Genomic DNA, 72,089 nt, shown 5'->3' with positions numbered 1-72,089 from the left:
GCTCTCAGGCCCCCACCTCCCTGTCAAGCCTCTTCTTTGGTCATTCTCTCCCTTCCTTCAGCCATGCCACATGACTGTTTGTTCCCTGAAGGTGACTGCTCCTTCTCTTCTCTCTGCCTTAACACCTGCATTTCCTGGAATGCCTTTCCTTCCCGATAACCCCCTCTGTCCTTGTCAAGAGCTCAGACATGCTCTCCTCTGTGAGGACACCACTGCTGTCACCTTCTAAAGACAGAAAGCCACTCTCCCCTCTGATGCATTGCCACACCCTGCAAAGCAACTGCTGTGGGTGAGATGGTGGATTCCCAAAAGACACACCCACTCAGAACCTGTCAATGCAACCTTATTGTGAAAAGGGGTCTTGGCAGATAATATTAAGTTAAGGATCTTGAGTTTCAATCATCTTGGATTAGGGTAGGCCCAAGATCCAATGAGAAAAGGCAGAAGGAGATTTAACAGACACGGAGGGGAAGTCCAGGTGAAGACGGAGACAGAAGTCAGAGATGGAGATAGAGAGATGGCAGCGACCCGTCTACAAATCAGAGGATGCCAAGGATTGCTGATGGAAACCAGAAGCTAGGAGAGAGGCATGGAACTGATTGTTTCTCAGAGTTTCCAGAAGGAACCAGCCCTGCCAATGCCTTGATTTCAGACTTCTGGCCTCCAGAAGTGTGAGTGAATAAATTTCTTTTGTGTGAAACCACCAAGTTTGTGGTAATTTCTTATGGCTGCCTTAGAAAATGAATAGAACATTGTCTGAACAGCACTGCACTCATTCATTCACAGACCTGTCCCATCTGCTGGGTTGTGAGCACATCTTTGTACCCAGCCCAGCAGTCCATGACACACACTTGGTGCTTAATAAAAGTTCATTGCACTGAATTGCCAAAGGAAATTTTTCTGTAAGAAGTAATTGAAAAGGGATCTGCTTCATGAAGTCTAACTTTGCCAAGTAATAAATGAAATGGCCTGTTTGCATTGGCCTATGGGGACGAACTAGATTTGGTGGGTCAATTAATAAATCATCAAATGCCTCTGGCCCTAAGTCCACATCCAGATAGATGAGTGATGCTTGCTCCTCATTAAAGGATTTTAAGAACACAAGTCCATTTGGGAAAAGGAGGAGGCGTGTCCTACAGAAGCCATTTTTCCATGGGCCACGTGCGTGTCAGCCATGGGATGGGTTTAAGTATTTACACAGAGAAGTGGTTCCTCAGGAGGCTGAGTCCTAGGACAGTGGAGGTTTGTTACAGGGCTTGGGAACTTGGGGGATGCCTGTAGTTCTGTCCCCAACATCTTGCACATTTCTTCCGTTAAATGATTCTTGGAATTTTCTTTGGGAAATCATTTCTCCTCGGATTTCAGCTCTGTTGTTTGGATGGGGATAAAACTGCCCCCAGCCTGAACTACTCAACGCAATGCATTCCTGAGGCCATGGTGATTGGTTTAGGGGTGGGCACATGACTCACATGGGGCCAATGAGATGAAAGACACCTTTGATGAGAATTCTGGGACAAAGGTCTGTGCTTTTTCTCTTTGGCTATAAAGCCGGATGCCTCCAGGTTAGAGCTATTGCTCAGGTTGTCAACTGAGATGTCTCAAAAAAAAGGGCTGAAAGACAGAAAAATGAGTTCTGATGAAATGGTTTGAGCTCCAGTCAAGCTGAAGCTAAAACTACCCCCCACCCCCCGCCCCCAGACTTTTAGCTTTGTGAGCCAGTTAATTCTCTTTTCTTATTGTAGCTTGGGTTGGGGTTTCTTACGTGTGTAACCAACAGTTAGAGTTCTGACTCTCATAAGGGTGATATGGTGGGTCCAATTCTCAAAATATCTAGGCAAGTAAAATAGCTTCGTATGGTGACATGGTATGGGCTTTCTAGTTGGGGAGTCTTGAATTCAAATTCCAACTCTATCCAGCTGTGTGACCTTGAGGAAAATATTTAATTTTTCTGAGCCTTATAATTTCTTATCTATGAAACAGAGACAGTACCTGTCTTTGGGGTTTATGTATACTAGAGATAGCACATGCAAGTCACTTGGCATGGTAACTGGTCAAATTCACCTTCTGTACATGGTTCCTTAAGAGGGGCATCACTCCTTTCTTTGCCCACTCTGACAATACCTATTATCCTCTGGACTTTTCGGTTGTCCTCTGTATTAGTCAGGGTTCTCCAGAGAGACAGAAGTAATATAATAGATGTATATATGAAAAGGAGTTTGTTACAGAGAATTGACTCACACAATCACAATTCCCATGATAGGCCGTCTGCAAGCTGAGGAGGTAGGAAGCGAGTTGTGGCTCAGTCCGAGTCCAAAAACCTCAAAAGTAAGGAAGCCAACAGTGTAGCCTTTAGTCTGTTGCCAAAGGCCTGAGAGCCCCCAGCAAACTACTAGTATAAGTCCAAGAGTCCAGAGGCTGAAGAGCCTGGAGTCTAATGTCCAAGGGCAGGAAGTATCTAGCATGAGAGAAAGATGAAAGCCAGAAGACTCAGCAAGCCAGTTTATCCCACCTTCTTCTGTCTGCTTTGTTCTAGCTGCACTGGCAGCCGATTGGATGGTACCCACTTGCATTGAGGGAGAGTGGGTCATCCTCTCCCAATCCACTGACTCATATGTCAATCTCCTCTGGCAACACTCTCACAGACACACCCAGAAACAATAATTTACCAGTTATCTAGGCATCCTTCAATCAAGTTTACATCTAATATTAACCATCACATCCTCAGAGGCATTTCTACATTTTTTGATTTGAGACATAACAGATCATTTTTATTAGGTTGTTTACCTTTAATTATAAAGGCAATAAATGCTCATTGAAGAAAATAGGAAAATTTAGAAATGGGAAGAAATAAAAATCATCCTATGACTAACAGTTAATCATATTTGCCATATTTAATACTTAGGTTGTTTATAACACAAGTTTTTGGTTTGACAGAGGTTATACCTCCCACTTCCCTTGGTATGAGGTATTCAAAGGTTACTGAGGTGGTCATGAAGAAATCAGCATAAGAATTATGGAGCTTACTGAGAGAGGAAGAAAGGATGGAGAAGCTGACCATATTCCGTTTTGAAGGCTTCTGGAGATGATACCAACAAGATTACGGGGAGGAAGGGACACTGTATTAGATTCTGCTGCAAATTTCAGAGACCCAAATAAGCGGTAGCTTAAAATAATAAAAAAGGAGGAGGAGGAAGAGAAAGTGTTATTTTGCTCTCAGGCAGTTCACATGGCCTCACACAGATGTGCACTGCCCCTGTCCATGGCTGTGACAGCATCTTAAGTGGATGGTTCTAGGGAGAGGAAAGGATGAAACAGTGGGCCTCTCAAGCGTGATTGGCACCAACTTGGGCCTGGTAAGCAATGCATGGCTGGTAAGGCATTTCTGCTCCTCTTAAGCAACTCCTAGCTCATGCCTCTCCGTCTCTAGAATATGGTCCTCATTCTCATGATTCAAACGGCAACTAAAGCTTTACACAGCATATCTGCATTCCAGAAAACAAGATGGAGGAAGGGATAAATAAACAGGGCAAGGGTATATCCCAGCTTCCTTTTAAGAAAGGTTTAAGGAAGCTGTAACCCTTTTGCTTGCATCCCATTGGCCAGAACTTATCCTGCCTGCCCACAGGGGAGTATGAGAGATGTAGTCTTTCTTCAGGATACTAAAATACAGAAGTCACATTACCATGGAGGAAAGGGGAACCCCACCAGGGCAAGGGATGACTGGTCTGTTGGCCATCGCTCCTCATTACAGCTGATACTGCCCTGGGGAAAGGTCATGGGGCACAGTGTGAGGCTGGCTCAGGAGCCTCTCCTGACCACCCAGCCCAGCCCTAAGAATTTTCTTTGGGATTAATCTCTCTGCTAGTGACAGTAAAGAGCCCAGGCCCAAGTTGGTGGCAATCACGATTGAGAGGCCCACTCTTTCATCCTTTCCTCTCCCTAGAACCATCTATCTAAGGTGCTATCACAGCCATGGACAGGGGCAGCGTAGGTCTGTGTGAGGCCATGTGAAACTGCCCGTTTCTAATAACAACTCTGTGAGGCTGCAAACTGCCCTTGTTCTCCACTTCTTTCTCCTTGGATGGCCCTGGGGACAATGTTGGGGCAGGCAGTGATGGTTAGCAGAGTGATCTGGCCAAGGCTTCCCCTGAATGGGCTGCAAGTGAGCCTCTGGCTACTGCAAACGCTGATACACTAGCTCAAGATGACACATGGTGAGAAGGATGACCAGGACTGAATTATGTGTGTGAAGATCCCTGGGAGTGCAATTCTTCCTGACCCAGGATAGGAAGTGAAGGACAATCTCACAGTGGCAAGATGGGAGTGTGGGTTATGTTAATGGGGTTATTAGGAGAAATGTAATGGTGTGAAGAACATACTGTGTATACATGAAAGAAACCATTTTCCAGCATAGTTCATGTATTGTTCTTTTACAATTTAATATATGCAAATGTTTTCTCTTATAATCTGAAAATAGTTAGTGAGTTTCCTTTAGGGGTCCATATCTTATTTATCTTTCTTTATATATATTTTTAAATTATACTTTAAGTTCTAGGGTACATGTGCACAACGTGCAGGTTTGTTACATATGTATACATATAAGACAGATGCCTATTTCAGTGCCTGGCATATGGGAACTAATGAACATGTATTTATTGGACTGAGCTGACATTGTCATCTAATCATCGCCTATATATCTCACAGAATTTTTGTGCTATAATTTATTTAACTATTTCCCCTTTTTTAAGATGTTAGATTATATATTATTTGTACAACATTTTGCTAATATAGAAAACACTATGAAGGACATTTTTGTACAAAAGCTTTCTATCTTTAAGGTGATTTTATTTGTGTAGATTAACAAAAGGAGGATTCCCAGGCCAAAGCATAGATGAAACAAACTTTCTCAGAGCTACCTGGATCTTAGGAGGAAAGACCAATGAGAGGAAGGAAGGGGAGGAAGAATTTTCCTAATGGAACTTAATTTTTACCATAAAGAGAGAGAGATAAAGAGATTCAGAGTAACCTAATGACAGTCTCATACCCTGCATCACCTAAAAATATTATCCTCTTAATTTTATGAGAAATAAGATTACATCAAACATATACTTAGAGCATTGGCAGGGTTTGTTTGTTTGTTTGCCACACCTATAACCTTGTTCTTGGTCCACTAGCATGGTGTGGAGAAGAGATTGAGCTGAGCGCTAGCTCTCAAGTGTGATTCTCTCCCTGCTTGGCAAAGGGCAGGGTGTGCACATGCAAATAGAATCAAATTAGTATCTATGACTCCTACAAGACAAACTCTCTGAGGAAACTCTTAAGCTGGGCATGGGGTTGCTTTGTCATTCACTGGTTTTGGCCTTGTACTCTGAGTCAGCTTGATGGATGGAAAATCCCAGAATGTCTGCCTTTGAGTGATCTGTAGTTGGCTGAATACCCAGAGGATGGAGCTCTCACCGTGTTGCTTAGTAATCTGTCTTCCTAGCTCTGTGATGTACTTCCGTCATCAGGTCTCATCTGATTAATTCCGGGTCACAATTCATTGTCCCTTCTGCCTGGAGACAAGTAAAAGCAGTGTGGGTTCCCCACGAAACCATGAAACCATGAAGGCTTTTTTTTTTTTTTAATAAGACAGGGCCTCACTCTGTCACCCAAGCTAGAGTGGAATGGCACAATCTCGGCTCACTGCAACCTCCACCTCCTGGGTTCAAGGGATTCTCCCACCTCAGCCTCCTGAGTAGCTGGGACTACAGACATGTGTCACCACACCCAGCTAATTTTTGTACTTTTAATAGAGATGGGGTTTCACCATGTTGGCCAGGCTAGTCTTGAACTCCTCACCTCAAGTGATCCACCCGCCTCGGCCTCCCAAAATTTGGAATTACAGGCATGAGCCATCGTGCCCAGCCTCAACCACAAAGGTCTTCTGAAGCAACATTGAATCCACTGCATTCAGTGGGTCAGAGGAGGCTTTTGAAATGTCTCACTGCCGGGGACTCACGGCTCATGCTTACTCTGCAAAAACTTGAACCTATCTTGAACAATGGGCTCTTCCCCAGTCCCTACCCACCCACATTCACTTATTAATCAACTATTTAATACAATGTCCCAGGCAGTGTGCTAGGGTGGACAGAAGGGTTTTGAGAATCAGTGATTAATCCAACATCATTAAGTACCTACTCCCAGCTGGGTGCTGGAGGAATAAAGAGGAAGAAGACCGATAATTTGCCTTCAAACTCTGACAACCTGGCAGAGGAGCAAACATGAGAATAAAATAGAACACTTGGGTATTCTCAGACCTCTGATGATGGAACGGACCCAGGATAACCCACAGGAGGGGTAGCTATTTAAGTCATGGGATGGTGGAGGAGAGGGGTTAAGAGGGCTCCATCAAGAAAAGGATACACAAGTTGCGTCTTTTTTTTTGAGACGGAGTCTTGCTCTGTCGCCTAGGCTGGAGTGCATTGGCACGATCTTGGCTCACTGCAAGCTCTGCCTCCCGGGTTCACGCCATTCTCCTGCCTCAGCCTCCCGAGTAGCTGGGACTACAGGCGCCCGCCATCATGCCTGGCTAATTTTTCCTATTTTTTCGTAGAGACGGGGTTTCACTGTGTTAGCCAGGATGGTCTCGATCTCCTGACCTTGTGATCTGCCCGCCTCAACCTCCCAAAGTGCTGGGATTACAGGCATGAGCCACCACGCCCGGCCATCAAGTTGGGTCTTGAAGGAGGAGCTGGTGTTTATTGCATGGATGGGTAGGAGGAAGAGGAGGAGGGAATTGAATGGCAGAGTGAGCAGCCTAGGTGAGTTTTGTAGCATTTGTGGGGTGTGGGAGTGATGCAGATGGGATATGAGGAAAGAAAAGAAAGGAGGGGTGGATGCTGGGAAGACTGAAGAGGGTCGTCTGGGCCAGACTAGGAATTGGGAGAGGCAGGAGCAGTAGGAATGAGACTTGGCCACCTTCGCCTATGTTCAGAGTCAGTGGAAGCTTTGTAGCACCTTGTTAAGTTCTCACAAAGAAGAGGAGTTGTGATATGAAGGGGTCCCCTAGAGCCAGTGCTGCCAGCTCAGGAAAACCAGGAGGCTGGGTTCCTGGCTTTGGACATGACGGCTGCAAAAGGACGTCGGGGCTGTGAGGTCAGCTGGTAGGGCAGGGGGAAGGGGCAGTTCTTGTGGTCTGAGGGACTAATGGGGTGTCCAGGGAGCTGTAGGTAAGTCCAGGAATGGAGGTCTGTGGGGTCTTCTGCTTTGTAGAAACCAAGACAAGCCCACAAAAGGAATAATCCCATCCCCATCAGCCTCACCCCACCTGGCCAGCCTTTTGGATTTAAAGGGCCCCTGCCAGTGCCTGACTGAGCTCCTTCACTCTAGCAGGGACTATTAAATGTGGACTTTGGACCTGGGTTTGAATTCTAGTACTATGGTCTCAGTCTTCTCATCTATAAAATGGGAATAGCATTAATATCAGCTTCAAAGTGCTGTGATAATTAAGTGGTTAAATGGTAGGTGCCTGGAAGACTCAGGGTCCTGGTGTCAGAGGGGTGGGCAGAAGGCTGGGAGCAAAGCTGACTGCCTAGGAGTCAGCAACAGCCACATCCCTTTTCCTGCCCCATCCGCCCTCGAGGGCCAGCCTGTGAGGAGCTGGCAGTGCCAGGGCCCTGAGTGCTGCGGGCTGTGCTGATTGAACGGCCTCCTTCACTAATCAGGCTACTGCTGTGGAGTGCAGTAGTGGGGCCTGGAATGCACTCTGCTAATCAGTGTGCATTCTTAACTGTTGCAGTTGAATATTTTAACTAGAGCTCTCCTCCCCTGGGCTGATTGAGGCACAATCCCTCTCTGCCTGGGATAGGGGTTGCCAGGGCAGAGGGCCAGGAAGCAGAAGAGACAGGCTTGTGTTTTAGGATTCTAGGCAGGAAAGTGAGTTCCAGATGGGTAATGCATTCACCCATTTCCTTTTAACTCAGACATCCAAGTGGCCAGTCACTCTGTTTGGGTCTATTACCTGCAGGTAGGTAGCTAGTTATCTATTCATCCATCTACCCACCCATCCATCCATCCACCCACCCATCCATCCATCCACCCTCCCATCCGGGTATCCATCCACCCACCCAACAATCCATCCATTTATTTTCCTCCCTCCCTCCATTCCTTCCTTTCTTCCATTCTCCAGGTTCTTGTGGCCCCTCTTTCCTTTACCATTCAAATATGATGCCAGAGCCTTCACCCTGCCTGACCAGAGGGCATCTCAGCCGGACTTTCTGAAGCTTTCTGGGAAGTGTTGGCCTGCAGCCATTGCTGCTCGACACTTCTGTCTGTGAGCTATAGGCCTGGGCTTTTTCCGCATGCTCTCTCGCTGTCCTTGCTTCTGTGGACCCTTCCCTTTTCTCCCCGTGTTTGCCCCAAGTATGGACACAGGAGCCTCCTTTACTCTCCAAGTCTCCAGTGACACAAAGTTGTCATGAGTCATGGATTGTATTGAGGATATTCTAAGAGAATAGCGACACAGAGAAGGAAAACTTAAAATTACACCTTTTATGACAAAGTTCCCAAGGCCTACTATTTATGGCCCATCACAAGGAGCCCTTTCACCTCCTTCTCCAGATCCTAGTGGCCTCCATCTCCAGGCAGCGGCCAAGGAGGGGCACTACTGCTTCCACTCAACTCAGGGTCTTCTCTTATCTGGGCCCAAAGCCATGGAACCTCTACCTTCCTACTCATCAGGAAGAAGAAAACAGAACAAAAATGAAAAACTGCCACTCTTTTAATATTAAAAAAAAAAATTAACGGCCGGGCACAGTGGCTCACGCCTGTAATCCCAGCACTTTGGGAGTCTGAGGTGGGCAAATCACTTAAGGTCAGGAGTTCAAGACCAGTCTGGTCGACATGGTGAAACCCTGTCTCTACTAACAGTACAAAAATTAGCTGGGTATGGCGGCGGGCACCTGTAATCCCAGCTACTCAGGAGGCTGAGGCAGGAGAATGGCTTGAACCCAGCAGATGGAGGTTGCAGTGAGCCGAGATCACACCACTGCACTCCAGCCTGGGTTACATGAGGGAGACTCTGCCTCAAAATAAATAAATAAATACATACATACATACATACATACATACATACAATTAAGGTACAAATACATACACACCCTTATTCATAGGGCAGACTCTTAAGTTTGGCCCTGAATTTCCTTAACATGCACTTTTACAGTATGCCTGCAGCCTTGCCTTTATAAAACTGAGAGGCCAGTTATAGTTTTCTTTCTCCCAAGAAAAGAGCAGTCTTTCCCCAAGAAGAATTTCCCAAGTCTCTCTAGTTTGCAAAACTGACTGGATCTTCTTGCTTTTATCCTGGTATATACTCATGCTTTTATGTGTACTCCGATGTAGTCATCTTTTATTTTTTAATTTAGACAAACAGTTGTTTGTGTATTTTTTAAGGCCCAGGCTCTGAGCTGGACACTGACGATACAGCTGTAAATAAAACAGATGCCTGTGTCTTCCTGGTGCTAACAGTAGAGTGGAAGAGGAGATAAAAAATGAATGTATAATACACAATCAACAGAAATAAGTGCTAGAAGGGGAAAAGACATCTGAGCAGGCTTCTATATACCTATTTGTTTATTCATTTGTCTATTTTTGGTCATTCATTCCTCCCTCCAGTCATCAGCAAATACTGACTGAACGCTTGCAATCTGTCTGACACTATGCCAGGCGCTGGAGACCAAAATATAAAAATCGCCTTGACCATTTCTTCAAAGTACATACAGCTTGGTAGGTGGAAGGAAACAGATACATAGTTAACAATAGTGCAGAGAAGCTGAAACTAGAACAGAGAGATGGTTGTCAATCAGTGGAAACTAGAGGACAAAATAGCCACTGTGTTTGGAAGCCTAGAGAAAGGCTTCCTGGAGGAGGTGTCATTTGATCAGGACCTGAAGGATGGACAGGAGTTTGCCAGGTGAATAGGAAGGTACTGGCATTGCAGAATGACAGAAGAGCAAGCAGTGAGATCTGGGTGCTAAATAGAATGGGGTGGAGTTGCTAGTGGCCAGAGAGTGTGTGCAGGGAAGAGGGGAAGTGGCAGATGAGGCCTGCAGTTTTCCAGGCTCTTAGAAAACTCCCCTGGAGAAGAGCCTGACAGCTACACCGGCAAAAGGGGCATCAGAAAGGGGCCAGAGCTGTAGAAGACATCAGGCAGGAGAGGAAAAGGCTGGCTTTATGGAGAGGAAGAATGCAACAATTTTGGCGGCATTTGGAGGCCCCCAACCTCTGTACTTGATACCTGCTGGGGTGTGTTTGGCTTCTATATGAGAAGCCTGTTGCTGCAGAGTAAATTCTCCCTGGTTGCCTGCACTTACCTCCCAGTGTGTTAATGAGTGCAGAGCTTCAGCAGATGCCAGAGCCTGTTATTTAGTATTTGTCGAGTGGAGCTGCAAGGCTAGGTGGAGGCACTGTCAGTTAAGAGACAAGGAGTCTCCCGCCAGGCCTGGCACCTGATTCTGCTAGACCAGCCATAAGCCTGGGGAAGAGAGAACTCAGTGACGAGAGAAGGCAAGGAGCTCAGTTTAAGAGGAAAGTGAACATGTGCACTGAAGACCAGGGAAGGAAGTGTTCTGAATATGGCAAATTGGTTCCCAGGATTCTTGGGAACACCCAGGGGAGTAGCTTCTGTGGCAAGATGGTAGCGTGAAGTATTAACTTTTGCATTTTGACCCTAGGACCTTCCCTCTTCTGGGTGGCTATACATGAAAGACTGCTTCCTACGCATTTTTTTCCACCTGAAAAGAGATTAAAGCAAAGCAAAACAAAAATTTTCCTTGTGCTGGAAAAGAAACAGCTGGAGCACATATTAGAGTAGCATCTAGGCTGCTGAAACAGGGTTAAAAATAAAGTGTCATTAAAAAGATGGAGGTTATCTTATTCTAACTTAACAATCATCAAGTGAGCATCGCCATCCAGGTCAGCAGGTGGTTCTACTCCACAAGAACTCTCAGGCACCTAGGTTCCCTCCATCCTGATGCTCCCTTAGAATGATAACCCATAGGGCCAAAAGTGGATTACAAACACATCCATGTTCCAGCTAAAGGGAAGAGGAAGAGTGCATTGGTAGATTATATATTATTTAATATATTTTAACTTCCTTTTGATTCAGCTTAACAGGTTGGGTAAACTTCCCTGCTCTAGCTCTATATCTAGGCCTGAAGAGGTATCATGAGTTTCTGTTTGATCCTTTGGAAGCTTCTGACCTCAGACATGAGCAAAACCTGCCCAAGGTAGCTGCTATTTCTGGAGCTGTGGTGCTGGAATGAAACATGTGGAACTGACCTGAACTCAATCCCTAACCAGGAACATAGCAGCTACTCAAAAGCCTGCAGACCTGTGAATAAGAAATAGATACTTGTGTTTATTTGCTTCTGAGTTTTGAGTGATTTTATGCAGTATTATTACAGCAATAGCTGATTGATGCAAAGTACAAATTGAGGGCAAGCAATTTTCCTTTAAGCAAGCATGTGAAAAATAATTTTCTTTCATATTTTACTAATCATATGACCACAAATAGCTGCAAGGGAAGCTGAAAAATAGAGTCTGTAGTTCAACAATCATATGCCCAGTTTAAGAGAAGATAATATAGATGGATGGCAAATACACATACGAATTAAACCTGCAATGAGATGTTACTACTCTACCACTAGGATGGCTAATATTAAAAAGGCTAATCGCTCCACATGTTGGTGAGAATATAAAGCAACTAGAATTCTCATACGCCACTTGTGGGAATGTAAAATGTATAGCCATTTCAAACAGTATCTTGGCAGTTTCTTTCAAGGATAAACATACAGCTACTGCATGATCCAGACAATCTACTTCTACATATTTACCCAAGAGAAGGAAGCATATGTCTGCTTGTATATAAATATAGCAACTTTATTTGTAATAGCCCTGTCTTAGTCCATTTGGACTGCTGTAACAAAATATACTAAACTGAGTGGCTTACAAATGACAAAAATTTATTTCTCACAGTTCTGGAGGCTGGGAAGTCCAAGATCAAGGCACCAGCAGATTCAGTGTCCGGTGTGGGCTCTCTGCTTCAAAGACCATACTTCTTGTTCCATCCTCACATAGTGGAAGGGGGTGAATGCTGTGTATCCTTATATAAGGGCACTAATCCCATTCATGATGATGGAGCTTTCATAACCTAATCCCTTTCTAAAGGTCCCATCTCTTAATACTATTGCATTGGGGATTAAGTTTCAACATTTGAATTTGAACATTCAAACCACAGCAAGCTCCAAACTGGAAACAATTCAAGTTTTCCTTCAACAAGTGGATGAATAAAGCAAATTGTGGTATATTCACATAATGGAATACTACTGCATGATAAAAAAGAATGAACTGGTGGTATATGCAACAAGAGGGACGAACTTCAAAATAATTATGGTGAGTGTACCAAAAAGAGTACATATTGCATGGTTCCAACTATATAAGATGTTAGAAAATTCAATCCAATGTCTAGTAACAAAAAAGCATATTAGTGACTTCCTGGGCATGAGGGAGGCTGAGGAGAAGTGAAGAACTACAAAAGGGCAGAAAGACACTTCTGGAGTGATAGCTATGATCACTGTTTTGATTATGGTAGTAGTTTCATGGGTGTGTCCATGCATCCAACTCATCAAATTGTGTACTTTATTGTATATGTGCAGATTGTTGTATGTAATTAATAAACAAAACAAACAAACAAACAAAAAGCTCTTTCTATGAAAGGAGCAGAGAGTAGATTTTGGCAGACAATGGACGTTCTACCAAACAGGGGAGAGGAGGTATTTGGATGCTGGTGGAGGGGATTTCTGAAAATAATCTGGGGTCCTCCATGGGGCCAATTCTTCCCCTTTCAGATAGGGTTAGAGATCAGAGAGTAGGAAAGAACTGTGCCCCATCCTGCATAGATCCCTTGGAGGCAGAAGAGGTATTCCACTTATTCCAGAGAAGCAAGAGCAAAGATGTCATACCCCACTAGGAAACAGGACAGTGATCGCAGCCACCAAGAGCTTCAGACAGCCTCTCTGTCTTCTCCTGCCCCACTATGACTAGAAAACAAGCAGGTTTGTAACAGCTCCAAAAGGGTATCTTAATTGAGGTCCTCCAAGAAGTAGATGCCAAAATAAGAGGCAGTAGTGAACTGCACCTTGAACCCTCATTTCCCTGGAGCCTAAGCTCACAGCATTCAGCTTTAGAGTCTGGGGGCGGGTGCTCAGATGGATGGAGCAAGAAGAGGAGGCTCACCTGTGTTGTGCACTTGTGTCAAGACTCTCAACACTTAATTAGGGTCCCTCTTATGCTGAGGCAGACAGAGAAAGGCTTGCCAGACCTGTTTCTTTTCTCCTATTGTGGGCAAGGTGCTCCGCCATACCCCTTTATTCTAGGTCACTTGCTTTGGCCAATGGTATGGGAACAAATGCGATGCCTGCAGAAGCTTCACAAGCTCTGTACACTAGGGCTTGCTCTCTTGCCACCTTGCTCCTTGCTCTTTTATAGTCTCATGGGAACATGCCCAGATTAACCTGCTGGAGGGACATGAGAGACAGAGACAGGAAGAGTAGATGACAGTCATTCCAGCTGAGGGGTAGACCAGTCAGGCCCCTGCAAATCACTAACTCACTGCAGATGCATAAGTGAAGTCAGCCCAAATCATCCCAGTCTGACCCAGATCTTCAAAAATGTCTAGCCAACCCATAGCTTGATAAGAAATAATAGATGGGTGTTGTTTTAGGTCACTACATTTTGGGGTGGTTTGTTACAAACCACAGCTAACTGTTATGGTGTCCAAACTTCTGGGCCACACCCCTGTCTTGATTCATCCACTCAACTGTCAATACAGTCGTCCTCCTTTATCCTCGGGTGTTGTGTTCCAAGACCGCAGTGGATGCTTGAAACCAAGGACAGTTCCAAACCCTGTATATATAGAGAGATTGTCCCCAACTTACAATTGTTCAACTTAGGATTTTTCAACTTGACCATAGTGTGAAAGTGATATACAGTCAGTAGAAACTGCAACCCTATCTTAAGTAGAGGAGCATCTGTTTTATTTTTTCCCCACACATACATACACATCTATGATGAAGTTTAATTTCTAAAGTAGGACCAGTTAGAAATGAACAATAACCAGTAATACAATGGAAAAATTATAATATACTGTGATAAAATTATGTGAATATGCTCTCTGTCGCTCTTAAAATTCTTATTGTATTGTACTCACCTATTTTCAGACCATGGTTGACCATGAATAACTGAAACCTTGGATAGCAAACCTGGAGATAAGACAAGACTATTGTACTTATTCTAACCAATGCTGTCCCTTGTCTTGGCCTGGTCCTGAACTTCTGAACAGCAGGGACCAGAAAAGACCTGGCCCCACTTGCACCCCTCTTCCTCCTCTCGGTTAAGGTGGGGGCCAGCTGGCTCAATGTGCCCCACTCCAAAGGAAGCCAGCATCATGAAGAAGCAGGGAAGTGGCAGGGATGCGATTCCACTCAGGGAAACGAGAAACTTGATTACTACTCAACATTTGCAGTACCCAGATACTCTAATTAAGAGAAAAGGTCAATAGGTTAAATAAGTAACTTAATCAGAAAATTATGCAAAGTGCCATAAATCAAACATATTACACAGCCCTTGAGATCGATACGGTATGCAAATCGATCACCCAAGATCAGGACAATTCAGAAACTGGAAGGTACAACTCAATCAAGGGGGTTCAGGAAACCCAGACTGAGCTGGAGAATGCTGGGGGCCTGGCACTAGAAGTAGGGGGCAGACACCAACACTCCTGGGGAGCACGAGCTGCAAGGGAGGTGCAGTCTCTTCTTAGGCTCCAGAAGAGTCCAAGGGCCATGAGTTTCTCATCTGTAGAAGGGGGACTGCAATATAGTGAACAGTATGGGTCAGGGCCTGTGGGCCTAGCTTGAGTCCCACCTCTGCCTCTGCCTAACTGTGTGGTTTGGGGCAAGCCACTTAACCTTCTCCTGGTCTTCATTCATACAACAGAGAAACACACACCAGCCTTTCAAGTTATTGTGTGTGTGTGTGTGTGTGTGTGTGTGTGTATGTGAGAGAGAGAGAGAGAGAAGGAGTGAGAGAGACAGGGAGAGAGCTAGGAGTGTGTGGGTTTGCGGCCATGGGTCCAGTGAGAATCCCTTCCTCTCTGCCACTTGCCTTTCTTCTCACAAAGCCCTGCAGCTAGGACACTTGATCAGTGCCCTTTAAATTTAGAACAGTGGCTTTCCACTGAGGTTGGCATTTGGCATATCTGGAGATATTTTGGGTGTTATAACCAGTGGGGTGGGGGTGTGCTACTGACATCTAGTGGGTAGAGGCCAGGGATGCTCCTCTACAATCTGTAATGTACAGGGCAGCTCCCACAACAAATAATTGGCCAGCCCAAAATGTCAGAGGTGCTGAAGTTGAGAAATTCTGAGTTAGGAGGATTGGATAGCTTGTGAGAGAAAGAGGAGGGTGGCTGAGGCAGCCAGAGCATAAAAGGTGGTAGAAGCCCTCTGCAGTGATCACAGAAGCTACTGACACTGCCTGTCAGGGCTTCAGGAATCCCTGAGGGATCCCTAACTCATGCTGACCTTCAGTGGAACTTCCCGGCAGACCCAGTGAGAGGAAAAAAAAGCACACTCAAAGAAGAGAGAGTTTGCTCACCGCAGTCCTGCCTGCTGGGGCGCAAGAAGGCATTTCCCGGCCTAGAGACTCAGGCCTGGCCTGGCCCCAGTAAGGGGGAGGCCACAGCGGGGAGACTGCCCTGGTCTGGCATTCCCTTGCAGCCTGAAGGAATGTTGGTATAAATGGACCCTTATTTGGGCTTGTTTTTATCCCCCTAGGAGTGGTGCAGCTGCCTGTCTTTTCCCAGGCTTTCCCGCTGCTCAAGAGGGGGAAGTGGAACCTTGGGGACCATCCTAGGCCTGGTGTGGAGGGAAGAGCATCTGCCCTTCACCTAGGCTACAGAGGGGAAGGCTTGGGGGCCCTGTCTCTCTGCAGGGGCCTGTGCTGCTGCTAGGGGTCTGTGGAAAGGAAGAGGTGGGTGTTTGCCTCTGAAACTTCCTCTGGGCACTCAGGTCCCCTGAGGGAGTTTTCCACCTGGGGGTAGAGGGTTGAGCTAGGAGTCTCTGTGGGACCTTGAGAGGACAGAAAGCTGGAGGAGACCAATTAAGTCTTCTTTGGGGCGGAAAGCAGGGTACATGCTGGGCACAGAGTCTGTGGGGCGGGGGGGGGGCAGTTCTCTTCCTCCCAAGGAAGCTGCCAGTGTCTTGAGTCTCATCCTGTCAGGTCTTGAGACCCAGGGCCTCTGAGGTCAGAGGATGTCACTGAAGACTGAGGCCATGCCTCAAGCCATGGGGTTCACGGCTGGAGAAAAGAGCAAAAGGGATGGTCAGCACCCATCAGGCATCTTCCCCTTTATCTCCTTTCTCAGGACTGTCAGCAGTCATCTCAGGCATGGAAACTTCCCTTTCCTAGTTCTCCGGTCACATACAATTGGAACCATCATGAAGTCCTCCCTAGTTGAGCATTGGGAGAAACTAAGGCCCATAAATGTTTAAGGTCTTGGCCAAGGCCATATAGTGAATTAATGGCAGAGCCAAAAATGGACCCTGAGTCTCCTGACATGAGTCTAACACCAGAGTGTGGCAATTTCATGGCTGTCCCTGCTCATGAAAAACACCCTTCCAGAAAGGCCTGTATTCGTTATCTACTGCAGTGTGACAAATCACCCCAAGCATGTATTATCATCACACAATTTCTGTGGGTCAAGAAGCCAGGCACAGCTTAGCTGTGTCCTCCCAAGGTTTCGAGGTCTCTCACAAGGATGCTGTCGAGGTATCAGCCAGGGCTGCAGTCATCGTCAACCTGACTCTGGGGAATCTGCTTCAGAGCTCACTCACATGGCTGTTGACAGATCTTAGGTCCTCGCTGGCTGCTGGCCAGAGACATCAGTTCCTTGCCAAGAGGGCCTCTCTAGAGGAAATCTTGCAACATGGCATCTGGCTTCCCTCAGAGAGAGAGGTGGAGAGAGTGAGATCAAGTAAGACAGGGTGAGCAAGATACAAGTAGAACCTTTGGGTAACCTAATCTTGGAGTGACAGTCTGTCATTTTTGCCATGTTCTATTTGTTAGAAGTGAGTCTCTAGGTCCAGCCCACACTCGAGGGGAGGGGATTACTAGGGCACAGATTCCAGGAGGCAGTGATCACTAGGGGCCTTTATAGAGTCTGCCTGCCACAGACATCAACCCAGTGGTGGAAAAGGAGACCCATGGCCTGAGGTGTGCATTTGGCTTCTCCCCTTCTTGAAATAGTTCATTCACTTCCAGACTCTTAGGGGAAATCCCAATAAAGAAGACGATTTAAAGGGAGCTGGAGTGGGAGCGGATTCCCTTCTTCCCTCCATGGCTCCAACTTCACGTCCAAAATCTCAGCCTAGATGAAGTCCAAGTTTCTTTCTAGTTGTACCACTTTGATTTAAACTCATGAAACACAGGCAGAAGCATTTGGTTGTGGGTCAGAAATGTCAGGTTCTAGTCCTAGTTTTAGGAATTCTAAGCGTCACTTCGTTCACAAATTTTCTCCTCTATACAAGCAGGAGCCCAAGCTAGGCGATTTCTGACTGCACGTTCTCCTGTGCTGAAACTTTCTCCTACTCAAGGGACAGAAAACTCCCACATGCCTGCCTTCCCTCTGCCCTTCATGGAATTTCACACCTGGAAGAAGCCTGTGTGTAGGGGAGGGGTTGTTGAATTCCTCGAGGTGTCTGGAGAAAGAGAGAGAGGGAGCCAAAGAGGAAGAGGGGCGGGAGCATTAGCAGCCCTGGCGCTCCACCAACATGGCGCCCTGCAACTGCCAGAACTAGTCATAGCGCCTGGGCCCCCAGGAAGTCAGGGAGGGACCATGGCAGGAGCGAGGCAGCCTGGACAGTTAAAAGTGGGATGGCCCATTTGGGAGCCTGGGCCTCTGTCCCTGACGGGGGCCTTACAGAAGGCAGATGGCTGTCCAAGATGACCACCTCCGGGGATCTGGTTCTTTGAGCCTCACTTCCCACCTCTGCCTCTGCCCAGGGTGAGCCTTTCCTGCTCTAATTCCTCACCCACACTTTGCCCTGCACTCACCCTCGGCCTCGGGGCTCCACACCAGCCCCATGGCCGGAGTCAGTGTGTCTACAGACTTTGGGGGACGGTGTCACCCAGTGCTGGGAGGGTGTGGGTCCCAGCTCCGCAGGCTGCTGGCCAGTAGCAGGGAGGAGGCAGTGAAAGCCACTGCATATGTCTCAAATTCATTTCTAATTCACTTTCCTTCTGAAGTGGTTTTGAGGAAGTGCGATATCTGAAAAGGCAGCTAATGTAGGTCCTGTAAATAGTACATCCACGACTGTAATGGAGGGGGAGAGAGAGAGAGAGAGCAAAAGATGGATTAAGTGCCCACCGTGGGCCTGGAAAAAAAATCCTTTTGATCTCTCCCCACAGCACAATGCCCTATTACCTTGTTGGCTTGCATCAGCCAGAGAGAGCATGTTTCTTATTGTGATTGCTGCAAATTGGTACCTGTTTCCTGGAGAGTAGCTTTCCCCTGAATTAAGTAGAGCACCCGGCTCCATCCTGGGTGATAAGGACCTCCTATTAGTGGGTAATGTCAGCACTGAGCCGCCTCCTGTCTGCCTTGCCTGCCTTGGGGCCCCTGAATCTGGCCTTACTGTCTCTGAGCGCAACCCCACAAGCACAGGTGCAGCCAAAGAGCTCCTCCATGGTGGTCTCATCTTTCCTACCCTACTGATGGCTGTGTTGGACCACAGAGCTGCTTGGGAGAGGTAGTGCTGAGCTTTGAACTCACTGCTTTTCCCCAACCTTGGGCTTTCTAGATTCTCTCTTTTATTTAATCAGTTCATTAGATAGATATTTATTGAGCACCTGCTATGTTCCAGCATTTGGATGAGTGCTGGGGACACAGCAGTGAATGACACAAAGTTCCTGCCGTCACTGGGCCGGCATAGTCAAGTACCACCATCATGCACTTGTCTATCCCCAAACCTGGGGACACCCAGGACTCCCTCTCCCTCAACATCTGCATCCAATTGGTCCCCAAGTCTCCCCCAGCCCATGAGTCTCTCTCTCTTTGTCATTGTAAGTATAAAAATTTATTTCTTCTACTTCTTTCTCACTTTCCTGGTCCAAGCCCCAGCACCTCTCACTCAGCCTCCTGCATTAGCCTCCTGAATTAGTCTTCTATTTGCTGCTGTTACAAATTACCCAAAACTTGGAGGCTTAAAACAACACAAATTTTTATCTTATAGTTCAATAGCTCAGAAGTCTGAAAGGGGTCTCACTGGGCTAAAATCAAGCTGTCAGCAGGGCTACATTCCTTTCTGGAGGATCCAGAGGGGATTCAATTTCCTTACCTTTTCCAATTTCTAGAGGCTTCCCGCATTTCTCAGCTCGTAGTGTCCTTCGTTCCTCTTCAAAGCCAGCAATGCTCATCCGGTCCTTCTCATCTGACATCACTCTGACCTCCTCTTCTGCTTCTCACTTCCACTCTCTGGGTTTCTTGTGGTTACACTAGGCCTGTCTGGGTAATCCATCCAGGACAATATCTCTATTTTAAAGTCAGCTGACTAGTAACCTCAATTCCATCTGCATCCCCCTTATTCCATCTTGCATCTCCTTTGCCACATAACCTAACACATTCACAGGTCTGGGGATTAGAATGTGGACATCTCTGGGGAGGTGTTACTTTGCCAGTCCTATCTCTAAGTGGTCTGCCTGCCTCCATTCTTGTTCCCTTGTAATCCCTTCTCTAAGCAGCAGACAGCAGTCTCTTTTTAAAACACAAGTCAAATAATATCATTCTCCTGCCTAAAACTCTCTCACTGTTCTTAGAACAAGATGCAAGTTCATTACCTTGGTCGACAGACCTTTCCCATATCCCAGCCTCATCATCTGCCTCTCTTGTCTTAGATCACCGAGCCGCTGTGGCACTGGGATCCTTACAGGCCTGAGCCTGCTGAGCTCCTGCCCATTCCCCGCTCTGTGCAGGGCCTTGGTGCAGGCTGTCCCCCCTATCTCACATGCTTTTCTTCTGGCTCCTATGTTTTCAGTCTCAGCTTAAATGTCTCCTTTGAGAGAGAACTCCCCTCACCTTTGTCTCAAATCAGTGCACCCATTAGTGTCTCACACTGCACCGTCACAACCCTAATCACAATCTGTAATTATTCAATGACTTCCTTCCCATTGCCGATCTCCCCCACCCGGGTCTGTGAAAACCGTGATGGCAGGAACCTGACTTCCCTGTCTGCACAGTGGGATGCGAACAAATATTTATTGAATGGTTGACTAATGATGCTCACCATATATTATTGAGTGAAAAAAAGCAAGATACAGAGTATGTATAACTCTTAAGTAAGAAAAGCACCCTCTACATATGCATAGTCACATACCTTTGTGCAAATAGAAGGTTCAGGAAGGACCAAATTCATGGCAGTGTTGACCTCTGGGCAGAGGAGTAGATTGGGGAGGACAGGAAGGTGACTTTCTCTTTTTTACTTCATATACTTTTGCTTGTTTAAAAAACTGTTTTTGTTATAAGCATGAATAACACTTTTTAAAGGGGAAAAAATCAAACCAAAGATTTTTCTTACACGTGAATATGATCAAATGCTGTATAAACCAGACAACAATATACTTTAAAAAGTTATGCCTCTTGAATGCCTCCCAGACATGTCTTTTGTATCTGCGCTGGCCTCAGCAGTGCTCACGTGGCTCTGCATGACTCCCAGAATGGGCTCCACAGGTGTTGTTGAGGGAGGGATGGGTCTCCAGTCATATCTGAGCTTTCCGCTTCCCATCATGGATCCCCACCATGGCTTCTCCTCACCCAGAGAACAAGGGCTAAGCCCCTAGGGCTGGCTGTTGTGTGTATGTGTGTGTGTGTGTGTGTGTGTGTGTGTAGGGGGCCTGGTCTGTTTGTGTGTGTGTGTGTGTGTGTGTGTGTAGGGGGCCTGGTGTGTGTGGGGTGTGTGTGTGTAGGGCCAAATGTGATGTGTGTGTATGAGTGTGTGGTGGGCCAGGTGTATGTGGGGTGTGTGTGTGTAAGGCTGACTGTGATGTGTGTTCTGTGTGTGTGTGTGTGTGTAGGGCCAGTGTGTGGTGTGTTTGTGTATGTAGGGCCAAGTGTGATGGGTGTTGTGTATATATGTCTGTGTGTGTGTGATGTGTGTGTGTGCGTGGAGGGTCAAGTGTGTATGTGGTGTGGTGTGTGTGTGTGGTGTGTGTGTGTGCATGTGTGTATAGGGCCGGGTGTGTGTGTGTAGGGCCGACTGATGTATCTGTATAACAGTGATGTGTGTGTGTGTGTGTGTGTGTGGAGGGCCGGATGTGGGGTGTGTGGGGTGTGTATGTGTGCGTGTGGAGGGCCAAGTGTGGTGTGTGTGTGTGGAGGGCCAGGTGTGTGGTATGTGTGTGTGCACACTTGTGTGTCAGGCCAAGTGTGATGTGTATGTGAGTGGTGTGTGTGTAGGGCCAGGTGTGGTGTGTGTCTGTGTGGTGTGTGTGTGTGTGTGCATGCTTGTGTATAGGGCCAAGTGTAGTGTGTGTATGTGTGTGCATGGTGTGTGTGTGGAAGGCCTGGTGTGGTGTGTGTGTGGAGGGCCAGGTGTGTGGGGGGTGTCTGTGTATGTGTGGAGGGCTAGGTATGGGGCGTATGTGTATGTGTGTGTGTGTGTGTGTCGAGCCAGGTGTGGGATGTGTGTGTCTGGTAGGCTAGGTGTGTAGGGGAGAGTGTGAGGTGTGTGTGTCTGTGTGTGTGTGTGTGTAGGGCCTGGTGTGTGTGTGTGCATACACGTGTGTGTAAGGCTGAGTGTGATGTGTGTATGTGTGTGAGTGTGATATGTGTGTGTAGAGGGCCAGGTGTGTGTGAGATGTGTGTGTGTGGGGGGGGTGTGCACGCTTGTGTGTAGGGCCGGTGTGACGTGTATGTGTGTGAGTGTGGTTTTGTGTGTGGTGTGTGTGTGTCTGTGTGTGTGTGTGGAGGGGCTGTGGGTTGGCGGTGCTGCCAGAGTCCGGCCTGCCTCTCCAGCCTTGCCACCCATTTCCTTCTCCTCCTGCCCCATGTGCAGCAGCCCAGAGCTGCAGAGGGCTGCCGTTTCTCCTTCCTCTTGGCCTTTGCGGTCTCTGCTTCCCCTCGGAGTGCTCTTCCCTGCCTGTTTGCCTGGACGCTGTCCTTTCCTCCTTTAATTACTGCTTTCACTGTTAACGTTTCCATTCTGCTTATTCTGCTTTTCCTCACTCTTGTCTCGCCCCAGGCAAAGCTGGTGGCTCCCTCTCTGCTCCCCTCCAGGCGAGTGTTGTGAAAGGGTTAACAGCATAGCCCCTGGCTCTTTACTGCCCAGTTCTAAATTCCAGCTGCAGGCCCCACTAGCTGTGACTTTGGGTAAAGGACTTAAACTCTTTGAGTCTCAGTGTCCCCATCTATGACATGAGTGACTCCGCCCACCTCCTAAGGTGATGGTGCTCTAACCCAGGGGGCCTATTTCAAGCTCCTGCTCAGAGCTCAGTGCCTGGTAGGGGCCCAGAGAAGGGTAGTCCTAGGGACCACGTGGCACCATTAACGTGTCAGCAAGGTGTCTTGGAGGGGCCAAGGAAGTTTTAGGAGGAAGCAATGTCTGGCTGAGTTTAAAGGACAAGGAGATGGCTCTAGCTGGTGGGTGGTACCTTTGAGCATCAAGCACACACAATGGGACTCCAGAAAATAAGTCGGCGGTGTGGAGTCACAGAGGAGGGAATGTGCCCAGTGGCCCAGAGGACCGGAGCACCAGATGCTGGGCGTCAGGCCAGTCCTCTGCTGGAGGGATGCAGGGACTCTCAGCCTTCGTGCTACTTCTGTCCAAGCCATTTGGGTTTGGCGCGGACACACAATAGTGCCTGAAGAGGTGGCTGCGATTTTCCCCTTGAGCTCTCAGATGTCTTAAAATTGGTCCGAATAATTTTTTCCCCTCAAATTGTTCAAAACGTTCTGTTTCTGGCCTGAGTGCTTGGGTTTCATGTTACCTCGTGGAAGGGGTCCTGGAGCAAACCTGGAGGTCTTGGGGAGCTTAGTGAGTCAGGGCACCCCCATCCACTCACCCTGCTCCACTGCCAAGCCAGCTCCCGGGGCCAGAGGAGGGAGGTGGCTGGTGGGTGCTAACAGGCTGAGCTCTGAGTCCCGCTGCCCAGGCCGTGGCCAGCGCCTGTGGGCGGGTTGGGCTGCAGGCCCGGCGCGGGCCAGCAGGCGCTGCCGGGAGTCCAGCCAGCTGAAGCTTGATACCTGGCTCCTGGCTCCAGGGGTTGCTGCCCAAGAGGGTGGGACGGAGGTGTGGGCCTTCTGGGCGGCCAGCCTGGGGGTGGCTCTGTGGCTCTGTTTGCGTTGGCTCCCACAGAGCAAGTGGGAGGAGCTGCTGATCAAATATCAGGGCCCAGCCAGCCTCCAGAGAGATAGGGCTTGTGCTCCCCAGCATGGGTGGGCTCACACACACAATTCAGCCTCCCTGAGCCTCTCCAACACTTGCCTTGAAATAGGCTCTCAGGCAGACATTACAATGATGGAGGAAGCTTTCAGGAAAGGGTATGTGTGGAGAGTGGATGCTCAGGCCAAGGGAAGCAGGGAGGCTCTGGGGTTGTGACATCCGGGACAGGACCCAGAGATGTGGATGCTGAAAGGCCAGAGGCTATGGGAGTGCAGGAACCTTCTAATTACAGCAAAGTCCTTCCATACTTACTCCTAGCTAGTATGTGCTTTGCAGAGGTCTGTGGGTCTTAACTCAGAACTCATTTCTCTACTGCCTCTGACAGCCAGGGCCACCATCTTGTGCAACTCCAGAGCACTATTCCATACTGAGTTCAATGGAACCACAGCGCCTGGAAGTAAGGAGCGATTCTCATAGAATGCACTAGGAATGCGCACCCTGGGGTTGTGCAGCAAGGCAGCATTGACGCGAGCAGCTCAGACCCAGGACAAGATGCCATGGGGAACTTAGCTTACCCTGGGCCTGCACAACCTGGGGGTCTGTGCCATCCACTGATGCAACTCAGGAATGAGTTTTATTGTTTCTTGAACAGAGGAAGGAGTGGAGTTGGAAGAGGGATCTTCTCTATTGATGCTGATAACCCACCGACAGTCTTAGTTCCTCAGGGGGCAGCTTGGAGCCATTACTGTCTGTTATTGAGACCCTCCTGTCTTCCTTACCTTCCTCTGAACAAGCAGGCCTCCAATTCAGCCCTCACTTCTGCCTTTGAAACCATGAAAACCAAAGCTGGCTAATTTAGGTGAACTAAAGGTTTATTAAAAGGATTTTGAGAAACTTGCAGAATCTCTAGAGGGCCAGAGGACCTGGCCTGGAGGCCCACAGTGAAGAACAACATCCAAAATCACTTTGCAGAACTGACCAGTCCAGGGAGAGCACCTAGGCCTTCACTGCAGGCTCTGACACTGCAGTCAGTGACAACCTAAGTGCCCTCCCTGCTCCAGATCCCAGCTGGCCCCGGAAGATTAGCCCTGGCTCTTCTGGAACGTGAGTGTGGTGGCTACTGCTGCCCTCACTGGAATGGGTTCCAGGTGGTGTCTGCTTGGTTGCATCCTTTGCTTTCGATTCTGTTTGATGTGGATGATCCTGGTGATCAAAGCATGGTCAAGGGCTTGAGTTTTGACTGCAAGAAGGCTGGGAAAGTGGAGGTCTGGCTGCCATACAAAGAGGTGGTCTCGGCCTCCAACTAGGACTCTGAGTGGAGAATTCCATAAACACGGGGGGAATGTTCAAAGGTGACAAATGACCACTGCAGAGGTGTGCAGAGCCTTCTCAAAAGAGCAGCATATGTATATGTTGCTCTCCCAAAGGCAGGGCTAGATAAGCCCAGCATACCAAGATGCCCCCTTTCCCCTCCTGCCTCAGTGTCCTCTCACTTCTCTCTCTGTTGAGACCTGCAGTCAGATGTTCTTACCTCCTTGACCCTGGAAATCATTCTCTTTCCCACCCTTAAGTTTGATCTCCAGCCTCCCCACTATGGTCCTACATTATTATTATTTTTTTAATTTGGGAATTTGAGCACCTTTAAACTTTGAGCAGATTCAAGGAAAGCTCTCCTCTGCTTGATCCCACAGTTCAGGGTGGCCACAAAGCCTGTTCTGTGAGCAGAGGCAGAGGGGGTGCCCCTCAGGGTCTGCTGAGCTGACTGCAGCTGGCTCCTCTCTAGTTTGCAGTGACAGCAGCACATCTGGCCCAGGTGAACATTCATCTTTCCCAAAGATAACACAGACTGGTGTCACACGCAGAATGTCCAGAAGCCCTTTAGCTTGACTTTGAATCTGCCTCCTGGGCAGTGCCCTGTAGGCAGGATGGAGCCTTCCATCCACCTGGCCTAGGTTAGGAGAGTTGGTGCTCTGGCTGGGAATGAGTCACCCCTCTTCTGGGAAGCATGGCCTTGGGGCATGTCAGGCACGTTCTGTCCCACACTCACCCATCTCGCACTTCTATTAAACAGTGTCTTTTTCCTCAGGTTATCCCACTACTCCACTGCACCCAGCACCTTCTTTTAAACAATGTATTATTTTTAATTTTGGAGTATAAATGTCCTTTTTATTATAAAAGTAATGGATAGTCTATAAAATTCAAGCAATGTATAAATCTGTAAATTAGAAAGTGTAGAGTCCTCTGACATGGAACTTTACTTCTTAGACAATCATTGTTAAATTTTTTCAATCTCCGTATATATATAAAGGTACAGACACACACACACACAGACACACACGAAATACATCCATATGGGGAAAGATGCACACAATACGGTGTTGGTTTTTAAAAGCCAGTTCACATGACAGTCTGCGTCTGCATTATTTTATACCTGATTTTGGTTAAAACGAAATGGACTATCTAATAAAACGTCCAACCTTTGGATGGGCTGCCGCCCAGGAGGAAGTGAGCTCCCTGTCACAGGAGGACTGTTAGCCAAGACTGAGCAGTCAGGCACAGAACTGGAAGGTGGACCTGAGCCACAGCTCTTGTCTGTTTAGCACAACTGTTCTTGGGGTCCAGCAGCTAACAGGACCAAGCGTTTTAAGCTGTGGTTGGCCCTATAGAAGGAGGTGAAGGAGAGGCACACTGGCTCAGCTCGGAGGGCCCTGGCCCTGGGTCCCTCCATGGTGTGGTTTGACTGTTTCCCCATCCAAATCTCACCTTGAATTGTAATAATCCCCACGTGTCAAGGGCGGGGCCAGGTGGAGATAATTGAATCATGGGGGCAATTTCCTCCATACTGTTCTCGTGGTGGTGAATATGTCTCACAAGTTCTGATGGTTTCATAAATAGGAGTTCCCCTGCCCAAGCTCTCTTGCCTACCACCATGTAAGACATCCCTTTGTTCTTCCTTTGCCAACTGCCATGATTGTGAGGCCTCCCCAACCATGTGGAACTGTGAGTCCATTAAACCTCTTTTTGTTTAAAAATCACCCAGTCTCGGCTATATCTTTAGTAGCAGCATGAGAAAAGACTAATATACTCTATCACCCCTTCTCTCTCTACCCTACTGACCTGGCACAGGGTAAGAGTGGGGCTCTCCTCCTGGGGGAGCCCCAAGAAGTGGCCAGGCCTGTTAGCCTCCTGGAGCATATGGTCCCCATGGCATTGACAGTTCCAGAGGCCAAGCTGGGGGGTTTCACAGGCCCTGGATCAAGCTGGGAGGTAGGGGATCAGCAATTGCTTATCAGTTAGTGCCTCGCTGGTTTCTTCTCCAGGAGACACTGAATAAATATTTGCTGAATAAATGGCCGACTGAATGGCCTATGTCACCTTGTCCCTAAACTCTGGCTCTAGCAGCATTTCTGAGTCTCAGGGAGTGTCCTACTCAACCCACTTCAGGAAGTGGACCTGTTTGCAGGAAATGGCAGCGTTCTGACCTCAAGAAACTCAGACTTTCTGAGGAGGGAGGCCCCACCGAGGCGACCTGTCCTGTCCTGTCTGATGCAGGCCTCTGTCTTGAAAAGGTGGGAGCAACTTACGCTTTCAGCTCTGTGAGGGAGATTTTCAGACTCATGGCTTCCTGCAAGGGACAGAACAAGATGCCCTGAGAGTGAGCTGGCTGTCCACAGAGGTGTGCGAACAGGCCAGCAACCTTCAACCTTGAGGTTGGGCTCCTCCTCCTTCACAGGGCGGAGTGGAGTGAGTCATGGGGAAGGGAGCTCTTGCAGTCTTGGGGTCTGGGGACCATCCCCAAGGTTTCCCTTTCATTATGTGGAAGGTCTGCCCATCCCCTGTCCTCATCCTCTTCTCCCTTCCCTGGCCCTGCTCGAGGGGACTCGTTTCCTCCCTCCCCACTCCTATTTTTCTTCCTCTCCCCACAGTTCCCAGAAGTGGGACCCAGGCCTCCAGCTGCAGCCTGTCCAGGTTCCCTATCGGATTATAAAGCTTAACATTTTTGTGAAGGAAGAAGAAAGCCTTCCCTCTGGAGAGCGATAAGAACATTCCATCCTCCTCTGGCTCCAGGGAGCCTGGGAAACAATCACCAAAGGGAGAGAGACTCCCCAGGGACAGGCTCCCGAGGGCACGGGCAGGGCTGCCCTCTGCTGGCCCTCCCACCCGCTCCTGCCCTTCCCTCCACAGAGGCCTGGTCTGGTCTGTGGTCAGCCAGTGAGGTCCTGGGGCAGGGGCCTGGGGAGAGGGGCAGGCCTCAGGCTGCACAGACTAGGGGTGCTCGGGGTGGAGGGCTTCTCCGTAGCCTGGGGCTGCCTGGAGGGGCAAGGAACCTTGGGCACCAGCTTTCTTGAAAGTGAATTGTGCAATCTTGGCAGTAAGAGCTTCCTCCAAGGAGAGCACTCAGAAGACAGGCCATATGGGGGTTAATTCGTAGTGGTGTTGTGCATAGTTAAGGGAAACCACCAAGGGGTAGGAAGCATCCCCCGACTAGCAATGTGGGCAAGAGTAGTTACCAGAATGCTGTTGGAAGGAGCAGGGCCACGGCCAAGTTGAAGCCCCTCAAGGCTGGAGTCTCTCTCTGCTCTCAGCCTCTGGTATCCTGCAGCCAAAAGGCAAGGGTGCCTGAGTACCACAGTCCATGAAAGTTAGCCTCCTGCACAGAGTGAGGAGAGCCGGGATCGAGAGGAGCACATGGAGAAGATCCACATACAATAATATCTGTTGAATGAATGAATGAATGCCCTTAAGAAACCCACATATTGTTGAAGGCACATTCATTCCTTCACTACTTCATTCATTTCTGTACATTCATGCATCACTTAATGACAGGGATAAGTTCTGAGAAACGCATCGTTAGGTGATGTTGTTGTCATGTGAACATCACAGAGGGAACTTAACAAACCTAGATGGTATAGTCTACTACACACCTAGGCTATCCTGGTATAGCCAAATGCTTCTAGGCTAAAAACCTGTACCGCATGTTACTGTACTGAATACAGTAGGCAATTGTGACAAAATGGCATTTGCGCATTTAAACATGTCCAGACACAGAAAAGGTACAGTAAAAATACAGTATTATAATCTAATGGGACCCCATTGTATATGCGGTCAATTGTTGACTAGAACATCACTGTGGGGCCCGTGACTGTATTTATTCGTTCGTTTGTTTAGAGCAGAGCTATTGAGCACGGAGTGGGTGTTAAGACGCATCAGTGACTAAGCGGAGGCAGTCTCAGCCCTCCCTAGACCCCATACCCAGGACAGGCTTGCTGGGAAGATGGACCTGGAACTGCTGGTACTGCCTAACACACCTGGCCCATCTGCTTGCAGCGTGCTCTGGGAGTAGCTGTAGAGCACACCTGCGTGCTGGTGCATTGGGCCTAGTGCAGGCTGGGGCACGTGAGAAATCCATGGGTTCCTTGGGGGACCTGTTAAGTTAGCCCAGACTGGGTGGGGACACATCATTTGTCACTTGTTTTTCTAAACTCTGGGGATTTGAAGTTTGATGAGGAGGAAGTCACAGAGACCCGTGGCACACAGCCTGCAGGCTCGATAATCCTGTAATCACTAACACCACAAGCACGTGTGTGTGTCAGGGCTTCAGCACTTGAATTCATTTAATCTGCATGACAGCCCTGTGAAATCCACCTTCTAGGCCCATTTGATTGTTGAGGGACCGAAACACAGAAAGGTTAAGAGACTTGCTCAAGGCCGCACAGCTATTAAGTGGTAGAGCCGGCATTTGTACCCTGGCAATTGTCTCCAGAGCATGTGCTACTATCCTTTATGTAAAGGCTTTTGATGGAAGGTCAGTGATGGAGGAGGGAACAGTCCTGTCAGGAAGATCCAGGGTGAAATCTAGGGCAGGGACCCTCCTCCAGCCCTCCTCTTCATCCCCTCTACTGCCACTTGTCCCTGTCACACCAGTAATCCTACAACGGCTTCCACCCTGGCCACTTGCCCTCATCTCACTCTTGCCCCACTCATACTCCAAGAGGTCTGTTTTCAGAACTCAAACCCATTGCTCATGAACCTTTAGCAGCTCCTGTTCGCCCTAGAATTAAAAGCCCAAACTCCTCTCCATGTTCTGGATGATGCTGTAGGATCACCCTGTCCACCTCAATGCCTTTATTTCTCATCATTTCCCCCTTGTTTTCTCCACTGCAGCCCACTAGCCCTCTTGTTGGTTCTAGCAGCCATGCCATTTTTGCTTTGGGACCATTCCACTTGCTGTATCCCCTGCAGGAAATACTGTTCCCCCAGAAATTCAAGTGCTTCGTGCCCTCTCACACCACTGAAGTCTCAGTTCAAATGTCACCCCTTTTGGAGTTTCCTAAATTATCCTTCTTGTTATATTTGGAACAGATAATTCCTCCACTAAAATATAAGCTTCATGAGGGAGGAACTTTGCTGTTCTGATTAATGTATCCTCAGTATCTGGAACAGGGTCCGGCACATAGTATGTGCTAAGTCAATAATTCTTGAATAGGCCGGGCGCGGTGGCTCACGCTTGTAATCCCGGCACTTTGGGAGGCCGAGGCGGGCGGATCACGAGGTCAGGAGATCGAGACCACAGTGAGACCCCGTCTCTACTAAAAATACAAAAAAAAAAAAAAATTAGCCGGGCGTGGTGGCGGGCCCCTGTAGTCCCAGCTACTCGGAGAGGCTGAGGTCGGAGAATGGCATGAACCCAGGAGGCGGAGCTTGCAGTGAGCCAAGATTGCGCCACTGCACTCCAGCCTGGGCGACAGAGCGAGACTCCGTCTCAAAAAAAATAAAAATAAAAAATAATTCTGGAATAAATGCTTGCTCTGCTATTCACTATCCCTGGGCCTTCTACCATCTTCTTCACTCAGCTAACTCCATTCACCCTTGAGTTGGGAGCTCAAAGGCCATTTCTTCAGGGAGGCCCCTGCTCATGCCAGAATACATTCTCTACCTCCCCACCTTCCATCCCACATTCTACCCTCCCAGAGCCTCTGGGCTTCTGTTGTTGCATCTCACTCTTGCCCTTACTGGCTTGATGTCTGTCTGTTAGAGAATCAGCTCTATGTGGAACGCTCAGGGCCTGTGCTGCTTTGTTTGCTGCTGTCTCTCCCATGCTTAGCACAGTGCCTGGCACATAGTAGATGCTCCAAGATTATGTGTTGAATCATTGGAGGGACAACTGAGGGCTTCAGACCTGAGGACGCAGGTCTCTCCAGCTGCTTCCACTCCTAAAGGTCTGGAAAGCTCTGCCAGGCATTTTCACATACATGATCTCAATCTGTTCAACACACCCATGAGGCAGGTATGGTGATCCCCCTTTATAGGAGGAGGCAGAGCCTTGGAAAGATTGGGGAACTTTCCCAAAGTCACACATTACAGAGCAGCAAAACCGGGTCTCAAAGCCAGGCCCATTTGAGTTGAATGCTTTTCTTCCTGGGGGTCCCCTATGGCTCTGGTGTGACTGATGGAGAAAGCAAGCTACAGGGCAGATTATTTCAAACAAGGCAGAAGTCAGCCTCTCCCTTCCCTCCCCAAGATTCTTCTGCTCCCTTAGAACCTGCATTAGTTATTTATTGCTGTGAAACAAATTACCCCAAAACTTAGTGGTTTGAAACAATACATGTATGATTTCACAGTTTCTATAGGTCAGGGATCCAGGTGCAGTTTACCTGGGTTCTGAGCGTCAGGGTCCCTCACAGGCTGCAAAGTATTGGCTGGGGCTGTGGTCATCTCAAGGCTCAACTGAGGAAGGAACACTCCAAGCTCACTCCCATGGCTGCTGGTGGGATTCAGTTCCTTGCTGGCTGTGGGCCAGAGGCTGTCCTCAGTTCTTTACCAGCTTGCTTCATCAAAGCCAGCAAGCCGAGGAGGAAGAGGGTCAGAGGGAGAGAAGTCACAGTTTTTATAACTTAATCATGGAAGTGACATTCCATCACTTTTACTGCATTCCATTCATCAGGAGCATGTCCCTAGGTCCAGCCCACACACAAGAGGAGAGGATTACACAAGGGAGTGTATCCCAGGAGGTGGGATCACTGGGAGCCACCACATAGCCCTGTACTGTTTTGGCAGTTATTAGATCATGACTTCCTGCAGGGCAGCTAACCTTGTCCTGTTTGCCAAACATGCATGGGAATTAGCATGCATTTATTCATTTATTGACTTGTTTATTTATTTGACAGGCATTTACTGTGCAACTACTGTGTGCAGATCTTGACTGCTGGAGTTGCGAAACAGGGAAAAGAGGGCACATTTCCTGCCTAAGAGGAGACAGATCTGTAAATGTAGAAGTGAAATTTAGTGCCTGCTCATGGGGAAGTAACCGGGCTAATGCTCATTGGGAAATAACTGGACTAATGCCCCTTTAGCACTTACTATGTTCTAGGTATCAGCCTAAAGTGCTTTACATACACTATCTCATTTGATCCTCACAACAACCTATAAGGTAGCTACAGTCATCCCTCGGTATCCAGCGGGGATTGGTCCCAGGACCTCCTTCAGATACAAAAATCCATGGATGCTCGAGTCCCTTACACAAAATGGCATAGTATTTGCATATAACCTGTGCACAGCCTCCCATATACCTTAAGTCATCTCTGGGTTACTTATAGGATCTAATACAATGTAAATGCCATGGAAAAAGTTGTTACGCTGTATTGTTTAGGGAATAATGACAAAGAAAAAACAGTCTACATGTTTAGTGCAGATGCAATGTTTTTTCTGAATATTTTAGTTTCATGGTTGGTTGAATCCACAGATGTGGAACCCATGGATACAGAGGACTGACTGTACTATTTTCCTCACTCCATTTTAAAGAAGAAGAAACTGAGGCACAAAAGGGTTAACTATTTGCTCAAGGTTACATGCTAGTGAGGCAGGTCTAGCATTGGAGCCTAGGCATTCTGGCTCCTGAGGCCATGCGCTCAGTGCCTAGGCTATCCTGTCGCTTGAAAGGCAGGCTCCTTGAGGGTGGGTTTCAGCAGAATGACAGGTGCCGGGCTGTTCCTGGGAGCAGTTCTCTCCGGGGTTTTAGGAGAATATGTAGACAGATACTTTTTCAGGAGCTCTGGAGAAGCTGGGTTATTTGGGTTGGGAAGAGTGGCTGGGAAGCCCACTCGCAAGCAAGGGGAAGAGAGTTGTTTTGGTTTAAAAGATTGACATTTTAATAAACTGCTCTTAATTAACAGCACTTTGAAATTCTGAGTGGCGTGCTCTCCATCTCAAAACACGCGGGCGGGTGGCTTCTCAGAGAGCACGATGCTTGTGGGTGATCTCCCTTTTTGAAACAAACCCAGACCCTCCAGTCACAATTTATTTTTCATTCCAAAAATGATCTTTACTGCGAATGTTGCTTTGGTTCGAGCGAATTAGAAATCCTTATTACACAGGAAGGCACTTCAAACAGTGCCCAGCTCGTCGCGCCGGCTGCGGCATCAAAGGCTCTGCTGAAATCTCTGATTACCACCCAGGCTGTTGCCCACACGGGAAAGGCGGCATCTGAGGCTCAGGCCCTGGCTGTGGGACTGAGCAGGCTCAGGGGGTGCAGAAGCCAGCAGCCTCCGTGCCGGCCTTGGTGCTTCCCCAGTATGGGGGTTTTGGAGGGAGTGCTGTGGACAGAAGGGAAACAGAATGGCACAGATGAACTTGGCTGGGCACCTAGTATGTACTCACTTTTCTGAGGCAGAAAGAGCCCAGTCCTTATGGGCCTGTGACCCCCTCTACAAGTAAGGAAACCTCGCAACTCCTCACTCCCTCCCTGAACACAGGTGTTATTTTCTTTATTCTATAGGTAAGGAAGAGATGCTGAGTTCCTCGGCTGCCCAGGTAGCAGGAGGTGAAGCTGAGATTCGCACAGCCCTGTCTGACACTATCTTCTCCTCTAGATTGAGATCTTCAAGTTCGGGGTTATGTCTCATGCCTGTGTCCTCAGCAGCTGACACAGGGTCTAGCTCAGGACAGGCAGCAGGCAATGTCCTTGAATTGAACCAAGCAGATTCATGATTTCATTCAACAATGTTTATTGAGTCTCCGCTATATGTTAGGAGCTGTTCTTATTGTTTGCCTGAGTCAGTGTGGGCTGCTATAACAAAGTATTACAGACTGGGTGGCTTATAAACAATCGATATTTATTTATGTCAGTTCTGGAGGCTGGGAAGTCAAGGTGCTGACAGATTCAGTGTCTTGTGCGGACCCACTTTCCAGTTCTCGCGGCACCTTCCTTCTGTGTCCTCACATGGCGGAAGGAACAGATGAGCTCCCTGGGGTCATTGAATAAGGGCTCTAATAAGAATAAGGACACTGATCGCATTCACAGGGTCAGAGCTTATGATCTAGTCACCTCCCAAAAGGCCCTATCTCCTAATACCATCTGCTGGGGATTAAGGTTTTAATATATACATTTTGGGGGTCACAAACATTAGGACCATGGTAGTGTTGATGGCATTTTGCTGGTGTAGTGAATGGTACCCCTCTGTCCAACAAAGATATGTCCACATCTTAATCCATGGAACCTGTGAATGAGACCTTATTTCAAAAAAAGTTCTTTGCAGATGTCATTAAGTTAAGGATCTTGACATGAGATCATTCTGGTTTACATGGGTGGACCCAAATGTGATAACTGTCTTTATGAGACTGAAGAGGAGAAAGGCCATGGGAAGACAGAGGCGGAGCTTACAGTGATGCAGCCACAAGCCAAGGAATGTCCAAAGCCACTAGAAGCTGGAAAGAACAAGGAAGAATTCTCCCTTAGAGCCTTTGGAGGGAGCACAGCCCTGCTGAAACCTTGATTTTGGACTTCTGGCCTCCAGAACTATAAGAGAATAAATTTCTGTTGTCTTAAGCTCCAAGTTGGTGGCACTTGGTTATGGCATACCTAGGAAATGACTAGAGCTGGCACTGGAGGTTGGGAAGAGGCCTTTGGCCCCATCTTAGTCACTCTGGACTTGCATGGGGGACATGATAGTGAAGGGGCAGGGGAGGTGGCTGGAGGCACTGGTCATCTCATCGGGACCTGGGTCTGAGCCACTTTCCTCTGGAGGTGTTTCACTGCCCCATCTAAATTGTGCAGGCAGAAATCTGCTGAGCAGGCCCCTTCAGAAACTTGGACATCATTAAATATAGCATGCTAATGGTTGAGCAAAAATAAGTGAAAATGAGTAGCCACACACATACAAGGACCCCTCACATCATACCAGGCCACGCAGATATAGGGGCCAGGGTGTCTGGTTAAAGGCTGGTGGATTTCCCTACAACTATGGCTGTTGAGATCTCTCGGTGTCCAGAGGGAGCTATGGACAAGGAATGGCCGACTCTATTGGGAAGGACTTCAGGAGTCTCCAGCTCTGCTCGTCCACCTTCTCCTCAGGGAGATATTCAGCTGCTGTTCCAATGCTCAGAGAGTCAGCCCAGCTTTGGGAAGCCCTTCCTGGGATCCTCTGCTGAAAGTTCTTCCCTACACAAAACCCACATATGCCTCTCCATGATGTCTATTTTACTCTCATTTCACAGATGTGGAAATTGAGTCTCGGCTACAGTCTAGGGTCACACATAGAGTAAGTGCTCGGGTGAGCATTCTGAGACACTACAGAACCTAAACTATCTGCCACAGTGGTGAACAGATGAAACACAACACACAATGAGGGTTTGCAGCTGCTACCACTACGCTATGAAGCATTATCATTGATTGTTTTAGGAAGCGCTGTCATAACTGACCCAAGTGCTTAGCTGTGGTCCCCGGAACATCAGGTAGGCTGCCTAAACTGGTGGCTTTCTTTCTACGCCTCTGTGGGATATGTGTGTTTTTTTTTTCTTAATATTTCTTACTGTTTGGTCTCTCAGGTCCAGCTGCAAGCCTGGATTCTGCCTGATGTGGATTCTGCCTGTTGGTTCTCTTATGGTAACCCTTGCCACACTATATATCATACATTTTAAAATACAAATGCAATCATTTAGGGACATTGGAGAGATAGGATTGTATTGGAGCCTGAATTTTGCCTGGCCAATCACTTCTCCTTCTAAGTAGGCTGTTAGGGGTGGGCACACACAAGGAATAATAGCAAACACCATTTTATTATGAGCTGGGACAGGCTGGGTGTCTCCAGTGCAGAGGCCTGGCAAGGCAGGGCTGGAACACAGTGGAAACTCTTTCTCCCCATCTAAGCAGAAATCCAAACCTTACCACCAGCCAATCATTATATCTGAAGTGAGGGCTGTCCTAGAGCACAGTGCTACACAACACAGGCCTTCCACACATTGCTACTCGTCTGCAATGAGATAAGCATCACATGGAGAATGTAAATCAACACTCCACTTCCTTCATCAAGAAAGTCCTGCTATGAAAAATATGTCAGCTGAACCAAACAATGTGCTTAGTGACACAGTTGATTTACATTCTGGCACAAGCTCCTTATCTCATTGCAGCCCGGTAAAAACCAGCTCACAGACTGACAGTGGTTCATAAACCACATTTTTAGTAGCACTGCTGTAGCTCATGTAAGAAATGCCAAGTGAGAAAGTCAGCAGGCGCCGCCCTAAAGAGAGGGAACCATTGGTCCTCTACCAACTGCACTGAGAAGCCACAGGAAGCAGAAGAGGAGGGCTTTGTAGGTATCAGGACTGCTGGTAGTGATGCTGCTGGCTAGTAACGTGGCCTCATCCAGCAGATCAAGAGTCCTGCTCGTGGCGAGAGGGAGTGAGAAAAGGTTGTCAGAAGAGAGGGATGGAAGGTTTCTTTTTCCCCTACAGAAATTTCTTTGAATTGTGCTGTAAAGCCTTAGCAACAACAATGAAATAAATTCCTGGCCATTGTCCTGTAATGTTTACATGTTCTTAATTTTACAGTTTTTGATAAATGTAACAGCAGAAGGCCCACAGGCATCTTTACAGCCTTCCTGGAAAATGTGAGGTTTGGTTTCCAGGGTGCTGGCCTGCAGGTTTTTGGATTGACAGAATCCTGAGAAAGGCTGGGTTAGCACAGCTAAACCAGTTCTTCAGCTGGTCAGACTGGGGGTCAGAGATCCCATGAGGCAGGAGAAAGGCCAGCTACCCTTGATGCGTGCCCCCAGCACTCTGCGTTTGAGGGGTTGGGATGCCTGGGCTTGCAGCCTGAAACCTCCCCAGGAACAGGCTGGGGGTGGCAGGAGGGTCTATGACAGGGCAGTCATCTGTGGGGAGGTGAAGAAGGGGAAGATGGAGGTGTCCTGGGGTTTCCTTGAGCTGTCACTTGTGTGTACCTGAGCTGGTCTTGAAAGGGTGCTGGAGAGGACCCAGGTTGCCAACCTGCTATGGAGGACTAAAGGCGTCTTCTCAGGGAGGCCTCAGAGCTGGCCGGAAGCTGGGCTCTGCCTGGGTGGTGCTTGGCTACCCTTGGAGCTCAATTAAACTGATTCCAAAGGAACACTTTCTTCCCAGGTTCCTCTCCTGTGGCAGGCTCTGCGGGGGACCCAGAACTAGGTCCAGCACACCCTGCCTAAAATAAGGTTAATGAGAGCTAATAGGAAGTGTTTGCCACATGTCAAGTTGGGGCTGAGAGTTTGACATGTGTTATCCAAGCTACGCCTTCCAGCACTCCTCAGAGATAGGTGCTGTGTTATCCCCTTTGCCGGTTTCAAAAATGGAGACTTGGGGACTCTGCCTGCCTGAGGTCACTCAGCGAATGATGGTGGAGCTAGGACTTGAACTCCACATCCAGGCTCTTAAGACAAGTGGTTTGACTCTGGCTGCACATAGACATCATCTACAGAGCTTTTAAAAAATACCCTTGCGTAGATATCACTCTACATCAATTAAATAAGAATCTCTGGGGCATGAGACTGGGCATCAATATTTGAAAATTATACCAAAAGACTGAGCCATGCATGTGTTCAGCCAGAATTGAGAGCCTTGTCTCTGGAGCCTGTGGGTTTAACTGCTGCACTGCATGGACTCAGCCTTGCTCATTTTCCCCAAAGCCTCCAGGTCGTGGGGGGCCTCAACCTTTGCTTTTCCCTACCAGGCCAGCTTGGGGCTCCCACAGAGGTCTCTGACACAGGGACGACCAGGGCAGTGTCATAAGAGAGGAACTGGGCTGAGATCATGGAGGAGGGAGGGAGCCCTCCAAGCAGGGAAGAATCAAGGACAGCTTCCTGGAGAAGGCAGGAGAGTTTGGGGAAGGGTCAGAGCTTGGAAAGGCTGTTGGGAACTTAGCATGGTCTCCTAGTCTTTGTTCATTCATATGAACTCAGTTCCCTAGGTACTAGGGAGCCATAGAGGGTATATGAGCGTGACAGTGATTCCCTCAGAAAACCATCACCTTGCTGAAGCCAACAAAATTTCTTTTATACATTCTTACCTGAGGGGGCAATGCTGGGATTCTGGAAAATGGAGTTTGCTGATAAATCCATAGAAGAAAATCAAGGTGTTAACACTACACCAGAAAAAAATCCTCTTCTTTCTCCCCACCCCCATCCATACTAGCAATGACAAGTTCTCCCAATACCCATGCACTGTGCAGCTTCACACCTCTTTGCTTTTGTTCTCAGTTTCTTCTGGCTGGAGCCCTTCCCTCTTTATGAGCCACGTGAACACATTTATATTTATACTTCATTAAACCTACTCCAGAAGTTGTTACAGACCCTCCCAGGAGAGATTTAATCCCTTCCTCCTCAACCCTCCTGGATCATGTACATAATTTTAGAGCTGCACAGATCGCCCTGTCATGGTAACTGTCCATGCACTTGATTCCCTGCTAGATGGTGAGAAACTTAGGCAGAGTGCTTAGCGCATAACAAGTGCTTAAAAAAAATCAATCATTGTCAGGCTGAGTTTCTCTCCAACATCAAGAGTCTTGGAATAATGGAGTTGTAGGAAGTGCCCCTAACCTCCTATTGTAACCCTTTCTCTCTCTTTTCCTGCCATAAGCAGCATCATTCTCCATTATCTTCACTGCCTAGGACCAAATGATTGTCAGAGAACGTGACTTTGAAAGCCAAAAGGATTACCTGAGATTTTGGTATCAGTAACTTCCTGGCAGCCATTTGCAACCGAGTCCAGCACAGCTTGTCACGTTAGTTATGCAGGGTCTTGGAAAACACAGACATAGGTCTGGTAGGTCTGGATGAGGCTGAGAGAAGGGAGGGGAGAGGACTGGGCCAGAAGCTGCAGTGTTCTGTGAGGGGTGGAATGGGTATGACCTCATTACTGCTGCCAGAGTTAGCGAAGAGAGTGGGCTTTAGGGGCTGCCAGGTGGCCTGAGGGAGGCCATTGGCTGAGTGTGCACAGAGGAGGGAGAAGGGCTTTGGAGCAGAAGGGGAGGGGAGCATTAAAGACACATTTACAGTGAGGGTGGCTGGAACCTTTTGGATGCTTCAGGATGGGCTGGGGTTTGGATCCTGGAATGTGTGTGTGGGTGCACACGTGTGCAAGTGTGAGCTACCAATTCCCTCTGATGACTGTGGGCAGACCCAGGCTGCCAGGGCCGGCCAAAGAGAGGATTACTTTCTGGTTTAGTAGATTAAATGCGGAGGTTTCTGTGAATTAAACCCCAAAGCAGCTTTGGAATGTTTTCACTATCTCCACTGAGAAAATGAGATCTTTTTCATCTGGTAACACAGGGATAATAATACCCCGCTCCCTGGGCTGCAGTGAGGATTAAATGAGATCCTGTACGTCAAAGCCCCAGCCTGTTCCTGGGACTCAGTAAGGCCCGTGTAAATGGTGGCTCTAAAGTAAACTGAGGCTCAGGGTATCTGGTTAGGAGCAAGCCTGAAATGAGAGCTTCATGCCTTAAAGACAGCAACCAGAGCCCTTTTACATGGTGTCTTTGGGTCTTTGAGCTTTCAGCCCTAGGGCAGCTCAGGCTTTGGTCAAGTGTGGGTTCACTCCCAGCCTGTCCACACACCAGCAGGAGACTTCGATCAAGTTCTTTAATCTCTCTGAGCCTCCATTGCCTTATAGTCACAGGACCTATCTTATAGGGGTGCTGCAGGATTTGCTGAGCTCATTTGCTCCTTACTGAACTCCCAGCTTCTGCTCTTGACCCTGCCAATCTGTTCCCCAAAGAGCAGCCACATAAGGACTTTAAACTGAAGTCTGAACTTGTTATCTCTCTGTACACAACTTGGGATGCTTAGAATAAAAGCTGAAGCCCTTGCCATGGGCTGCCACACCCTAAGTGGTCTGCCCTGGCTGCCTCTTCTCTCTCATCTCGTTAGATTTCCTCCATGTGTTTTGCTGGCAGCCAGCTTCTTTGCCATTCCTAAAGAGGCTCCTGTCTCAGGGCCTTTGCACCTGCTGATTCCTCACCTGGAATGCTTTTTCCCCTAGATAACTACATGGCTTCCCTCAGCACTTAATGAATCTTGGCTCAAATGCCACCTCCTCCTAGAGGCCACCTCAATTTCCCTCTCTAAACAGCATTCTCAGCCCCTCTCTATTCTCTTACTCTGATGCCTTTTTCTTCATACCGCTAAGCAGTGGCTGACGTTGTCTTGTGTATTTATCTACTGTTGGTTTTCTGGCTAGAATATGAGCTTCAGGAGACTGGGAACCTTGTTCAGGTTTTGTTTGGCTCATTAGGTCCAGAAATCAAATAACTATTTGGCAAAGGAATATATGAATAAGTGCCTGTGAAGCATCATTCTTGCCACACATGCGTGCTCACACTTATTAGTGATGGAATGAAATGTCCTAGAACCTGTAGCCCTAGGATCCAGTTATTGCCCTGCTGTCAACTTACTGTGCATCTTCAACAATTCCCTTAACCTCTCTGGACCTCTGGGAGAGCATTGAGCAAAAGGAGATATCAGTTCCTGCCTTTGCTGGGAGACATGAGGGTCAGGGAAGGGTCAAATTGATAAGGAGACAGTTTGCCAAGCAAAAGAAGCCCCAGGAGTATAAAGTAGAGGCCTGTTTTCTCTGAAGAAAGCCAGTGTCTCTAATTTCTCAATATGCACCAGCTGGGCTGTGTCAGGTGGTCATATGTAAGAAAAAAAAATCCCTTTGACTGAAATGGTGAATTTTACTGAAGCCACTTGGTTTTTGCTTTCAGATAATTTCTTCAGGGCTCCCAAGTGCCTCCTCTTTCTTACTCATTAGCAGTCTACAGAACTTAAAGGAGAGACTCTAATTAGGAAGAACTTTCATATCATTTACCAGGGAAAGAATGAGGAGGGGCTGCCTTATGGGCTGCAGAGAAACTTCTGAATCTACATGAAGGCCCTTTGGCTCCAGGCCTCTGAATTGAGCTCAGGAGCAAAATCTAAAGCCACAGGTTAGGAGAATGAATCTGCTATTTGGAGTAGGCAATCATTATTTTTTTTAATATAAATTCTGGAAAAGTACACAGGACTAGGGTATCTAGGGTGCCTGGGGATGGGTCTGACTCTTGCTTGCTGAAGAAGTGCAATTATTGACTCTGCTGTTAATGAGGGATGTGGAGTTTACAGGCTCACGGCAAAGGAAGAGCAGCAAGGACAGGATGAAATGGCAGAGAACATTCCAGAGACTGCTCTGCTGTGGCCTGATTCTGAGACCCCATTGAGAAGGGGGCAACCCACTCACAACCCCTCTGGAAAACTGTGAAGGAAAAAAAAACGTTTAGACTTTTATACTGGTATTACCTCAGTGTGTGTCAGTAGGGAAGGGAGATTGCCTGGAGTGCTGATGTCTTGGGTCATATTAATATAGATAGAGCATGCTGAATGAGGAAGGTGATAGTCCTGCCAACCTCCCTATTGGTCAGTTCCAATGAAATCAGGAGCTGATTCATTGCCTACAACTGTGGGTCTCCACAGTTGAGGGGCACTATAGACAAAGTGGTAGCACTGGGGAGGAGGTAGTAGGGAAGTAGGATTATGTTTTAAACAACTAATTAATTAACAGTTAAGAAGCAGAACTAAGAAAAGGGAAAAAATCTCTCTGATGACAGCCATTAGCCAAGTGGCTATGAACACGACCTTGGAGTTAGGGGCATCTGAGCGGGAATTCTGACTCCATACTGCTAGCTATGTGGTCTGGAGCAAATACTTCCCTCCTTCCCTTTGAATCTCAGCTTCCTCATCTGCAAAAGGAGAAAATAATGTTTTCTATTTCATAGGGTTTTGCGAGGGTTAATTTGGGTAATCTATTACATAAAATACTTAGCACATAGTATGTGCTTAACAAATAGCAGCGATTCTAAATATGATTGTGCTTATTTTGAGGGAGAAGCATCCTGTGAAGTGTTTAAGGAGTGAGATTCCAGAAGGGATTCCTGCTTGGGAAGGCAGTAGGCTGGCTGGCCATGGATCTCTAATCTTCTGGGTTTCTAAATGTCCCTTTAACGCCTTCCAGCACCAGGTCCCAGTGCTGTCTCATCACGCCTAATGAAAAATTGTCTCCTAACCTTAGCCCTAAAGAACGATGAGGAACTTCATACTCTTAGAACACGCGCATTTTGAGAGATGCAGGCAGGAGTGATGGAGTTTCAGGCGATGCTGCAAGGTAATGGCAGGGAGGCTGGACGCCAGGTCGTGTTGGCAACAGCTTTCTCGAGCTGTGCTATTTCCTCTGTTTGTCCTTCTGACTCTGGCCAGAGGGACGCTTGCATGTGATGTCTATGTGTAATGTTTGGCCTGTGGGTGGAAAGGTATGGGCTGTTCTTAGATGTGGTCCCTGACAGCTTTCCCGGAATCTTTTCACTGTGTTGGGCCAGGATGCGAGAAGTGGTGGCTCAGAGGGTGTTTGGGGGTGATGTGGATGGTTGTCAATCCAGAAGATCATCTGGGGGTTACCAACTCCAGCCCCAGAATTACAGGGATCTGGGGCTCAGCCTCCCGTGTGTCTCCTTTGCTTTCCTCTGGACCACCAGCCTGATGAAGGTGGCTCTGCTAGTGCCGTCAGGACTCCACAGGAGCTGTGCTCCTGGGCTCTACCTGCACCTTTTAACATGTGTGTGAGCCCAGAAGGGTGACTGGGCTGTGGTTTCATCCAATGGAGTGACAGGAATGTGATGGGGGTGGGGATGAGTGTAAAGAAAAGACTAATCACTCCTGGCCTAGAGGCTCCTAAGACCTGACTCTATGCATTGCATCTCAGGCCTGGTGGTCAGTGATGGAAACTGGTCAGGGAAGAAAACAATGCATTAGGCATTAGATGCATGTTATCTCATCAGGTTATGAAATAGATCATCTTATCTCCGCTTTACTGATGAAGAAAATGCAGCTCAGAGAGGTTAAGCAACCTGCCCAAGATCACACAGGTAGGGTAATGAAACTGATTTTTGCACCCTGTTCTTTCTGACTTCAAAATCTCCACCAGGACTTGTTTTGCTCCTGAAGCAGCTTCCTAGTGGGGAAAGGGAAAGTGGTCGAGCATCCAGGAACTGAGCTCTGCCACAATATCTTGGTTGGAAAAACAGGACAGAAAAAGCCCCTTGAGAAGGGGAATTGAGGTTAGTGAGTGAGGTGGCAAAGACCATTGCTGTCCTACCCCTCCCTAAATAAAGGTTGGTGTGGAAGTCCAGGCTGGCTTCCTTTTGAAGGAGGCTCTATAGAGGAGTCAGCTGTGGGAAGATCTTGGGGGAGTAAGACAGTGGCTGCCACCTATCGTCAGACGGGTTCTGTGATGATGAGGCAAGTCACAGCCCCAACTTGGCTGTGGCAGCACAGATGGCACAGATTGGGAGTCAGACGGGAGACACTGACACTGGCTCTCCATGGACTGTCCCTGTGGCCTTGGGCACGCCACTCAGACCACCTCCAGGGGCACGTCCAGCCTTATGTTCTATATCAGGGCCTCCCAAACTTGCGAGTGCATGGGAATCATCTGGGGGGCTTGTTAAAAAGTAGATTCTGTTTCAGGAAGGTTGGATCGAGGCCCAGGAATTTGCGTTTCTAACAAGCTCCCAGACGAGGCTGATGCTGCCGTTCAGGGACTACACTTTGAGTGACACTGTTCTCATCTTGTAGACTCTGAGCCATACTTTGTAGACAGTACCAGGGCCTGGCATTGCTAGGAGGGGAGGGAATCAAGCATTTTTCTTCTCCTGTGAGGGGCCCAAGTGTTAACAGACCGGGCCTTGTGTCTCAGGAGGCATTAGCCTGGCTGCTCAGCAGTTCACAGGCTCGTTCCCAATTTGCAGGAATAATAGAAGAACTGCCCTGGTGGAACCTCAGTTCCTACTTTTCTTATAAGACTCAGCTGACAGGTTACCTTCTTCAGGAAGTCTTTTCTAACTTGCTTCCTACCCTCAACTTTTTTAGGTGCAACACGGTTAAGAACATGGACCCAGGAGCAAGATGTTCTGGGTCCAGATTCTGACTCTGCCGGTGTGGCCTTGGGCAAGTTACTTAACCTCTCTGTGCTGTGGTTTCATCATCTGTAAGATGAGGATGAGGATAATGCCTGTCTCACTGGGTTAATGATTTAAGGAGTTATTATTTGTAAAGCTCCTAGGGTGAGCATTGTATAAATGTTAGTTATCATTACTTTCGTCATCATCACCATCTCTTTTTCTTATTCTCAGCCTCCCTTCAGGCCAGCCTTGTTTCTCCCTGATCCCAGTACCCAGCACAGAGGCGCTGCTCAGAAGTCAAGTGGTGAGCCTCCGCCCGACGACACAGAGCAGGGGCCGCTTCTTACAGGAAGCAGATTTATAGCCTGGAGGCCAACATTAGGGCCGACTGAGGGATTCTGCTGGGATTACTGGCTCCTCCCAGCAGCCGTGACCTTTTCTCATCTTATCTGGAAACTGACAGAAAACAGAGGGTGTCCTAGCTCCAGCTCCACCCTGCTCTGGGGGCCATGGCCAAAGGCTTTGGGCTCAGGAGCTTTGCTGTCTCTGGGGTTTTACTCTGAGGGCAGCCCTCTCCCATAAACCAAGACTCCTGGTGGCTGAGGGGTGGAAAGGGTATGCTTCAAAGCTCCCGAGACAGGCACACTGACTGGTCTGTTTCATCCTGGACTTCTCTGACTACTTGTCGAATGCTTGGGATGGGCATCCCCTCCAGGGGTTCAAGAAGGGTGCCACACTTTGACAGAATGCAGTCCTCTCTGCAGATCCCTGGCGAAAAAGAAAAACACACGCACACAAGACAAAAGGCCTGCTGCCTCACATAAAATATCGCTTCCTAATCCCAAGCATGGCCAAGTGTGCTGTTAAGATATTTAGAAGGCCCTTAAATTATTTCCACTTTAAAAATGTTTTTATGTCTCCCATTTTGTTCACTTGGTTGGTTAAGGTGTAATTGCTCTCCTTGGCCCAGACGTCGCTTCCTCACCAATAGAGACCCTGGTTTCGCGTCTTAATATTAAGAACAGATTCTGAGAGCTGAATGGGGCATTGTTTCCTGGCCAGATCGGTAGCCACTGCCTGCTTTTAGTGAGCGAGCAGTCCAAGATTGGCAGCCCGACAGAGGCCGCGCTGTGGCTTGCTTTGATTACTTGATTCCATCCAGCTCCAATCAGGAACTGATCACACATGTCCAGATTTTCATTTGCTTTCCCCCTGACTCATTCTCCATAGTTGCAAGTTAAAGGGGTGGGTTTTGGGGGATGGCAGCCTGTCATGATTTTTAAAAACACTGTATTCAGAAGACTGGACGAGAGGGTTGGGGGTGCTGTCCCGTGATCCCCCTGGTCAGACCTTCACCCCAAAGCAGAGGCCTGGAATCTAAGTGTCTTCTGTTGATATGTTCTTTTGCTTGTAACCAGTAAAGGTTCTAGAAACTTCCCTCAAATTGTGAACAATGAGAAACTCCTATTCTTTTCCCAGAACATGAAAATCCCCTGAGATTTTGCTCCTCTCACATTTTTACCAGATAAGTCTAAATATAGAGCCACACCATCTCCTTTTAAAAGGAACTTTTAGGAAAACGTTCTACTGATGACTCAGAAACTCTGACTCCAAGTCTTTATTATCTTCTTTCACTCCCCCCACCACCATTCCCCCTCTGCTCATTACGATGTTTGGTCATAAGTGCCAAAAACCCAAATAGAACCCTTTGAGCAGTGGGACCCAGTGAAGAACAATGACAGGAGGTTGGCTTTCAATGTGTCAGTGGTTGCCAAAGAAGTTTATCCTTTATTTATTATTTTCATTGTGGCTTAGAACATGCAGCCCTCAAAGCCAAGTCTCTAAACTGAAACGTATGGTAGGCCTGCCTCTGCGCAGAGCCCGCGGTGAACCCTGAGATTTTCCCCTTCACTCTTCACCAGTGATTGGGACTGAAGACAGTGTGTTTTGAATTTACGGAGAGATCTACTGCTTTGGGCCCAGTTTTAGTACTTTTAAAAAGCAATCAATAATGGCTAGTTTGTAATAAGAAAAATTTATGAACTGACAGGCAAAATGTAATTACAGAGGGGATTCCTTGCAAGAAAAAAGAGGTGATGTGAACAGACATCTCGACAATCTGTTTGCACTCATTTTCATTCATATAAATGATGAAGTGCTTCTGGGTTGAAGCAGCATTCTCCAAAGGCTTCCCGGGAGCCTGGAAGGTCACTGCCAAAGTTTTTACTAATGAAGGGTAATGAGTCTTTGCATTAACTTCTCATTGTTACCCACAAAATGGATTTTTCACAGTGTTACTTTTATGACTAAGGCTGTTACCCAGCAGCAGCTTCCACACCTCGTCTTCTTGGTCCCTGAGGAGACCCAGCATGCTCGAGAGCTTTCTGGAAGCCACGGCAGTGCTGCAGCCACCTCAGGAGTCTTCAATTCCTTCATCCCACCTCTCTTTCTCTTGCCGCTTTCTCCTTTCAGTTGCGGCTGCTGAGGAGAGAAAGAGCACTTCCTGATTGTAAAAGTCACCTGCAAAGGAAAAGAGCAGAGGTTCCAGGGAAAACAGCACAAGGTGTCCCCATACTGCCTGATCCAGGTCATACAGAGCATCAAACATAGCCTCTTTATACGTATTAGGTCTCAACCGTTGCTTGAAAAATTATAATGAGAGATCCAACCCCTGTACATCACGTTTTCATTCATAAGGTGCTGTGACACCAATGTCTGTTTTGATCTTCACAGCAATCTGAAGAGATGTTTATTACTATACCCATTTTACAGAAGAGGAAATTCAGGCTCAATGAGATTACTTGACTTGCCCATCGTTGCGCAGCTATAAATACTTGAATTAGGATATGAACTCACATCTTTCTAACTTACAAAGCCTGTGCTCTTTTGAACATACCAAGAATAGAAAGACCAGTTCTTTCAGGAAAAATGAAGACTAGGAGAGACATTCTTGTTAAAGAAGTATGATCCAATGAAGTTACGTTTAAATTTATTGACCGTCTTAAAGTGAGAACAAGGTTGCCAGAGTGAGAATTGTTGTACTGTTTTGCGTGTGCCAGGTGTTAGGATTTTTCAGGTGCTTTCACAATCTGACTTTATGTCATTTGCAGCTTAGCACAGCTCTGCGAGGGAGGTGGGGGGATTGTCATTATCTCCATATTGGGGAAGAGGAGAGTAAGAAAAAAGCTGAGAGAGGTGAATGACCTGCCCAGGTTCAGAGAGGGCACCCCCAGGAAACCACAGGGTCATCATGGCTTACTGACTTACAAGGAGATCTTTTCCATTACTTTTGCAGAAAAACCTCCATGTGCTAGAAACAAAATAGTGGATTCCTTAGTGATTTGCTTTTTCCCCCTCCATGTTACGTCTCAGTTGAAAGCCAAATGATCACAAATCAAATTGAGATCCAGGAGTCCATTGAAGCAAACAGCAATAACTAGAAGAAGTCATTCAGGAGAGGTCCAGGGTCAGCACAGCCCCATCTGCAACACCTATCCCTACACAAACATTCAGTCTTGGCCTTGACGCTGTGGCCTTGGCAATGCTAATCAAGGAAGTGGATGGTCCTATTTCACAGAGGTTTTCAGCAACAAAGGTGGAAATGTAAAGGGTGTGAGCCCCCAATTATCTAAGGATCCAATGCACAGCATCTTGCACTTCTCTGGGCATGGCTGCTGGTTGGATGGAGCTTTGGGTGTGTTTGGCTGTATGCCACCACTCAGGGCACAGTCATGAGTGATGAGTGTGACACAGAGACAGGTGTGGCTGTGGGGGAGGATGTCAGGATTACCCAGACAGACTTATCAGTCATGAATCTAGTTTTTGGACCACCATCCATATCTCTGACTTGTTGCTATAATAGTTCTATACACTCTGTAACTTAGTGGTTTAAAACAACAATCATTTCCTCTTGTTCATGTGTCTATGGGTTATGTGGCCATTGGCTGATTTAGGCTGGGCTCAGCTGGGACCAACTCAAAGCTTGTGAACTGAGTTTCACGTCTGCCTCATGTATCTTTTTTTCCTCCAGGACCAGTGGGCCACCTAGAACAAAAGCCAAGCTAAACTGCTCAAGCACAGTGATGGCCTCTTCTTGTGTCACATTTGCAAACATTCCACTGGCCAAAGAAAATCATGGGGCCAAGCACAGCCTCAGTGGCCCAGGGAAATCTGCTCTCTCCACTCCAATAGACAGAGAGGGGAATGAATAGTTGCTGAATTATCCAAACTCACACTATCTGCCTGACTCCAGTATCCTATTTCGTAATTGACTCTAACTCAGATGGAGAAAAGAGATATGACTAGTTATTACAGAAATCCCTCTGAACCCCTTGCATAGCAGAGTGAGGCATGGGAGCTGAAGGCTGACTTAGATAAAAGGGACTGGGCAGGTGCAATTGCTTCCCACTGAGAGGCCAAAGAGTTGGAGTTGGGGACCAGAAAATTATGGGTGAGTAGTATGAAGCAGCAGGGCAGGAGGATGGACAGTGGTTAAAACAGAAGCACCAGAGCTTAGCTCAACTGGGTTTAAATCCCAGCTTCTCTATCCACTAAGTAGCTACTTACTTCTCTAGCTCCTCAGTTTCCTTATCTGAAACAGGACCATAATACTATATACTTTAGGATGGGCAATTGTGCAGGGAGAGAAGACATAAATCAAGGGCCACCTGATGGCTTTTGGATTTGAAGGGAAGGAGAGAAATGCAATAATATTTGAGAAGGTCTTGATTTCTTTATATGAAGGGAGCATTAAGATAAGTGAGTGAAGGAGGTTGAATGTAGGTGGCTTCTATTTTAGCTAGTTAGAATTCTTCCCAAATTACTGCATTCCTTCAAGAAGTCCTCTCTCACCACTCCTATTCAACATAGTATTAGAAGTTATGGCCAGGGCAATAGGCAAGAGAAAGAAATACAACGTATTCAAAAAGAAAGAGAGGAAGTCAAATTGTCTTTGTTTGCAGATGACATGAGCCTGTATCTAGAAAAGGATCTTCTCAGCCCAAAAGCTTCTTAAGCTGATAAGCAACTTCAGCAAAGTCTCAGGATACAAAATCAATGTGCAAAAGTCACAAGTATTTTTATTCACCAACAATAGACAAGCAGAGCCAAATCATGAATGAACTCCCATTCACAATTGCTACAAAGAGAATAAAATACCTAGAATATAGCTAAGAAGGTTAGTGAAGGACCTCTTCAAAGAGAATTACAAACCACTGCTCAGGGAAATAAGAGAGGACACAAACAAATGGAAAAACATTCCATACTCATGGTTAGAAAAAATCAATATTGAGAAAATGACCATACTGCCCAAAGTAATGTATTCCCATTAAACTACCATTGACATTCTTCACAGAATTAGAAGAAACTATTTTAAAATTCATATGGAACAAAAGAGCTTGTATAGCCAAGACAATCCTAAGCAAAAAGAACAAAGCTGGAGGCATCATGCTACCAGACTTCAAACTATACTATAAGGCTACAGTAACCAAAATAGCATGGTACTGGTACAAAAATAGACATATAGACCAATGGAATAGAATAGAGAACTCAGAAATAAGACCGCACATCTACAACCATCTGATCTTCGACAAACCTGACAAAAACACGCAACGAGGAAAAGATTTTCTATTTAATAGAAGGTGTTGGGAGAACTGGTTAGCTATATGCAGAAAATTGAAACTGGACCCCTTCCTTACACCTTATACAAAAGTTAGCTCAAGATTTTTGATTATGGATTTTTAATTTTGGATTAAAGACCTAAATGTAAAACTGCAAACTATAAAAACCCTAGAAGAAAATCTAGGCAATACAATTCAGGACATAGGTGTGGGACAATGTCCTGAATGTCATGACAAAATTGCCAAAAGCAATTGCAACAAAAGCAAAAATTGACAAATGAGGTTTAATTAAATGAAAGAGCTTCTGCACAACAAAAGAAACTATCGTCAGAGCAAACAGGCAACTTACAGAATGGGAGAAAATATTTTCAATCTGTTTGTCTGACAAAGGCCTAATATCCAGAATCTACAAGGAACTTAAACAAATCTATAAGAAACAAAGAAATAACCCAATTAAAAAGTGGGCAAAAGACATGAACAGACACTTCTCAAAAGAAGACATTTATGCAGCCAACAAATGTATGAAAAAAAGATCAACATCACTGATACTTAGAGAAATGCAAATCAAAACCACAATGAGATACTATTTCACGCCAGTCAGAATCAATATTATAAAAAGTCAAGAAACAACAGATGTTGGTGAGGTTGCAGAGAAATAGGAATACTTTTACACTGTTGGTGAAAATGTAAATTAATTCAACCATTGTGGGAGACAGTGTGGCGATTCTTCAATGGCCTGGAACCAGAAATACCATTTGACCCAGCAATCCCATTACTAGGTATATAACTAAAGGAATATAAATCATTCTATTACAAAGATACATGCACACGTATATTCACTGCAGCACTCTTCACAATAGCAAAGACATAGAATCAACCCAAATGCCCATCAATGATAGACTGGATAAAGAAAATATGACACATATACACCGTAGAATACTATGCAGCTGTAAAAAGAAATGAGATCATGTGCTTTGCAGGGACATGGATGGAGCTGAAAGCCATTATCCTCAGCAAACTAACACAGGAACGGAAAACCAAACACCACATATTTTCACTTATAAGTGGGAGCTGAACAGTGAGAACACATGGACACAGGGAGGGGAACAACACATACTGGGGCCTATCAGGGCATAGGATTGGGGGAGGGAGAGCATTAGGGAAAACAGCTTATGCATGCTGGGCTTAATACCTAACTGATGGGTTGATAGATGCAGCAAACAGCCATGACACACGTTTACCTATGTAACAAAACCGCACATCCTGCACATGTACCCTGGAACTTAAAATTTTTTAAAAAACAGATGTTTAATGAGCTTCTACTGGTGCCAGGCACCAGTCCAGGTGCTGGGACATCAGTGAACAGAACAGATGAAAATCTCTGCCCTTGGGGAGCATGCATTCTATTGGTGGCGGGTGAGGGCCAATATTTACTAAGCATTTACTGTGTTTCAGGCACTGTGCTTGGCTTAATATCCACCTTTGCAAGATGGTGGTTATTACATCTGTTTTGGGGATAAAAAAGCTGAGACTCTGAGAATAGACAACTTCCTCGTGGCCTCCTGAGTCCAGTAAGAGGCACAGGGATGTTGTTAGATCCCGGACCTTTCTATTCTGCCCAGGCACCAAGACATTGGTTTGCAAAGCAAGACTCTGAGACTCTTGGAGGAATTTAAAAGACTGGAAGAGAGGAGATGGCAACGGGACATTAAGGTAATTTCTAAAGACTAGAAATAGAGGGGGGTGGTGCTGATGTGAACAGAGGGACCCAATGGGGGTTCCAAGGCTGGCGTTGGAGCATTAGTGACAGTCCCATCTGCAGAAGAAGTCCCTCTCCTGGCCTGTCAAGTGAGGCAGAGGGGCCTGGTAGCCCTTTCTTAAGAGTGAGGGAGCTGGGATGGGTCCAGGGGGATCCCTGTGAGGTGCTTCACCATTAAGCCCTACCAGCTCCCATCGCTAGTGTCAAATGCTCAAGGATAATGGGATCAAGGTCGGCCGGAAGTCAAAAAGAAATCTGGAACAGATGTTAGAAAACCTTTTTTTTTTTTTTTTTTTTTTGAAAGTGAGGATAAGCCTAGCAATTATTGGCAGAACTCTGGCCCATATCAGAAATGATTAGTTGCCTGGCCTGAGATTGAATGGAGAGCCTTCAGCTTCCTTTTACTTCCTTTCCAGCTCACACTAGACAACGTGCCTCAAGAGCCTGGACACGCCCTCCCAATGGGTGGGTGGTCCCCATGCCTTGGATCCAGTCTGGTCTTCTAGGCTGCCTCCACTGCCCATCTTTATTTACTGTCTTTCTCTTTTCTAATCCCCCTTCCTACTAATCATGTAAGCTTGGCACATACGCCTTCACAGGCACACACACCAGACACACACCTGCCAATCTTGGCAACTGTCTCAGGGTTCATAATGGGGGTCATTCTCAACCATTGAGGGAAGACTATAATCCCCAAGATTTATAATCCTCCTCCTCACCAAGATCCCTCAAAGAATCTTTCTATGGAATTTACTCACAGTCACTCCAACTGAATGGACTTTTGTCTGGGCCCCTGCTTTGAAAGTTCAATAAGTACTGGGTTCAAAAAGATGATTAGTTTGAGCATCTACTCTGTGTCAGGCACTTTGCAGGTATATTTCAATTTTGTCTAGGGTCTCTCCAGCCTATGGGCCTAGATGGGGGTCTCTGTGATGATCATAGCTCATGTTTCATCCTGCAGAACTCCCTGGTCCTGTTTGGAGGTCCTCAGGATGCTTATCCAGCAGATCCCAAGCCAGGTGATTGACTGTTGTTACCATGCATCCTGTGTTAGGGTCTTCTCACCCTGCTCTCCTAACCATGTCAGTCATTAGAGCTCTGGCGTCAGTGACTAGGGCTGGATCCCCAAATGGCTGTCAATCTGCCACCCTTCATGTTCATGTTCATTGGAACATGACTGTGCTCCAGGTAGAAAGATGTCCCTTCTTCCTCCTTCCACCCGCCTCTGTATTGCCTGAGTCACAGACTGTGCTGGTTACAGACCATGTTCTATCAAATTCCTCTGAACATTCCTCTCTCTTCTGCCTGCAGGTCCTCTCTCCATGCAGCTTAGACCAAAGTTCCATTAGCTAGACTGGGTGCCCAAGATCCCCAACAAGTGTCATGCTGTTGTCGTCTTCCATTTGTTTTCCTCCCTCCCTCCTCCTTACATTCCCCTTCTCTCCATGCATGTGTTCCCTGCCCCAGGCCAGTGGGCATCCAAGATGTGTCTGACTCTGTCTCAGTGGTACTCACTGATGTAATTCATCTCAGGATAGATTAAAGTTACTTCTCAAAACAATCCTGTGAAGAGATTGACCATGTAATATTATGGTTCAAATTATGGAATGGAGAGAGACTGAGGAAAGATCACTGAACTGTGCCCCAAGAATCCTTGATTCTAGACCTGTTTTTCTCACTAATCCCAATGTGATCTTGAGCAACTAGGTTCTTCTCTGGTTTTCTGAGTTCCAATCTATGACTTTCCAACTTCCCTTCCATCTCTAACCAGCAGTGATGCCCAGTTCAAGAAAAGGCTTGGAGGATCTTCTTTATGGTTTCCATGTGCACTCTATACATGATCGTGCACTCCCTGAAGAGCCTCAACATGTGCATTCAGTACTGAATAGACTGAGTCAACTCAATACCTTTCTCTGCCCCGATGGCCAGTTTCAGAGCCTTGTTGCTTCTGCATGTCTTCACAATGGCCTTACTGTATGACTAGGCCAGTACTTGCCTGATCTCTTCTCCTACTTCTCTCCCACTTCAACCACACTGGCCTTTTTGTTGTTCCTTGAATACACTAGCCATGTTGCAGACTCAGGGATATTCCCTCTACCTGAGACAAATCTTACACCAGATACCTGCATGGCCTGATCCCTCATCTTTAAGTCTTTGCCCAAATGTGGCCTTCTCAGTGAGGCCTTCTCTGATCATCCTCTATAAAAGTACTCCACATTACCACCCCCATCCTCTTCCCAGCTTAATTTTTTCCACATAGCATTTATCATCATCTGTCATACTATTTTACTTGTATTTTAAACATTCATTGTATGTCTCTGCACATTGGGATATAAGCTCCAGAGAGGCAGGAAATTTGGTCATTTTTGTTAAGCTTTGCATTTCTAGCATCTAGAACCCTGGGCTAAGATGTTGCCCAGCTTTAGGAGGGAGCATTCATGTACAATATAATGATAGATTTCAATGTGGTGGCGCTACCTAAAATAGCACCTGGCACATAATTAGCCCTTGATAGGTTTTTGTTCACGAATAATCTGTCTATTCTTGGCACAGTTAAATCTCTTCAAAGTAGAATGCAATGCCCATGGTTAAGTTTCCCATTCGAAGGCAATATAGGCATAAAATAGATGCAGCCATAGAAATTTAAATAGGGGCTTTCCCCAAAAATTATTTGGGCCAGTCTTTTGCTCTTTCTCCATCTTTAAGTCTGAAATTTAATAATCAGAGTATGGGAGGGCTGGCCTGAAGACCCGTGAGAGTTAACACAGAGAGATTTAAGTTTACCTATCAGCTCGTCATTGGAAGGCAATTCCCCAGGGATGTCTTGCATCTTTACATGTCTTGCCAGCAGAGGCATTGGCTGCCTTTGTTCTGGACTATCTTTTCAAGGGTGTTTGTATAGCTAACAGTTTGGAAGACTGAGATAGTGCCTCCCTCAAACAAAATTCAGGCAAGCTTACTGTCCATTATAAAATATCTGGGTTCCCTAAGCTAGGGGTCCCTCTCCAGTGACTCACTCCAACATGTGTACATGCATCATCTGGCCCACTTCGCCGTGTCCTGTGGGAAGTGGGGCTCAGGAAAATGGCGCAAATGAAAATACTCTGGCTGCTGCTACTGAATTCTCTTATCTTCTGCCAGGATCCATGAAATTATGGCAGCCTAACTCCTCACTTGTTAGCTCACAAGTAGGATAAAGACACACTTTTAAACCAGGCTCAGACTCATCACAGTTCATGCCACTCATTCATGATTTTATCCATTTAACATTTTGAACATCTTTTATTGAACTAATTGCAAAACTAATTCCTGCTTGCTGTGAAAATTTCAAATAATACAAAAATGCAAAATGTTTAAAAGACAAAAAAAACCCTTTTCCATGAACTGAGTTCCAGTGCGACGCACTGAAGATAATGGGGGTGGAGGATGTTCAAACCTGCCACCTGCAGGAATTTTAAACTATAAATATTTAAATAAGAATTATGATAATGCTGATAACTTTCTATTGTGAAAATATTTTCCAGTCCCAAAAGCCCCTAAGACAATTCAAATCCTCAATATATTTTGTAGTTAAACTATTAAACCATCTCCATGATTTTAGTCTTAATTTTATATTACTAAAATAATGGTTTTTTTTTTGAAGTTTTTTGCCCTGAAAATTTTGCAGTAGAGATCTGCTGATTCATATCAAATTATATTGATAATAGATTTGGCTTAGGTGAATTTTTGTTTTCTTCTAGCCATTACTTCCTTAAAGTTCAATTTTTCTGGGTCAAATTGTGCATATCTAAATGTTATTTATTGTTCATTCTATAATATTTTATGTTAACTATTCTACAGGTAGTATTCATTAAGACTCGGATAAAATAGTTAATAATTATTTATAGCTGATCCTCGAGGAAGTTGTGAACAATTCTGCTTGGGGTTCCAGAATTGCTTTCTTACTCCGTACTGGTCTATTGCATGGCCAGTCCAGTCTGTCTCTCTGCCTCTCATCTCTTTGCCTACTGCGTTCTTACTGTGTCATTGGCTATGCAAGTAGCAAATGGAGGAGATAAAATTTGGGGTCAAATACCCTTGTGGCCAAAATGGCTGGGCCAAAACAAGCTGCTTTAGGTACATGAATATGACGTAGTTCCTGCTCTCTAGGTGTGGAGGAATGACAACGGATACAAAAGAGAAACCCGAATAGCCTGAGCTAAGGGCTAATGGAATTGAACCCAGAGTCCTGGGAACATAGAGGAAGATTCAACTATCCCTTCTTGAAGAAGTTGAGAAGAGAACAATAACTATGTTCACCAGTCTACCCTAATACAAAAATGAGATTTCACTGTTTCAGGAAAAAGGCTGAAATACAGGCTAGGGAAAAAAAGCTCTTTTGGCTAACTTTCAGTAAGTTAGAACTTTCCAATTACTTATAACTGTCCTCCTCCCTCTTCCCCCTTCCTGAACACTTTGGTTAGTCAAGGTTGACCTGAACCTCCCAGGGAGTCGAAGAGAAGAGCCTTGAGCTTACTTCATGAACATTTGGCTTCAGGGACAGGAAGACACTTACGTGGTGTTGTGTTTTTTAGACGCAACAGGCTAAGCTGTCTGCCTTTGTGTCATTTTCTAAACTGAGTGTCTATGAATATAAAACTTTGCCCAGTGCTGGGGCACACAGAGGCTGGGAGGGAGAGGCCCACGTGCTGCCGAGAGAGCTTTCCAGGCCATTATCTCCTGCGGCTCAGTGGGAGGCAAAGTAGGTGTCATTAGAGGCCTGTAAAGGGCTGGTCTGCCTCCCCCAGAGACACAAAAAAAGGGTTATTTACAAAGAGGAGCTGGATGGACAAAGGACCAAAGACAAGAAATTGTAAAAGGTAGAAAAAAAGAAAAAAAAGTAAAGACAAGTTAACTTGGGACCAAATGTCAGTTCCCTAAACAATAAACTCAGTGGGAAATTTCTGGGCCTCTCTGCAATTGTGGGGGCCATGAGGAAAAAGGAGCTTTTAGAATACCAATAAGATAGGAATCTTTAAACCATAGCTGGTCCTAAATCCTGCAGAGCCAGGTTTGGAAAAAGAAGAGTTCCTGGACTTCTAGGCAGTGTTCTTCCTCTACATCCTACAGGTTCTCTTACCTCCTTAGATATTTAAAAATACTGTAACTTTCTCATCTTCTGAAATCAGCCAACTTATCAAGAATAATTAACTGCATTGCCTCTTTTGGCTTGCTTGTATGTAACATTTGTAATAGGAATCTCCCTTAGCAACCACTTCATAGATGTGCTTAGGACAGACCAACCGAGAGTGTGACCTGAACCTGCAGACTGAGTTGGTTACCAGGACACAGGCCCAGTGTGAACTCATTATCATCCTGTGTGCCCTAGCAAAGCTACACAAAGAAAGAATATTGAAGTCAAGAAAGCCTCAGATTTTTGAGACCTTGGGTATATGACTTCGCCTCTCAAAGCCTCCATTGTCTTCTCTGGAAAATGGGAACAATCGGCCAGGCGTGGTGGCTCATGCCTGTAATTCCAGCACTTTGGGAAGCTGAGGCGGGTGGATCACCAGAGGTCAGGAGTTCAAGACCAGCCTGGCCAACATGGTGAAACCCCGTCTCTACTAAAAAAAATACAAAAATTAGCTGGGCGTAGTGGCGGGTGCTTGTAATCCCAGCTACTCAGGATGCTGAGGCAGGGAGAATTGCTGTAACTCAGGAGGTGGAGGTTGCAGTGAGCCGAGATTGTGCTGCTGCATTCCAGCCTGGGCAACAGAGCGAGACTCCATCTCAAAAATAAAACAAAACAAAACAAACAACAACAACAAAATAGAACAATCGTACCTGCCACAAAGGGCCAGTGGAATGATACAGTGAAATGGCTCCAAGTCTAGGAGTCCTTTCACCACATCACAGCTGTCTTTGCCTGCCTTCAGTGGCCCCACCACACTCATTGTATTAAGGGAGTTGGTTAACAGTGGTGATGAGGGTGTCCTCAATTGGAGTGGTGATGACAAGGATGGCAGCACAACCATCAAGTTCAGTTTAGCCCCAAAATAGCATATTGTACAATAGGAGACTTCACAATCAGGGTAGATGGAACCATTCTTCAGACACTGTGGGCTTGCTGAACCATGAAGTTTTACAGTGATTTCCTTCACCCAACTCTCTGGTAAATGTGGCTGTTCACATTAACATTGATAATTGATTATATGGGTGGGTGCTTTCTGTGAGATTTCTAATGGATTGGCCATATAATTACTCTCTTGGCATATGTTATTTACCAACACTCCTGGGAAATCTGAAACACAAATGAACACTTTTTACCAGAAGTTATATTAGATTTAATATTTGATTAGGAGGTAAATAGATATCTAACATTACAAAGCTCATCAAGAGATGAATTCTGAGAATTCTGGGGTGACTTCAGTCTTCAAAATTTGTTTGTAATCCATGGCATTTTATTTCTTATCCTCAGGAACATGCAAAAGTATACAAGACACTTCCACTTTTTACCCTATCCGGGGCATTCATTGTGGATGCTGAATTTTGGAAGAAGCCAGGAGTTTGCATTAGCTCTGCCTGAGGTCAGCATCTCTCCTCTCAGCCACAACCGCCTACCTTGTTGTCCTCCTGTGGTGTCCTCAACTCTGGCTGGTTGCCTGTTGTAATGGGTTGAATGGTGGCCCCTACAAGTTGTAGGCCTGCTCAGAATCTGTGATTGTGACTTTTTTTGGAAAAAGGTTAAGATTTTAATAATTAAGTTTAAAATCTCAGGATAAGTTCATCCTGGACTACCTTATGTGGACCCTAAACCCAATGACAAGTGTCCTCATAAGAGGCAGAAGAGAAGAAGATACAGCCAGAAAAGAAGGGAAGCCATGTGAAGTTGGAGACAGAGACTGGAGCACTGCAGCCACAGGGATCGCTGATAACTGCCTGGGTTGGAAGAGACTGAAAGATTCTCTCCTAGAGCCTCTGGAATGAGTGTGACTCTATTGACTCCTTAGTTTTGGCTTTCTGTCCTCTAGAACTGTAGAAGAATGAATATCTCTTGCTGTAAGCCATGCAGTTTGTGATAATTTGTCATGGCAGTCCTAGGGAATGAATATACTAGTCTAGTCTGCTTTCTATCAGGCCCTGGTCTTTCTCAACCCCCTCTCCAGTATTCCCCCGGGAAAGACAATTTAATTGTTCACACCGGGGTTGCCTTCCTGTCTCTTTTCTCCTAACTTTCAATTTTCCTGTTCTATTCAGAAAGTTGTTCCTCTCCCTATTGAGTTTTATCTGTTCACCTGATCTTCCAAATCCATTATTTTCTCTTTGACATCTCCACATTCCAGCCTTGTTTATTTTACTTATTTTTTTTTTAACATTCAGAGAGTTTGGACACGGGCATCTCAGCCTTCCCTTTTCAGCCTGAAGATGCTTGTGCTTTGAGGCCGTATGCAGCAAGTGCCTTCCCCATCCCTGTGTTTATAGTAGATGATCATCTAATCCATTCTCTCTCTCTCTATTCTGATTTTGTCTCTACAACATATTGGCAGAGGGATTTTCTAGCATTTACTTATGTTTATTCGAAGATGAGAAGCTCACCAACCCCAGGACAGTCTGTTCAGTTAGATTCTGTCTGTTTAAGAGGAGCTTATCTTGGCCATGGTATTAGTCAGTCTGGGCTGCTGTAACAAATTACCATAAGCTGGGTGGCCTAAACAACAAGCATGCATTTGTCACAGTTCTTGAGGCTGGAAGTTGAGGTAAGTATGCCAGCATGGTTGGGTTCTTGGCGAGGGCTCTTTTTCAGCTTCTTAGATGGCTGTCTTCTTGTGGCCTCATATGGTATGAGAAAAAGAAAGATCTCATGTTTTCGTCTCTTGTAAGGGCATTAATTCTATCATGAGGGCTCCACCCTCCTGAAAGCCCAACCTCCTGAAACCATCACATTGAGGATAAGGATATCAGCATATGATTGGAGGGGCACATTCAGTCCATAAGAGCCATCTATTATGTCAACCCTGCTTGCCTGCCTGTAACTTCACCCACTGCTCTTTCTCTCCTTCCAAAATTATGGGGAGAAGCAGGCTTTCAGTATTTGCAGAGAGCTGTCATCATCCCTAAGGTTTCCTGGTCCCAAGGGAATAGCCTTGCTTCTTCCAGGTACTCTATGTAGGAACTGCTTTTGGGCCGTTTCAAGATTGGTCTAAACATTCTCACCACAAGAGACAGCATAGGACCCCAGGCAGAATACCTCATACCCTTGGACACAGTGTGTAGGGTTGGATTCTTATAGGGATTAATTTATGATTAGGAGCTGTAATTATCATGTAAGCCTGAGGCTGCTAGAGGGCTAACTATCCCACCCCTGGGAGAGGCTCTTACACAGAATGCTGTCAGCACAATAGAAAACAATGGAGAGCTAGAGAGACAGAGAGAGAGAGAGAGAGAGCTGTCCCTTATGATATCTTTGGACCAATCAGGATTCAACTGTGTTTGATGCTGACCCACCCCTTGACTTTTCAGTTATGTGAGCTTAAAAATTCCATCCTTGTTTGAAGTACTTTGGTTTCTGCCTTTGCAAGAAAGAGTCTTGGCTAATACATCCAGTCCAGCCAGTGCTCCCCAGTGGGCTGCCTAGGAATGATGGCTGTGTTTAGCCTTGGGCATCACCAAACTTCCTTGCTTCTGCCCTCTGCCCTGACTCTGCCTTCATCCTTGGTCATTCAGATTTCTTCCTTCCTTGACAATGTCCTATTCATTGCTATTCTCTTGTTTCACATTGGCATTTGCAACCGTAGCCTTCACTCTGAGAGCCTTACCCCTTTCTGCCCCCAAGCTCCATCTCTGAGCTCTGCTTCATTTGTTCTCTTGTGCAAAGCAGTGTTCTTATGCCATCTCCAAGGTCTTACCCTCCTCAAACCAAAAGGGAGCCTTTTGGCCTAGCTGGTGTCTCTGCCTTCTTCAAATGGGAGCCACACTGCAGAGGCTCCAGGAATATACGTGCATTCACAAGAGAAGGCTCACCTTCATTCAATCCAATTTAACTGTAAGAATAAAAGCATTGAAAAACAATGTTTAGCAATCAATTCTGCAATGAATTATGCAGCAAATCATAAGCATTGCCCCCAAATATTATGTCTACAGGAAATGGCCTTATGCAGCTAATTGTTAACTGGGAAACTCTTTCATTAATTCAAATGGATCAACATTTTAAAATGATACTGTCATATAAATGCAGTGTGAAGGTTTACATGCAGATCACTCTAAGGTATCCCCCCCTTTTTTTTTAGTGAAGCCAACTAATGCTGCATTATGTTTTATTGTGCAATAAAATTATGTGCTAAAATTATGCTCATAAATGTACGCAAATGTAAACCAAGCTATTAGTTATGTTTTCACAGATAAAAGTCATTAGTATAGCTATCAAACTCTTCTCCCATTTGAATAACAGAATTATGTCTGGAATCTCAGGCTGGCTTGCTGGGGCTCAGTCCCAGAGAGAACAAGTGTAAATCTTGTTGCCTGTGGGAGCAAGGATCCCAACATGACTTTCACTGCGGAGGCCAACCCTGCCTTGAGCCTGCCGGGGTCACTAGCTGAGGAAGGGCCCTTTCGGCGTCTCTCCGCAGCTCTCATCCCTGGGAAGTCATTCTTAACACCCTCCCCCCCACCTACTTCCTGCTAATTAGACTTATCGAAAAACAATTGCACATCTTTTGAGATTTCAGGAGGCTGACAGCATCTTTTAGCAACAGTCACAAGGAAACAAAGTTTCATGTATAATTCATGAGGTATGTGGTCATCCTGGTGGGAAATTATCTCCTCTGACAGGCTCAGCGGTGGTGGTGTCCTGTCAGAATGGCCTACAGTGTATAATTAAAACCTGAACAGAACAAATTAATGCTGATTACTTTATAAACAGTTTGAAAGCTTGAATTCTGTTCCCTGTCTTGCAAGAAGAAAACAGATATTTCAGAAATGTGTAGATGCCCCCCCTCCCCTTACTAATAGCAGAAGCTAATAAAGGGCCCTTGAATAGATATTACAGTTAACACTCTTTGTCCTCCAATTTGCTTCTGTGGCACTGGGCAGCTCTAAGTCTGAGGGAGCAAACCAAAAATTTTGCAGGTGCTACTTTTCCAAGGCAGAGGGTCTACCTCTCTCCTGTAATGCAGTGTTTGTCTGTCAGGGCTAGTAAAAGCTTTAGTGTGTGCAGAATATGAGCACTGTGGCCAGGCGTAGTAGCTCATGCCTGTAATGCCATCATTTTGGAAGGCCGAGGCGGGCAGATCGCCTGAGGTCAGGAGTTTGAGAACAGCCTAGCCAACATGGAGAAACCCCATCTCTACTAAAAATACAAAAATTAGCAGAGCATGCTGCCACACACCTGTAATCTCAGCTACTTGGGAGGGTGAGGCAGGAGAATGGCTTGAACCCAGGAGGCAGAGGTTGCAATGAGCTGAGATCGAGATCGTGCCACTGCACTACAGCCTGGGTAACAGAGCCAGACTCCATCTCCAAAAAACGACAATAATAATAATAAAGAATAAAGAATAGGAGCACTGCGAGGGCCCACCAGGTCAGCTCATTACACCTTTTATTTTATTGATAAGGCTCAAAGTCAAGCAGAGCCATGACAAGATCACTAGAATGGCAATGCAGGGCTCTTTCCTGGGCCCAGCATTTGAAACAACAGCAGCAATATTAAACTAACATTTTTGAATACTGGTTATGTACCAGGCACTGTGTCTACAATCTCATTTAATTCTCATAGCCCTATAAAGTATATACTACAATTCCCCCCATTTTATAAGTGGGAAAGGCATTCAGAGACATTGAGTTTCCTACCAAGATGCCTCACTTGGTTGGCTGGCAGATAAATTACTTTCCCTCCGTCCTTGCAGACATCAACCTTAGCCATGACCCCTCCACTGTGGCCTGAATTCTTATACTAGTCTTCTAACCAGTCTGTCTCATGGCTTCCAACTTTGATCTCTTTAAATTTATCCCCCATGCCTCAGCCAGGGCTAGCTTTTAGAAACAGAAAATGGGTCACTTCATCCCCAGCATAAAATAATTGATCAGTTCAACAAATCTTTATTTAGCATTTACCACTTGGCAGGCACCACGCTAGGGTGGGGTATGTACTGGTGAATGAAACATAGTGCCCACCCTCATGAAGCTTACAGTCAGAGTGGGAAGAGATGATGGATTTCCTGTTGCTCCTGGGTCCAAGTCCAAACTCCTTAACACGGTTTAAAAGGTGTGCCAGACCCTAGGCTCTGTCTTTTTTTCCAGCTTCACCTCCAGCAACTTTTCCTGCATCAGACCAGTTTAGAAAAACAAGGAAATAGGTCTCAGCTGGCTTTCTCCATTGCAAAAAACCTGTGAAATTGAACTTCATGCCCTTCTGCCCTGTCTGCCTATAGGAACCCAGAACTAGAATCCTGTTTTTATTAATGAAGTGATACAACATGGCCTCATATCACATCCCTCTTGGCAAAGCCATATTTCTACAGAGGCAGATGGTGTGGTTTTGCAAAAGGAGAACAGGACTGAGGCAGATACAGGTTCAAATGCTAGCTTAGTGTATACAGCACCCTTGACATAAGTAACTTCATCTTAGAAAAAGACTCCGTCTTACATTTCAAAAGGCATGATGCCAATAGGGACTGGATGTTTGCCTAATCAATAGAGATTATACCCAACTAGATAAGGACATGACCATTCGCATTCTTCACTATCAATTTATACCAACGAACTCAAGAGCTATAAAATGAATAGGACTTCACCAGCTCAATGTGGCTGCCTTAATAGACACTGTCTTGCTGTCACTCAGCACCTCAGCACCTAGCATCTGCTGCTGAAGTCTCTGCCCAAATCAAGGACTCTTCCTTGCAAGACGTTGACTCCCATCCAGATCAGCCTGGGAAACTCTCTCTCTGTACACTTCACTCTCCTTGGACTGGTTTATTAACCCCATTTTAAATTCCCTTGTGATGGTTAATATTGAGTGTCAACTTGATTGGATTGAAGGATGCAAAGTATTGTTCTTGGGTGTGTCTGTGATGGTGTTAACAAAGGAGATTAACATTTGAGGCAGTGGACTGGGAGAGGCAGACCTACCCTCAATCTGGGTGGGCACCATCTAATCAGCTGCCAGTGCTGCTAGAATAAAGCAGGTAGCAGAAGATGGAAAAGCAGACTTGCTGAGTCTTCCAGCCTTCATCTTTCTCCCATGCTGGATGCTTCCTGCCCTTGAACATCAGACTCCAAGTTCTTCAGTTTTTGGACTCTTGGACTTACACCAGTGGTTTGCCAGGGGCTCTCAGGCCTTTGGCCACAGACTGAAGCCTGCACTGTTGGCTTCCCCAGTTTTGAGGTCTGGGGACCCAGACTGATCCACCACTGGCTTCCTTGCACCTCAACTTGCAGATAGCCTATCGTGGGACTTTACCTTGTGACTGTGTGAACCAATTCTCCTTAATAAACTCCCTTTCATATATACATATATCCTGTTAGTTCTGTCCCTCTAGAGAACCCTCACTAATACACCCCTCTTCTCTTGATGTTAAATGTTACTCCGTTTGATGTAATCTATAACATTTATATATTGAGTATACTGCCATGCATGGTTTTGCAATTTTGACTGACCTGTGCAGTGGCTTGAGCCTGTGTGCCATGTCTCTGACTACCAAGCAAATGGGTAGTACTAAGAATTGCCTTCTTGGGAACTCCATGTAGCTTGTGGCTTTTATGGTTGAATAAGCATCAATAAATCTGACCTTATGAAAAGACACAAACATGCATGGCCCTGGTTATATCTTCTCTTGTGCAGCTCATGACACTCAGTTCCTTAGCAGTTGGCTGAACTTGGATATGTTACTTTCTCTCTATGAGCCTTAGCTTTTTTAAATATGCAAAGTGGGGCTAATAAAACCCATATCTTATGGTAGGGATGCTTAAACATTAGCATGTGTCAGAATTACCCTGGCTTGTTAAAGCACAGATTGCTAGACCCCATCCCCATCTGATTCAGTGGGTCTGTGACGGGGTCAGGGAATTTGCATTTCTAACATGTTCCCTGGTGCTGACTTGGAACCACATTTTGAGAACCACAGTTTTATGGTATTTGTGAGTTTTTCCCTTTGTTTTCTTTCGTTGAGGTTGAATAGTTCATATATCTTAAGCATATAGCTTGATGAATATTTGCATTCATGTGCACCCATGTAGGCACCAACCATCCCAACTGAGATCCAGGGTACAGTTGACACTTCAATGACATGGATTTTAATAGTGTGAGTCCACTTATAGGCATATTTTTTTCAATCAAATGCAGATCAGAAATACAATATTGGTGGGATGCAAAACCCACTTATAAAGAGGGCCAACTTTTTGTATCTGCAGGTTCCACAAGGTCAGCTATGGGACTTGAATATGTGTGGATGTGGGTATCTTCAGGTGTGGCCCTGGAACCAATCTCTGCATGTACTGAGGGACGATTGTATTTTCAGCACCCTATAGAATTTCTTGTGCCCCTTCCCAAAGATAACCACAATTCTGCTCTATATCACCATCTACGGACCTTGCTTGCTTTTGGATTTCTATAAATAAAATCATATGGTATGCACTGTATTGCACCTGGCTTCTTTTGTTCAATATTATGGCTGTGAGATACATTCATGTTGTCTATATTTTCTTTCATTGTTATGTAGTATCCTATTGTGTACATAGTCTGTAATTTATCTATTGTATTGTTGGTGAAAATTTGAGTTGTTTCCTATTTGGGGGCTATCACGAGTAAAGGCACTATGAGCATTCTTGAACCTCTCTTTTGGAGGATATGATAACTCATTTCTATTAGGTGTAAACCCAAGTGTGTAATTTCTTGGTCAAAAGGAAAGCATTTAATTATCTTTAGTCAATACTACCAGTTTTCCAAAGTGATTTTCCCAATTTACACTTCTATCAGCAGTGTTTAGGCATTCATTCCAGTTGCTCCACATCCTCACCAACACCTGATATTGTTAGTCTTTTTGAAAAAAACTTAACCATTTTTCTGGGAGTGTTTGTGGAATTTTAAATGTGAACTTTCCTGGATTATAATTCACAATTTAAAATGTTTGCTTCTTTTATTTTCTCTTCTTCCCCATGAATATCTGAGAGAGGACTATCTTAATGCCAAACCAAGGAGTCATGAATAGTCATATATTAAGTTCTGGGGAAGGACTTGGTGAAGCAGAGGAGAAGAAGGGAAAGACCATTTAATATCTTCAAATCACATTTCCTACTTGCCTTTGTCTTTCTGCTATGGAAGAGAAGTGGCATGTGATAAGAGAGCACTCACCCACTAACTCTGACAATGGAGGAAGAAAATGGACTCTACGGGATATTGATTGTCTTCAGCTCCTGGCAGGGCTGGTGCAGAGTGGCCCCTTCTCAGGCAGTAACTGGCTTCACCCTTCCAAGCCATCCAAGACCCTCTTTCCTGCTATGTTTCTGAAGATCTCTGGTTCCTCTTCTCCTAGGCAAACCAGGGTAAGGGAGACTGAGAGTGGGCTGGGAGCCTGTGCTGGCTGAGGAAGCCCTGCAGAACAGGAGTACAGGGGGAGTGGTATGGCCAAGAAAGCACTGGATGAGGAGTTCAGGTTCCAATCCAAACTGGGTAACAGCTCAGTGTGAGGCCCTGGCCAAGTCTTTCTGCTTCAAGCATTTTTTATTTTCTCTGAGTAAAATGAGAACAAAGATTCCTGGTTCCCTCAAAGTGATTCTGATAACTACATAGCATGAAAAATCTTTTCATGGCAAAAACCACACAAGTGAAAAACAATTAACCATGTTTGCATGAACACATTATAACCTGAGTATCTGATCTACTTTTCTCTCAGTTTTTTTTTTTTTTTTTTTTTTTTTTGCAAGGCTCTGCTAAAATACAAGCTAGTACCTGCATTTCTTTCAATTATTTGATTCTATTGAACTGCAGTATGCATACTTCGGTAAGTACAGACAATGACCACGGAAGCTGTCCCATTTGCAGGCAGCCACCTCCATTTACACAGAGGTTAATGGTGGCATGGCCTGGCTGGCCATGGCCTAGGAAGTCACTGGTCTATTCTAGGCTCAGGGGCAATTCTGCTTTGCACTCAAGGGGCTGGGACTTGGTGAATGCAAGACTTGTTTTCTTGGAGTGTTTCCAGATTGGTGATCTCTGAATCTTGTAGAATCTAGGAGAAAAATCTATTTGCCCCATAAGAGGTGGCACCCATGGGAACAGAGCAGAAGTTGAAGGCCAGAGGCACCATAAAGGATGTCCTGAGGCTGGAATGTCTTTGGCTCTGCTGGCTCCAGGAACAACACCTGCACAGCTGTATGGACAAGAGTGAGGTGAGGGTGGCTCAGAGGCTGACTCACGCGATTGTTATGGATGGGCATTGTGCAACTCCAGGGCGTATCATGCATATCCTGTCTTTGTTGATTTGTATATGTATTGTAATTTTCTGAAAGATGGCAGGTAGTAAATCATCCTGATGAGGGGGTGCCTTTTTCTAATTTGTACAAACTGTCTCAGGGACTGGTGGTGGTGCTGATCAGATGTTGAGCTCCTTCACCCACCCCCCGCTGTGGAATTCACTCCCTACTCCAGAACAACCATGCCTGATGCGTGGTTGTTCTTCCCCTTAAGGCAATGCCTGACTTTTGAGGTACGAGGCTGAGTGGCCTAGGCCTAGACTGTACTTGGCCATACAGCCAACCTCTGCCTGTGGGGAGAGTGGACTCAGAGTCCGTACAGCCTGAGTTAAATTCCCACCTACAAGATTGTTGAAAACCCCTTTCTCCCAAGACAACCTAGGGAGTAAATGCCAGCGGATAGCAGCAGCTCACCTACCAACTTCCCCAGGAATAGGGATATTTCACTCTGGGCCTTCTAGAAATGTGGAGTGCAACATTCATTCCTCTGCCTGGAGCCAGGACTTCCTCTCTGGAACTGTGTGGAAAGATCTCTGACCAGGGAAACTGACAACTGGCTTCTAATCCCCACTCTGCTCCTAACTGTGGACAACTCACTTCATTCTCTGGGACTCAGTTTTTATATACATGCATTGATGGCAGGGTAAAGTGTATAATCTCAAATCACCCCTTTCTGTATTAAATTATGTCCCAGTTGCCTGGTACAGCTTTCACCTCTCTAGGTCTTGATTTCTTTTGTGCTATGTGGTAAAAGTCCCCTGGCCTGGCCTGGCCGGGCTCTTCCCCCTTTGAATTCTCTCTACCACTGGCATTGCTCCTGCTAGCCTCTGACTTCACGTAAATGCCTCAGTGGGGGTTGAGGCTTGGCTTGTTTTCAGCATGGCAGTCTCTCCTCAGATGTGTCTTCTGGTAACTTTAATTGGTGCTGTAAATTTTTACATTTCTTGGCATTGAATCCTTACCAGCACTTTAAGTAAAATCTTGAGATTATTTCCCCCCTACACACACTTTTTTTTCCTTTTAGAGTGTGAGATCTTCAGCACACCAGCAATATTTAAGAGCCAAAATTTTGCAGTTACAATGAAGTGTATGCATTAATGTGCTTGATGGGGCAATGGGAGGAAGCTGTGGGAAGGTTTGAAAGGGTATCTGTTCTCTCTCTTAGCAAAGACCAAGCAGAGATATGCACACACTTCAGCCCAGGAATCGAGATTAGACACCAGAGAGCCTTCACTGAGAGGGAGGAAAGCGGACTTGTAAAGTCCATCTGCATGGATACAATCAAGTGTTTCTGAAACCCAGCACCCTGCAAGGCAGTATGCTCAGGGCTGTGAATCCAGAGATGAGCAAGGCTCAGAGCCCCTGCCTTCATAGAACTTAGAGTGGAAGTCTTGAGAAAGGAGTGAATAAATTATCATAGTGCTTATGACTGTGGGGTAGCAAAGATCTTTTTAAACAAGGCAAAAAATTTAAAACCTATAGTAGAAAAGACTGATACACTTGAAGACTTTAAGAATTTAAAGTTTGATATAACAAAAAAAAACATAAACAAAGTTAATGATAATCAAGATTGGTAGAACATATTTGTGACATATATAACACACAAAGAATATTCAACTGTATTATATAGAATGCCTACACATAAAAAAATAGAAAAATAGGCAAAGTCCAAATATGGCAGCTTACTTCATCAGATTGAAGAGAAGAAAGAGTGCTAAAAAGACAGAAGGCTTGGCCTCTTGTAACCTGACCTTGAAAGTGGCAGGACTATTATCTTTGCCTTACTCTATTCATTAGAAGGAAGTCACTAAGTCCAGCCTATTCTCAAAGGAAGAGAATTACACAAGGGCATAAAAATCAAGTGGTAAAAGTCATTGTGGTCTATTTTAGCAGTCTGCCTATCACAGAATACAAATGGTCAATCCATTGAAAAAGTTATGATGTACAACCTTAGAAGAAGATGTTTAGCTTCACAAATAGGAAGATTCAGATTAAAATGATAAAGAGACATTATGCTTTATCCACCAGATTGAGAAAAATTAAATCATCTAATTTTGGCAAGCATTTTAAGAAGCAGGTACTGTCAAACCTTATTTGGCATAATAGAGCAAATTGGTACTGAGCTTATACTCAGTAAAAATGCACATAACTTTTTGTCCAGCAAAGGAAGTTCTAGTAATCTACTACAGAAAGAATACAGGTGCCCAAATAGGCATGTTCAAGAATGCTCATTGAAATAGTGTCTGTGATAGTGAAAACCTGAAAACCACAGCCCTGCCTATAGGATGGTTAACAAAATTATGAGATATTTAACCTATGGAATTCAAGCCAGAGCTATTAAAAAAATGAACAAGGTAGGTGAAAAGATCTTTAAAATGTATTTTTTTTTTTTTTTTTGAGACGGAGTTTCACTCTTGTTGCCCAGGCTGGAGTGCAGCAGTGTGATCTCGGCTCACCGCAACCTCCGCCTTCCAGTTTCAAGTGATTCTCCTGCCTCAGCCTCCCAAGTAGCTGGGATTACAGGTGCCTGCCACCATGCCTGGCTAATTTTTGTATTTTTAGTAGAGACGGGGTTTCACCATGTTGACCAGACTGATCTCAAACTCCTGACCTCGTGATCCACCCGCCTCACCCTCCCAAAGTGCCAGGATTACAGGCATTAGCCACCGCGGCTGGCCAAATGTATTTTAAATGAAAAAAAATATTGCAGAATAATTCATTTAATGCTATGTAAAAAAAAAAACAAAACAAAAGCAAGCAACAAAGCAAAATCTTTACTTTTCTGTATGCACATATATACATGTACATACTTATTGAAAGCAGAGAAGGACAGAGGATAAAATGGTGGTATTGGTTAACTCTGTGGAGAGTTAGAGTGGAGAAAGGATAGCTAAAGGGTATTTTCCCTTTATTGGTATTATCTTAATTTGTAAGAATGTGTGCATGTGTTGTCTGTTCAATTTTACAAATAACTGAAAAGAATGGGTATTACAAAATCATAAAATTACCATCAATGGAGAAAGTACTTTCAGTCGTCTTGAGAATATTATCAGTTATCTTGAGAATCTAAAGTTTCTCTTTCTAGGAAAAGAGAGAATACTACAGCCATAACTCTCAACCCAAGACCTGAACACTGTTTAGGAATAGAAACCAGATTAGTTTCAGAGACTTGAATCTAAAGGGGGCTGGTGAGGTTCTGATAGGCAGACAGCATTGGAGGGAACTCTGAACTTTTGATCTTACTCCCACTCCTCTGATACTACCTCCTCAAGGCAAAATAGAAAACAGTTTGAAAATTTGCCATGTCTTCTACAGGTCTGTGGGTACCTTAGCTTGGGGCCAGTTGGAGCCTCAGTGAACAATGATGAGAATAGGTAAGTATCTAGGCCCCTTTCTGGTTTATAACATCTCTAAGGCTCTCATTTCTGATGAATTCTGGTTAAAACATTGTAATATTTCCATACCAGTTAAGTAAATTAAATAGTCCCCGTGATGTGCGCCAGATCCCTCCTCATCACCTGCCACACCTGATACCTTTGGTGCATCAGGGCCCCAAGACCTCACTTGGTAGGCCAGCACCAGTTCTGATTGGTCAGCGCCAGGCCATTGCAGTTATTAAATACATACATACATATATACATTTATATAAACATGCTTTAGGTAATTCAGGATGGCTGGTGCATGGCATGGGGTCATAAGGACAACAACCTATGTGGGTACTAAGGGAAGTTAAGTTACAGGATCAGTGGACATAACAATGTCTTTTCCATCTCTCCTTTAGATGTAGGCCATGATAGTGATGGGAAGAATAGAATTGGAAAGCAATTGGAGAAGTTATTTTAATATTGGGGCCTATGACATTTAAAAAATTCGTCCTCATGAGTTGGACTTGGCTCAGACATGTCTGATGATAGATTTCAAACTATTAATAGTGCATTCTAAGATTGCATGGGTGAATATAGATAGAATGGCAGTGCAACATAAGAGCACTGTGGTAGAGGGATGTGTGGACATGGAGTGCAATGGGGACCCAGAAAAAAGGATGCATTAGGGAAGTTTCCTGGAGGAAGTGATGCTGAGCCTACCTGACCTTTGGAATACAAATGAGAATTAACCACTTTGCAGAGAAGGAAGGGTATTTCAGGCAATGAGAAAAGTGACCAGGAAAAAACATCCTGAAAGAAAGGTTTGGACCAGGTGTGGTGGCTCACACCTGTAATCCCAGAACTTTGGGAGGCTGAAGTGGGCAGATCACAAGGTCAGGAGTTTGAGACCAGCCTGGGTAACATAGTGAAAACCTGTCTCTACTAAAAATACAAAAAAATTAGCCGGGCGTGGTGGTGGGCGCCTATAATCCCAGCTACTCAAGGGGCTGAGGCAGGAGATAGCTTGAACCCAGGCGGCGGAGGTTACAGTGAGCCGAGCTGGCACCACTGCACTCCAGCCTGAGCTACAGTGCAAGACTCCGTCTCAAAAAAAAAAAAAAAAAAGAAAGAAAGAAAAGAAAAAGACAAAATAGAAAGAAATAAGGAAGAGAAAGAAAGAAAAATAAAGAATGAAAGAAAGAGAAAGGAGGAAAGAAAGAAAGAGAGAGAGAGAAAGAGAGAAAGAGAAAGAAAGAAAGAAGGAAAGAAGGGAGGAAGGAAGGAAGGAAGGAAGGAAGGAAGGAAGGAAGGAAGGAAGAAAGGTTTGACATGGCTGGGAAAATGGTGTGCTTCATGGGCTGGGAGGAAGATGGGAATAGAGGTCAAGAGAGGTGTAGGTGGGAGATGCTGGTGACATAATAATGTGAGGAGTAAAATGTACCTTGTTGGACCTAAGCAAAAATGCCACGTTTCCCACGTTTTCTGTGTCACCCAAAAACATCTCTTTATTCTTAATTTTTCCTCTAAAAAAAATCAAGCTCTGTATCTTGCTCTCCCTTGTCCCTCTTCCTAGGGAACAGATTGAATTTTGCACAAAAGCACTAGAAATCTTAGGCAGCAGCTGCCTTTGAGGCTTCTCTGGCAAAGATGGGTTCTGAATTCAAAATGACCAACTTGAGATCATAGGCCCTTCATCTTTGACTCCAAGAAGAGGACAGAATTCACCTGAGTCAGGTGAATAACTGCAGACTATGGACATCTTGGTATGGAAGGGCTTTGTCTTCAAGGAGTGAAAGGGACACACTCCACTACCGGCACAGAATCAGAGTCCTGGAGGCCACCCCATCAGACAGCCCTCAGACACCACCTCTTCCACTCCGTACTCTCATGAGGGGACAGGACTCATCCAGGCTCTCATCAAGTCTGCAACTTGTGATTTATCTCTTCCAAGAAGAGTTTGGTGGTGAGAATTCTGACTGATTTTGTGTCTATTAACTACTTCAACAGTTACTGGCAAGGATATCACGGATACATTGTTTAAATTGTCTAAACCCTGGATTCCTCTTCTGCAAAATGAGGAAAATGATAACTTCAGAAAGCAGACAGCCCCTTTGTGGGTGTCTTGGCATCATGTGTAGCAGGAACAAACTCCTTTAAAAAAATCTACCAGCAATCTTTCCCGTTGCTCCCACG

This window comes from Nomascus leucogenys, chromosome 15, assembly GCF_006542625.1.
Source record: "Nomascus leucogenys isolate Asia chromosome 15, Asia_NLE_v1, whole genome shotgun sequence".
Taxonomy (NCBI): domain Eukaryota; kingdom Metazoa; phylum Chordata; class Mammalia; order Primates; family Hylobatidae; genus Nomascus; species Nomascus leucogenys.
This window is presented reverse-complemented; position numbering follows the sequence as displayed.